At 43.4% G+C, this 70,105-nt stretch overlaps 5 protein-coding genes across 11 annotated transcripts; 3 read left to right on the top strand and 2 right to left on the bottom strand.

Annotated features, from left to right (window-relative positions):
• The first annotated feature begins 11,282 nt into the window (after positions 1-11,282).
• On the top strand, positions 11,283-13,896 carry LOC311125312 (RING finger protein 11-like). Its single transcript, XM_084199365.1, has 3 exons — positions 11,283-11,765; positions 12,158-12,327; positions 12,611-13,896. The coding sequence occupies exons 1-3, from the start codon at positions 11,667-11,669 to the stop codon at positions 12,780-12,782; spliced, it is 441 nt and encodes a 146-aa protein (XP_084055491.1). The 5' UTR covers positions 11,283-11,666; the 3' UTR covers positions 12,783-13,896.
• Positions 13,897-22,297: 8,401 nt separating this feature from the next.
• hmox1b (heme oxygenase 1b) lies at positions 22,298-26,157 on the bottom strand. 2 transcript variants are annotated; one of them, XM_084199354.1, is made up of 7 exons: positions 26,047-26,157; positions 25,747-25,795; positions 24,928-25,039; positions 24,363-24,578; positions 23,639-23,911; positions 23,291-23,408; positions 22,298-22,985 (listed from the first exon to the last, which is right to left on the bottom strand). In XM_084199354.1, the coding sequence occupies exons 2-7, from the start codon at positions 25,791-25,793 to the stop codon at positions 22,858-22,860; spliced, it is 894 nt and encodes a 297-aa protein (XP_084055480.1). In that variant the 5' UTR covers positions 25,794-25,795; positions 26,047-26,157; the 3' UTR covers positions 22,298-22,857. The 2 variants fall into 2 exon arrangements, with proteins under 2 accessions (XP_084055480.1, XP_084055481.1); XM_084199355.1 differs by having other exon boundaries at positions 25,747-25,812; positions 26,047-26,154.
• A 3,915-nt stretch (positions 26,158-30,072) lies between these two features.
• On the top strand, positions 30,073-35,500 carry hmgxb4b (HMG box domain containing 4b). Of its 4 annotated transcripts, none has more exons than XM_084199344.1 (6): positions 30,073-30,096; positions 31,308-31,488; positions 33,905-34,035; positions 34,448-34,672; positions 34,927-35,055; positions 35,180-35,314. In XM_084199344.1, exons 2-6 carry the CDS (start codon positions 31,317-31,319, stop codon positions 35,222-35,224), a joined length of 702 nt encoding a protein of 233 aa, XP_084055470.1. In that variant the 5' UTR covers positions 30,073-30,096; positions 31,308-31,316; the 3' UTR covers positions 35,225-35,314. The 4 variants fall into 4 exon arrangements, with proteins under 4 accessions (XP_084055470.1, XP_084055469.1, XP_084055468.1 ...); XM_084199343.1 differs by lacking the exon at positions 30,073-30,096 and adding an exon at positions 30,496-30,583; XM_084199342.1 differs by lacking the exon at positions 30,073-30,096 and adding an exon at positions 30,514-30,661 and having other exon boundaries at positions 35,180-35,500.
• A 706-nt stretch (positions 35,501-36,206) lies between these two features.
• On the top strand, positions 36,207-42,903 carry LOC311125291 (uncharacterized protein). 3 transcript variants are annotated; one of them, XM_084199340.1, is made up of 7 exons: positions 36,207-36,403; positions 37,659-38,005; positions 38,305-38,538; positions 38,793-39,843; positions 40,042-40,107; positions 40,222-40,646; positions 40,962-42,903. In XM_084199340.1, exons 2-7 carry the CDS (start codon positions 37,661-37,663, stop codon positions 42,165-42,167), a joined length of 3,327 nt encoding a protein of 1,108 aa, XP_084055466.1. In that variant the 5' UTR covers positions 36,207-36,403; positions 37,659-37,660; the 3' UTR covers positions 42,168-42,903. The 3 variants fall into 3 exon arrangements, with proteins under 3 accessions (XP_084055466.1, XP_084055465.1, XP_084055464.1); XM_084199339.1 differs by lacking the exon at positions 36,207-36,403 and having other exon boundaries at positions 37,511-38,005; positions 38,793-39,299; positions 39,339-39,843; XM_084199338.1 differs by lacking the exon at positions 36,207-36,403 and having other exon boundaries at positions 37,511-38,005.
• Positions 42,904-45,666: 2,763 nt separating this feature from the next.
• Positions 45,667-52,853, bottom strand: lyl1 (LYL1 basic helix-loop-helix family member). Its single transcript, XM_084199353.1, has 4 exons — positions 52,228-52,853; positions 48,813-50,381; positions 47,537-47,631; positions 45,667-47,137 (listed from the first exon to the last, which is right to left on the bottom strand). The coding sequence occupies exons 2-4, from the start codon at positions 49,496-49,498 to the stop codon at positions 46,614-46,616; spliced, it is 1,305 nt and encodes a 434-aa protein (XP_084055479.1). The 5' UTR covers positions 49,499-50,381; positions 52,228-52,853; the 3' UTR covers positions 45,667-46,613.
• Between the last annotated feature and the right edge of the window lie 17,252 nt (positions 52,854-70,105).

Genomic DNA, 70,105 nt, shown 5'->3' with positions numbered 1-70,105 from the left:
TTCTGTATTTCCAATTTCTTTGATGACAACTTCTGTATTTCCAATTTCTTGGTGCAACTCAATATTAGGGTAGGTGTTCCTAATGTTTTGTACACTCAGTGTATAGCTGGTCTGAGGAGCTCTCTGGTGGCTAAACACAAGCCATGCAGGGAGAGAAGGAAAAAGAGAGGGGGTGAGAGAGAAAGAGAGAGGGAGTTAGTTCAAGCTCTGTGCTCCACAGGCGAAGTCACGTCCCAACTGTCTGGTTGCCGGCGGCAACCAGACATGATGTCATAGGCAGTTGAACTTGGACTTGAAGGGGGGTTAAAGAGAAGGGGGAGTGGTCAGTCCTGCCAGGGATTACATTGAGAGAGAGGAGAGAGGAAGTTGGGAGAGAAAAGAGGAGGAGTTAGAAGCCCCAAAGGATCCTGGGAAAGGGAAAAGGAGGAAGGAAAGAGAGGGGAAAATTGGGGGAGAGAAACTTTCTCTCCGGGGTCCTAAAAGAAGAAAATAATGTAACAGAACAGAGAGCAGAGTGTAGCTATAGGGCTGACAGCGATTAGCTGCCCTTCCCTGGGTCTACTCTGGCCTGGTCTGTGGAATGTTGGCTGGAGCCTGAGCAGAGCTGCCAGTCTTAACCAGACCTTGGTTCAAATACTATTTGAAATCATTTCAATTGTGCCAGGCAAGCTCAATCCAGCCTAGAAACTATTTCCAATAATATTGGAACCCAGCTCCCAGAGCCAACTGCCAACCCTATAACTCTGCACCCTCTGTAAGTCTTATCAAACTGTGAAACCTGATCCTGGGAGTAGCTGCATGGCCTACCTGGCTTCATGGTGTCATTTGAAACAGTAGAGAAAGACTTGTGAATCATGTTACATCTAAACGTTGTACTTATTGGAGACTTTGAAGGTTGAAATACTACAACTTGGAAGTAGTACTTTTACTAACTGTTGTCTTGAAATGACTTACTTACATACTGTGTGAGAAATGATCAATTTAAGGTTCCTAGGCAGTGGGGTATGATCGAGGCTCAGCTCAGTAAAGGGAAAAGTTGCTATGGAGGGTGGCCCTGTAGTGGCTAGTTAATATTTTGCATGACAAAAAACTTGAGTCAACTTGAAATTAAATTGATTATTTTCCTGAACCATTTATTTACTTATAAATGTGTAACTGTTGAACGTAGTGATGTTACCACATGACAAACATGAACCTAATGTTTCCTGTATATCTTTCTCTTCTCTTCTACAGTCTTGGTTCCTCTGACAAGGCCTCTGAATCAACCGCTAAAATTGTGTCATAACAAAATTGGAAATGGAAAAACAACACAACACACAAAACAAACCAACACTGACTACAAACAAACTGCTGACACTAAAGTATTTTTGCTCACCAACCAACCAACAACACAAAAACAGGAAATAAACCCCCCAGAGAACAACCATCTCCCTATACAGAAGGCTGAAAAGAGATCGGTTGAAGTGGACAGACCAGAACGAACGGCAGTACGAGGAAGAGGAGGAGGAAGAAAGATGAGGAAATGTCACACACAAAACATGTCAGAAAGCAAACAAAAAAATGTAACCTGACACCTAACTGACCAATTTCGTTTTATTGTTGTTTTTTATTTTTTATTTTCACAATGAAACTCCATGCAATGGCTGGGAGATCCACCCACACACAACAGTGTAAAACAAAGATCACAAAAAACATAATTGGCAGAATTTGGAATTTGAGCTATAGCTAAACATTCTCACCACCCAAAATAACCCATTCTGTATCCTTCAGGCTCTCATCCTGGCGGTGCTTTTTGTCCCTGATCCCTCTCTCATCTGTCAACCAGGTGTCCAGGGTTGCCCCGGCAATGCCCACAGCCTCACACACCCACAACCGACTGGCCTCACTGCCGCTTGATTCGCTCAGCCCTGAATCCCCTCCCTCCTCCCTTCTTCTGATTGGCCAAACACAGGGACACCATCCAATGGTGTGACACCATCTGCACTAGATGGCTGGTCTTAGTTGACCCTCTTGTGAAGAGCGATAGCCAATAGCATGAGCCGAGAGCGAACACAAAACAGACAGACATAACAGACAGAGAGACAGTCAGTCAGACAGACAGTCATACAACACTATGTGCTCTTTCGTCCCCTCACCTATGCACTACTGAAACAAATAAGGGAGGAAACAGAGCGATCCAGCAGGTCGGTGAAGGCAGTGTGGGTGGGCAATGGGCTGTGGCTCTGGCATCCTGGCACTCACACATACACGCACTCACGCAGACTCAAAGCATGTACACACAAACACACACACAGAGATCATCGTCTCCAGAACACACCCATCTGGCAGACACAACTATTCACTGACAATAACATATTGTCTGTGTATCATTCACAGTAACATAATGCACGCATAGGATCAACATCATCATATAATAACTAGCTTTCTTTTTGTTTGGAGCTGTTTTCTTGCATTTAATTTTGTTTGCCGGATTGGTTTTGGTTTTGTCTCACTTGGATTTTTTTGCTTATGTTTGACCTTCTTCTCTAAGATTATTTTCTTTCATCAGCTTTTTCTTTTGCATAAAAAATATAATCTCTTTCAATAACAGACAGATAACTTAGTTTGCAATAACACAAACACCAGTACAGTAACTGCAACAACACCTGCATTGCCTCATCCTGCAACCACAGTCCATTCACAGTAGCGCCCAGAGGAACACACGCAGACACACCACCGCATCAAAACGCACGCTACTAACACCATCACCCTGATTCGAAACACAAAGGTGAGCCTTTATATATTTGTTTCTCCAAACTGCCTTTGATAATGGTTTTTCATTCATTTTGACATGTCATTTAATTAATTTGAGATACCTTGTTTTTTTCTATCGTAAATGTTATTATTAAATTGTTATTGATATTGTAATTTTTTTTTATCATGACACAATATTTCAAACAAAAAAAGCCAAACCTCACAAAATAACTGGACTGCCTAGCTGTTGGTTTCTTCCATTTGCAGGGATATAATTGTCTGAGAGCCCAGGGACTCTCAGCTTCTAGTCAAATTAGCTCTATGTACTCAAACCATATATCAAAACTGTAACAATCTATGGAAGTGCCTCTGTACTCCCCTATCATGCAATTAGTTAAAATTCAGGTTTATGTTTTTGTTCACATAGATGCTAAAGCTACAAAGAATGGTGGTGTTTGTTTCGATATGGAAACCATTGGCAATAGGACAGAATCTTTATAGAAGACCGCAAAATGTTATAAAGAGAGAGAGATCTTATACATATATATTTATGATATATGCGCCTTTTTAAACTTGACTAAAATGAGCTTGTTGGCAGTCTAGTTATTTTCTGAACTCTTTAGCTAGCAGAATTCCGTGATGGACAGCACCTCACTGTTACCATGACAATTCAATGACGCCCACCCAACCTCCACAAATCTACAGTGCAGCATTCAAAAACTCAACAAAAATGTCCATGATGCAAAATCGACAATGGAAAAATTGAAGAAAAAAGTGTTTGTTTTTTGATGGAAAGTATTATTATTGAAAAATATGTGTCGATTGAGCCACGTGCAATGCATTGGGTAGATTCATTGTGTTTTGTCTGTTAGAGATTTTTAAGAAAGCTAAGAAGAAAAGAGAAAAAAAATCTATTTGTTTCAAGTCCGACGCGCTCCTGGACTCTAAACTAACAGAGCCATATCCTAGTCTTTGTAAGTTGGGGGTATTTTGTTTTTATCTTCCTTTGTTGTCTCTTTTTTAATGTTTAACGTGTAATCATTTGTTTATAAAAATGTTTGGAGGGGCTGAAGGAAGAAACATTTCTTACAAAAAGTTTAAAAAATATTGAACATGAAATGAAAAACCGGTGAAATGAAAAACCGGTACTTTTACACACTATAAAGTACATTCAGACTATTACAAAATGAATGATAATGAACAAAAATAATGTCTACCTTTAGGAAATGTATTATTCCTCTTCTCTATTCCTATTCCTTCTCCTGTTTGTAATATTGAGTGGAGGGAGGGGTTCCTATTCCTTCTCCTGTTTGTAATATTGAGTGGAGGGAGGGGTTCCTATTCCTTCTCCTGTTTGTAATATTGAGTGGAGGGAGGGGTTCCTATTCCTTCCTATATTCCTCTAGCAGGTTGTGAAACAAAAGGCATTTTGGTTCAACCTTTAGATAGGACGAGAGCTGTACTGTAGGCTTATCAATGCCCACAACTACTTCTTCTGATTACCCCTCTGATTTCAATGACAAACGGCCCAGAACTCACCAGTCCCAGTCACCCCCAAGCTACAGTAAAGACGGCTTCAATTCCCTTTTTATTCGAGTTTTCAGCTGAATTCTCCCAGATTATTATACTACTTTCTCTGAGTCTGCGCAAGGAAAAAAAGAAAAAATGTCAGCTTAGAATTTGTTTAATTTGAGGAGCCAGCCAGTCAGTCAGAACCATGATGTAACAATAAAAATACAGTAGGCCTATGCAAAGTGAGCTTCCCTCCACCCTTTCCTTCTCCACCTTCTCCCTCATTCCCCTGTAAATTCACCTTGACTAGTGCTTGTGCTGTAGTGTAGTTTCCCAGCAGTTAAAGGTTGTCCCTTAAAAGTGCCTTTTGTTCACAGACTCCATTTTGTAATCCAGATCGCTCCCCTTTCATTTGAAATGTCTCAAGGTAGAGGTGGTAGTGCCCCTAAGTGCAGATCTAGGATCAGTTTACTGTACCACCTATCCTGACCTGAACCAGTAGGAGGGGATATGCAACTGACCTTAGATCAGTGTTTAGTGGGCAACTTCATCCGACCTCCACCTTTGAAAAATGATCCCCCTCCATTGTATCAACCTTCCCATAAATCCTCTCCCTTTTCAAAATCCGTATATATATAGTACAAAAGGAAACTGGTGTGAATTAGTTCTTTACTTTTTATTGATAAATGATGACAAAAAAATACTGAAAAGGCAAAAAAACTTGTTCTCGTTCTCCATCTCTCTCTTGCTTTTTTCTTCTTCCCTCTGTCTCCTCTCCTCTCCTCTCCTCTGTCTATCTGTTCTCTTGTAGACACTGGAGTAGTCTGTAACGGTGTCCTCTCTCTCTCCTTCCCCCTCCCTACCCTCCTTCCGTTGATGGAAGGGGTTGTTGAAAAAAAAATGGCCGAAACGTTTTGTCTTGAGCAGAATGCATTTAGCTCACACGTTATTCTTGTCTGTATTGCCTCTTCTTCACATTGTATACCATTACCCATCCTCTTCAGCTTCTCCATTCAAACAGCTAATGTAAGTGAACAAATTACACCAATGGGCTTTTGGGGGTGCGCCTGCCCGGGGAAGGGTAGGACTGGGCGGTAGGGGTTAAGGGGGTAAAAGTCTTAGGGGGGTAATAATGTTGGGGTAAAGGAGAAATTATAGGGGAACCTTTTTGGATGTTGGGGGGGGGGGGGGCTAATGCTCTGCTGTGACAGGGTAAGAGTTTTTTATTTCTCTTACTATTTATTTTGTTTTCTTTTATTCCGTTTTTTTTTTTTTTTGACATAATTTGGAGTTTTGCTTTCATACTTCCTATCTATCAGGGTATGCCGTCATTGAAACTCTCTATAAGAGAGTCTTGGACTGTAAATGAAATGCTACAAGCACCTTATAACTAGTGGCTGAGAAAAGGGGGGTTGCAATACTACCAGCACACACACACCTAGTCATGTATCAAATACTCTAAACTCTTGTATTATTATTGTGAGGTTTTATCTAGTGAAGCCAGCAGCAGTATTAGCCATTGGCAAAACACACACCACAACCCAACATATAGAGCCAGCATGAACCAGGCTTGAAGCATACTCTCTCTGTCTCTATCTGTCCCTCTTGGGTTTATAAAGAGAGAAGTGTATGTAGATAGCCTATAGAAACTAGCCTGGTTAAACCAGACTGAACACTGCACTCACCAAGTGAAACGTAGAGATATCAGTTTGAATGCCAGGCTATAAAAACTCCCATCTCGCCCCTGTATCATGCTGAATCCGATTTGGTTTTTTTCTGTTCCGTTTTGAGATTTGTTTTTGTTTTGTTGTTTTTGTTTTGTTTAGTGATGTCTAGACAGTGCGCCCTTTGACCCCCGACCCCACGCCCCCATGCCCTCAGAGCAGCAGAGTCCCACTCATGTCTGTGGCTCCGTCTGAAATGGCGCCCTATTCCCTGCATAGTGCACTACTTTTTCACTATTCCCATTGGGCCCTGTTCAAAAGTAGTGCACTATGTAGGGAATAGGCTGCCATTTTGAATACATCCCATGTCTTTGTGTATAAGAAACACCCCCAGAGCTCTATAGGTGAAATGCATGTGTTAATTACAGTTTCTTTTCCATAAGAAGAAAAACACAGTTTGAGAGGAGCAGCACCTTGATTGAATAAAAGGATGTTCTTGACTGTAGTATCTTGAATGTGTTGTGTCTTTCTTTATGATCATGACTGAGAATAGAAATGATAATAGTGGAACCTCATACCTACATGACAAGCGCAGGTAGGCCTCCTGTAGCTCAGTTGGTAGAGCATGGCGCTTGCAACGCAAGGGTTGTGGGTTCGATTCCCACGGGGGGCCAGTATGAAAAATGTATGCACTCACTAACTGTGAGTGTAAGTCGCTCTGGATAAGTCGCTCTGGATAAGAGCGTCTGCTAAATGACTAAAATGTAAATGTGGAAAGGTAGCCATACAGTGAAGGATGGTCTTGACTGTTAGATCTGTGTTGTCTTTATGATGACTGGAAATTAAAATTATGAAGGGATAATATTATTGTTAGTCTTATTAGCAGTGGGGGGAAAATAACCCAATTTTCATAAGTATAGATACCTTAATAGTAAATGACTCAAGTAAAAGTGAAAGCCACCCAGTAAAGTACTACGTGAGTAAAAGTATTTGGTTTTAAATATACTTAAGTATCAAAAGTATACTGAACAAAAATATAAACGCAACAAGTGTTGGTCCCATGTTTCATGAGCTGAAAAAAAAAAAAAAAATTCCATTCGCACAGAAAGCGTATTTCTCTCAAATTATGTGCACAAATTTGTTTACATTGCTGTTAGTGAGCATTTATCCTTTGCCAAGATAATCCATCCACCTGACAGGTTTGGCATTCAAGAAGCTGATTAAACAGTATGATCATTACACAGGTGCACCTTGTGCTGGGGACAATAAAAGGCCACTCTAAAATGTGCATTTTTGTCACACAATACAATGCCACAGATGTCTCAAGTTTTAAGGGAGCGTGCAATTGGCACGCTGACTGCAGGAATATCCAACAGAGCTGTTGCCATTCTCTACCATAAGCCGCCTCCTACGTCGTTTTAGAGAATTTGTCAGTACGTCCAACCGGCCTCACAACCGCAGACCACGTGTAACCACGCCAGCCCAGGACCTCCACATCTGGCTTCTTCCCTTGCAGGATCGTTTGAGACCAGCCACCCGGACAGCTGATGAAACTGAGAAGTATGCATGTCTGTAATAAAGCCCTTTTGTGGGGAAAAAGTATTCAGATTTTGTATTTTATTTTATTTCACCTTTATTTAACCAGGTAAGTCAGTTGAGAACAAGTTCTCATTTACAACTGCGACCTGGCCAAGATAAAGCAAAGTAGTGCGATAAAAACAACAACACAGATTTACATATGGGGTAAAACAAAACATAAAGTCAAAAATACAACAGAACATATATATACAGTGTGTGCAAATGTAGCAAGTTATGGGGGTAAGGCAATAAATAGGCCATAGTGCAAAATAATTGCAATTAGTATTAACACTGGAATGATATATGTGCAAGAGATGATGTGCAAATAGAGATACTGGGGTGCAAATGAGCAAAGTAAATAACAATATGGGGATGAGGTAGTTGAGTGGGCTAATTTCAGAAGGGCTGTGTACAGGTGCAGTGATCGGTAAGGTGCTCTGACAACTGATGCTTAAAGTTAGTGAGGGAGATAAGAATCTCCAGCTTCAGAGATTTTTGCAGTTCGTTCCAGTCATTGGCAGCAGAGAACTGGAAGGAATGGCGGCCTAAGGAGGTGTTGGCTTTGGGGATGACCAGTGAGATATACCTGCTAAAGCGCATACTATGGGTGGGTGTTGCTATGGTGACCAATGAGCTAAGATAAGGCAGAGATTTGCCTAGCAGTGATTTATAGATGGCCTGGAGCCAGTGGGTTTGGCGACGAATATGAGTGAGGACCAGCCAACAAGAGCGTACAGGTCACAGTGGTGGGTAGTATATGGGGCTTTGGTGACAAAACGGATGGTACTGTGATAGACTACATCCAATTTGCTGAGTAGAGTGTTGGAGGCTATTTTGTAAATGACATTGCCGAAGTCAAGGATCGGTAGGATAGTCAGTTTTACGAGGGCATGTTTGGCAGCATGAGTGAAGGAGGCTTTGTTGCGAAATAGGAAGCAGATTCTAGATTTAACTTTGGATTGGAGATGCTTAATGTGAGTCTGGAAGGAGAGTTTACAGTCTAACCAGACACCTAGGTATTTGTAGTTGTCCACATACTCTAGGTCAGACCCGTCGAGAGTAGTGATTCTAGTCGGGTGGGCGGGTGACAGCAGCGTTCGATTGAAGAGCATGCATTTAGTTTTACTAGTGTTTAAGAGCAGTTGGAGGCCACAGAAGGAGTGTTGTATGGCATTGAAGCTCGTTTGGAGGTTTGTTAACACAGTGTCCAATGAAGAGCCAGATGTATACAAAATTGTGTCATCTGCGTAGAGGTGGATCTGAGAGTCACCAGCAGCAAGAGCGACATCATTGATATACACTGAGAAAAGTGTTGGCCCAAGAATTGAACCCTGTGGCACCCCCATAGAGACTGCAATAGGTCCAGACAACAGGCCCTCCGATTTGACACATTGAACTCTATCTGAGAAGTAGTTGGTGAACCAGGCGAGGCAGTCATTTGAGAAACCAAGGCTATTTAGTCTGCCAATAAGAATGCGGTGGTTGACAGAGTCGAAAGCCTTAGTTAGGTCAATGAAGACGGCTGCACAGTACTGTCTATTATCGATCGCGGTAATAATATCGTTTAGGACCTTGAGCGTGGCTGAGGTGCACCCATTACCAGCTCGGAAACCGGATTGCATAGCGGAGAAGGTATGGTGGGATTCGAAATGGTCGGTGATCTGTTTGTTAACTTGGCTTTCAAAAACTTTCGAAAGGCAGGGCAGGATGGATATAATAGGTCTGTAACAGTTTGGATCTAGAGTGTCACCCCCTTTGAAGAGGGGGATGACCGCGGCAGCTTTCCAATCTCTGGGGATCTCAGACGTTATGAAAGAGAGGTTGAACAGGCTAGTAATAGGGGTTGCAACAATTTCGGCGGCTATTTTTAGAAAGAAAGGGTCCAGATTGTCTAGCCCAGATTATTTGTAGGGGTCCAGATTTTGCAGCTCTTTCAGAACATCAGCTGTCTGAATTTGTGTGAAGGAGAAGTGGGGGTGCAGAGCTGGTGGCCGGGGTAGTGGTAGCTAGGTGGAAAGCATGGCCAACCGTAGCAAAATGCTTGTTGAAATTCTCGATTATTGTAGATTTATCAGTGGTGATAGTGTTTCCTAGCCTCAGTGCAGTGGGCAGCTGGGAGGAGGTGCTCTTATTCTCCATGGACTTTACAGTGTCCCAAAACTTTTTGGAGTTAGTGCTACAGGATGCACATTTCTGTTTGAAAAAGCTAGCCTTTGCTTTCCTAACTGCTTGTGTATATTGGTTCCTAACTTCCCTGAAAAGTTGCATATCGCGGGGGCTATTCGATGCTAATGCAGTACGCCACAGGATGTTTTTGTGCTGGTCAAGGGCAGTCAAGTCTGAGGAGAACCAGGGGCTATATCTGTTCTTAGTTCTGCATTTTTTGAATGGGGCATGCTTATTTAAGATTGAGAGGAAAGCACTTTTAAAGAACAACCAGGCATCCTCTACTGATGGAATGAGATCGATATCCATCCAGGATACCTGGGCCAGGTCAATTAGGAAGGCCTGCTCGCTAAAGTGTTTTAGGGAGCGTTTGACAGTGATGAGGGGTGGTCGTTTGACCGCGGACCCGTTACGGACGCAAGCAATAAGGCAGTGATCGCTGAGATCCTGGTTGAAGACAGTGGAGGTGTATTTAGAGGGTAAGTTAGTCAGGATGATATCTATGAGGGTGCCCATGTTTACGGATTTAGGGTTGTACCTGGTAGGTTCCTTGATAATTTGTGTGAGATTGAGGGCATCTAGTTTGGATTGTAGGATGGCCGGGGTGTTAAGCATATCCCAGTTTAGGTCACCAAGCAGTACGAACTCTGAGGATAGATGGGGGGCAATCAATTCACATATGGTGTCCAGGGCACAGCTGGGGGCTGAGGGGGATCTGTAGCAAGCGGCAACAGTGAGAGACTTATTTCTGGAAAGGTGGATTTTTAGAGGTAGGAGCTCAAACTGTTTGGGCACAGACCTGGATAGTATGATAGAGCTCTGCAGGCTATCTCTACAGTAGATTGCAACTCCACCCCCTTTGGCAGTTCTATCTAGAAAGGAAAATGTTGTAGTTGGGGATGGAAATTTCTGAATTTCTGATTGCCTCAGCCTGCTCCCCAGTGGGTGGGCCTATGCCCTCCCAGGCCCACCCATGGCTGCACCCTGTCCAGTCATGTGAAATCCATAGATTAGGGCCTAATAAATGTATTTAAATTGACTAATTTCCTTCTATGAACTGTAACTCAGTAAAGATCTTTGAAATTGTTGCATTTATATTTTTGTTCAGTATAAATGTTATTGCTAAAATATACTTAAGTATCAAAAGTAAACGTTTTAATCATTTCACATTCCTTATATTAAGTAAACCAGATGGCATGATTTTATTTTCTTTAACTCCAACACTCAGATATCCTTTACAAAGGAAGCATTTGTGTTGAGTGAGTCCACCAGATCAGAGGCAGTAGGGATGACCAGGGATAAGTACTTGAATTTGACCATTTCCTGTCCTGCTAAGCATTCGAAATGTAACGAGTACTTTTGTGTGTCAGGGGAAAATGTATGGAGTAAAAAGTACATTATGTTCTTTAGGAATGTAGTGGAGTATAAGTAGTCAAATATATACATAGTAAAATATATTACAGATAACCCAAATTACGACTTAAGTAGTACTTCACACCACCGCTTATTAGGCACACTTTCTGGTCCACCTACCCGCACATTTTTTCAAAAGGCAACTTCCGGATCTACCAACTTCCTATTAACTAGCTACGTCACTTCTGTGTATACAGTTTGTAAACAAAGCCAAAACAAAGATGGATTCATCAAAAGGTTTAATCTAAAAATAAGCCAGATCGAATAACCAAATAGCACAAATTGTAATCGGTGTCATGCACAGTTCGCTGACTTTGGTATAGGTATAATTAGGTACAGTATTTACATGTCGTTGTTTGGAGCGATATTTACTTTTATTTCCAAGTTGCACGGCGATTATTATTGTTTTTCTGCATCGACGTTGGAGGGCTTCTGCTCGTTCCTGCTAGCTAGCTACCCAGCTGGCTAGCTAAGCTAAGCTTACTGATAAAGAACAACTTATCTAGCAAGACACGTCAAAAAAAAATACGTGCTTATCTTGCTGTCCTCTTAGCTAGCTGTCCTGGTCGTAGTGGGTGTTGTGTGTGCTGGTCCAGTTCAATGGGGAACTGTTTGTTTTCGCAAGGCGCCGACGACTTGTCTCTCCTCAACGAGTCCGAGGGAGCCAGTGTTCCAGGGGAGCCTCCACCGCCTTACCAGGTAAGTTCAGGGGGAGATGGATCACATCTATACCGGGGATCCATTGATAACCATGTCAGCTAACTGCCCACGTTGTATGTTGCATGGGCTGTGTTTTGTATCTTGTTGCCAGACTCATTTCGTATTCTGTCAGAAGTGTAGGGTTCACTAGTAAGCTATACCTGTTATGTTAGAATTTCTGGCATGGTTTAGCTTACTAACACTTCTATAAAGGCTTTCTTCCATGGCTTCTCCATACCTTTGAAGTCTGTCCATTTCCCCATCAAGTCAATGGTATAAAATCTGACTGTCTGATATAGTAGAGGATCTGCATGTAGTTTTGGGGGGTCCAGAGACTCCCTGATGACTGTATCATGGGTTACCCTGTACCCCTCTCCCCACATGCCATACAGGAGCGTGTCCAGGCGCCAGTATACCACCCCACCCCCAGTCAGACGCGCCTGGCCAGCCAGCTGACAGAGGAGGAGCAGGTCCGTATCGCCCAGCGGATCGGCCTCATCCACCACCTCCCCAGAGGCATCTTCGACCCCGGCTCTGAGCCCTCTGACAAGAAAGTCAAAGAGTGAGTCTGTCTTTTTGTGCCCTGTGACAAACCATGTCATTTTTCTTGTAGTACAACCAATTTAGACACTAATTTCATAGCAATGTCCTATTTCTAGCCACATTATCTTGAGCCATGACCCAAAAGAAAATGTGTGGGTCCCAACCCATTCTATGGGGGGGGGGGGGGAACTCACCTCATCCATTACAAAGCGTATGTAAGTCAGCTGTAGGCCTTTCATTATTTGAAACTGGTCCCAAATTTTGACTAAACGCTATCATGTCTTGCGCCTCACTCTCTCCAGGTGTGCGATCTGCATGAATGACTTTGAGTACGGCGATCCCATCCGGTTCCTTCCCTGCCTGCACATCTACCATGTGGACTGCATCGACGCCTGGCTGATGAGGTCCTTTACCTGTCCTTCCTGTATGGAGCCTGTGGACGCAGCCCTGCTCTCCTCCTATGAGACCAACTGAACTGAGCTGAGCAGTCTCTGGCTGGGTCCTGTTCATTAGGCCAAACGGAAGAAAACAGATTAAAACAGGGAGGGACTTGTCCAATAAGAAACGCTCGTTCAAATGTTTTCAGTTGCAAAACTATTCCCTATTTAATGTACTACTTTTCACCAGAGCCTTATAGGCCCTGATCCAAAGTAGTGCACTATATAGGGAATAGGGTGCCATTTTGTACAGAATCCTAGCGACTTCCCCTCTAATAGAGGTGCCAAACGCCCTTATGACACATCACCCCTTTAACCCGGATGTTCTGTTCTAGTCACACAGACAGCTGCCCTGGGAGGAGAGGTGGGTTGTGTCAAAATATGTAGGGTGTGCTATGATGTGCCACACTGAGAGTGTTGAAAATGGGGCTTTTGTAATTAGGAACGTCTCTCTTTCGCCTTTTCAGACTTGTTGCCAAATACATGTTAAGGATAAAGGATATAGATGGAGAACTTTAGAAGTCATGATGAGAGACATTATTGACAACTGATTTCACTTTTGGATGATCTGAGGGTGTTAGACTAGAGATTGGCCCATTAGTTTAGTTTATGTAACCTGGTCTTGGATCTGTTAGTGCTGTCTTCTTAACAACAGCACAACAATTGGCAAGACAGCACAAACAGATCTGGGACCAGGCTATAGCCTAGTTTATGTGGTTGGTTCATCCCCCTCCAGACCAAAATGTGCAATATGATATGAGGAAGTGCAAGAATTGCTCTGTTCTGATTGGTCAAAAGAAGGTGACCCCCGACCTTAACACTGCTGTCTCGGCCAATTCGCTTTAAGACTGGTATGGCCTTGAATGTCTCTCAAAAAGCACAGTGCTCTTTACTAGAATGCCATTTTTTTCTAATCAAAGGGCAATCATAGAGAGAGAAAAAAGTTCACAAAGTAATGAGAATAAACTATGAGGTCTCCATCCCATGCCTGTCTAGTAGGCTACTTCATGACTTACTACTGGCCTCATACCTTCATTGGAGATGTTACTACTGGCCTCATACCTTCATTGGAGATGTTGGATTTGTATGTACAGTGGGGAGAACAAGTATTTGATACACTGCCGATTTTGCAGGTTTTCCTACTTACAAAGCATGTAGAGGTCTGTAATTTTTATCATAGGTACACTTCAACTGTGAGAGGCGGAATCTAAAACAAAAATCCAGAAAATCACATTGTATGATTTTTAAGTAATTAATTTGGCATTTTATTGCATGACATAAGTATTTGATACATCAGAAAAGCAGAACTTAATATTTGGTACAGAAACCTTTGTTTGCAATTACAGAGATCATACGTTTCCTGTAGGTCTTGACCAGGTTTGCACACACTGCAGCAGGGATTTTGGCCCACTCCTCCATACAGACCTTCTCCAGATCCTTCAGATTTCGGGCTGTCGCTGGGCAATACGGACTTTCAGCTCCCTCCAAAGATTTTCTATTAGGTTCAGGTCTGGAGACTGGCTAGGCAACTCCAGGACCTTGAGATGCTTCTTACGGAGCCACTCCTTAGTTGCCCTGGCTGTGTGTTTCGGGTCGTTGTCATGCTGGAAGACCCAGCCACGACCCATCTTCAATGCTCTTACTGAGGGAAGGAGGTTGTTGGCCAAGATCTCGCGATACATGGCCCCATCCATCCTCGCCTCAATACGGTGCAGTCGTCCTGTCCCCTTTTGCAGAAAAGTATCCCCAAAGAATGATGTTTCCACCTCCATGCTTCACAGTTGGGATGGTGTTCTTGGGGTTGTACTCATCCTTCTTCTTCCTCCAAACACGGCGAGTGGAGTTTAGACCAAAAAGCTCTATTTTTGTCTCATCAGACCACATGACCTTCTCCCATTCCTCCTCTGGATCATCCAGATGGTCATTGGCAAACTTCAGACGGGACATGCACTGGCTTGAGCAGGGGGACCTTGCGTGCGCTGCAGGATTTTAATCCATGACGGCATAGTGTGTTACTAATGGTTTTCTTTGAGACTGTGGTCCCAGCTCTCTTCAGGTCATTGACCAGGTCCTGCCATGTAGTTCTGGGCTGATTCCTCACCTTCCTCATGATCATTGATGCCCCACGAGGTGAGATCTTGCATGGAGCCCCAGACCGAGGATGATTGACCGTCATCTTGAACTTCTTCCATTTTCTAATAATTGCTCCAACAGTTGTTGCCTTCTCACCAAGCTGCTTGCCTATTGTCCTGTAGCCCATCCCAGCCTTGTGCAGGTCTACAATTTTATCCCTGATGTCCTTACACAGCTCTCTGGTCTTGGCCATTGTGGAGAGGTTGGAGTCTGTTTGATTGAGTGTGTGGACAGGTGTCTTTTATATAGGTAACGAGTTCAAACAGGTGCAGTTAATACAGGTAATGAGTGGAGAACAGGAGGGCTTCTTAAAGAAAAACTAACAGGTCTGTGAGAGCCGGAATTCTTACTGGTTGGTAGGTGATCAAATACTTATGTCATGCAATAAAATGCTAATTAATTACTTAAAAATCATACAATGTGATTTTCTGGATTTTTGTTTTAGATTCCGTCTCTCACAGTTGAAGTGTACCTATGATAAAAATGTCAGACCTCTACATGCTTTGTAAGTAGGAAAACCTGCAAAATCGGCAGTGTATCAAATACTTGTTCTCCCCACTGTATGTATGTTTTACGGGGTGTGTTTGGGTGTGTTGTTGTAGCTGTTAGTTAGCCTGGTCCCAGATCTGTTTGTGCTGTCTTGCCAAGGTGGCAAGCCTTACTAGGCTAGCTCTTAGTACCCTAAACTGCTTTTTCACCTTGGATCTTTTTCCTTACAAAGCTTTGCCTTGACTGTGTGCTGTCTTACTTTTATGAGAACATGGTTTGTTGTTGTTGTTCATTCTCATTGTTATGTTTACTGTCAGTGATTGACTTTTGCGTCCGAAATGACACCCTAATACCTATATAATGCACTACTTTTGAGCAAAGCACTATGCAGGAACTGGTCAAGAGTAGTGCACTATGTAGGGATTAGGGTGCCATTTTGGATGTAGCCAAATACGCTGTGCAATTATCCATCCCCAAACTCTATGCACCTTGGGATCTCCTCTGGTACTGTGTAGGTCTGGGACTGTATAGTCTTAGGATCAGTTTAGCCTTTTAGATCATAATTGAATACAGGCCCTTAACCAGGACAGAGGAAATCTCTTGTTTGTACTCCTTTTCCCTCTTTCTCCTACTACTCACTCTAGTGTCTCTTTGAATAACTTTATTGTATAAGTGTTTGACAAGAGTAAAAGAGAGTGAGAACGTGTCAAAATTTTAAAAAAGTCATTTTAATTTACGGTGTTTGGATACTGCATATAAAGGTTGTATCTAGAGTGTTTTCCAATGTAGTCAGAAAATGTGTGTGAATATTGATCTGTTTTTTTTGTGTTATAGTGATGATCTATTCTACATGATGGAATTCCAGAGCCCCCAGGACTGGAAAGAAACTTTTTAAACTGTTTGTCGATTGATTATTGGACTAAAATTAATAGGAAACTGTTATTGATTGATTGATTGTGTGATTTGATACTAACAACTAACAAAGTAAAGACAAGTGAGAGAGGGTGCAGACTCAAACTGAGGAGAATAGAATGGATAATGAATTGAACCCATTCTGAATGTAACTATCTGATTGTGGACACTACTGTGGTGAAGTCAAAACCTGGACAGTATTTGAAATGTACCCTCATCACCAACTCTCTAAAAATATGACTGCTATTCAATTCAGTCCTAGATCTATGCCCTTTTAGGTGAACGTGAGCCAACTCCTGTGAAGTACAATCATTTCTGATACTCATGTCATTGTTTTAGTGTTCCTTGAAGCTGGAGATGGAGAGTGTTTCTACTAAAAGAAGAATATGATTAGTCAAAGTGTTCCTGGTTGCTGTTATTGGGGTTTATAATGTGTTTGCAATGAGGGCTCAGCTTTCAGGACAAACTACAATAAAAAGTAGATGCCAAATTTAAGCTTCTTCATTATATACTGAATTATCTTCCAGATATGGTTTCTTATGACCTTATTCTCATTTTGTATCTGTTTCGTCATAGTTGTTACATTGCTTTAACAGTTTGTAATAATGAATTGCAAGTGCACCATGTTTGGCATAACAGGTTAGCTTGATTTAAGTTTATTATGATTCCAGTATATATCACATCCACAGGATAACCTGGCCACATCTGCAGTCCTCATGACTCCTTGCAGCATGCCTAAGGTATTTTTGAGGCTATTTACATAGTAAATTGGTGGAAAACCAGTATAAACTGTATTTATAATTAATTATATGACAATATTTAAGGTTGACTATAATTCCATTACACAATTTCTGATACATCACATGTTTAACTTTAATTTTCCTGCATAAGTAAAAGCAGGAAATGCATCACCTATATGGTGGTCCTTTATGTTTCAGTTGGTAGAGCATGGTGCTTTCATCGCCAGGGTTGTGGGTTCCATTTCCAGGCCACCCATATGTAAAATGTATATACACATAACTGTAAGTCGCTTAGGATAAAAGCGTCTGCTAAATGCCGTATAAACTCAGCAAAAAAAGAAACGTCCCTTTTTCAGGACCCTGTCTTTCAAAGATAATTAGTAAAAATCCAAATAACTTCTTCATTGTAAAGGGTTTAAACACTGTTTCCCATGCTTGTTCAATGAACCATAAACAATTAATGAACATGCACCTGTGGAACGGTCGTTAAGACACTAACAGCTTACAGACGGTAGGAAATTAAGGTCAAAGTTATGAAAACTTTGACTCTGAAAAACACCAAAAGAAAGATGCCCAGGGTCCCTGCTCATCTGCGTGAACGTGCCATAGGCATGCTGCAATAATATAATAATAATAATATGCCATTTAGCAGACGCTTTTATCCAAAGCGACTTACAGTTATGCGTGCATACATTTTTTTGTGTATGGGTGGTCCCGGGGATCGAACCCACTACCTTGGCGTTACAAGCGCGGTGCTCTACCAGTTGAGCTACAGAGGACCACAAGGTGGCATGAGGACTGCAGATGTGGCCAGGGCAATAAATTGCAATGTCGGTACTGTGAGACGCCTAAGACAGCGCTACAGGGAGACAGGACGGACAGCTGATCGTCCTCGCAGTGGCAGACCACGTGTAACAACACCTGCACAGGATCGGTACATCCGAACATCACACCTGCGGGACAGGTACAGGATGGCAACAACAACTGCCCGAGTTACACCAGGAACGCACAATCCCTCCATCAGTGCTCAGACTGTCCGCAATAGGCTGAGAGAGGCTTGACTGAGGGCTTGTAGGCCTGTTGTAAGGCAGGTCCTCACCAGACATCCCCGGCAACAACGTCGCCTATGGGCACAAACCCACTGTCGCTGGACCAGACAGGACTGGCAAAAAGTGCTCTTCACTGACGAGTCGCGGTTTTGTCTCACCAGGGGTGATGGTCGGATTCGCGTTTATCGTTGAAGGAATGAGCGTTACACCGAGGCCTGTACTCTGGAGCGGGATCGATTTAGAGGTAGAGGGTCCGTCATGGTCTGGGGCGGTGTGTCACAGCATCATCGGACTGAGCTTGTTGTCATTGCAGGCAATCTCAATGCTGTGCGTTACAGGGAAGACATCCTCCTCCCTCATGTGGTACCCTTCCTGCAGGCTCATCCTGACATGACCATCCAGCATGACAATGCCACCAGCCATACTACTCGTTCTGTGCGTGATTTCCTGCAAGACAGGAATGTCAGTGTTCTGCCATGGCCAGCGAAGAGCCCGGATCTCAATCCCATTGAGCACGTCTGGGACCTGTTGGATCGGAGGGTGAGGGCTAGGGCCATTCCCCCCAGAAATGTCTGGGAACTTGCAAGTGCCTTGGTGGAAGAGTGGGGTAACATCTCACAGCGAGAACTGGCAAATCTGGTGTAGTCCATGAGGAGGAGATGCACTGCAGTACTTAATGCAGCTGGTGGCCACACCAGATACTGACTGTTACTTTTGATTTTGACCCCCCCTTTGTTCAGGGACACATTATTCAATTTCTGTTAGTCACATGTCTGTGGAACTTGTTCAGTTTATGTCTCAGTTGTTGAGTCTTGTTATGTTCATACAAATATTTACACATGTTAAGTTTGCTGAAAATAAACGCAGTTGACAGTGAGAGGAAGTTTATTTTTTTGCTGAGTTTATATTACCTATGTCTATACTGCCATTCGTTCCAATTAGACTGGTTTTGGATTTTTCCCCATTATGCAACTTTGAGGGTTTATGACAAAGCCCCACTAGTAATTTAATAGGATCTCTATGTGTTTACTGCGGGCCCGCATGAGGCCCAATTCAATTGTATGACGACAAAAACATCGCTTGACATTGTGCGCCATCTAGTGACGTCACTGTGTAAAACACCTCAATATTACTTTATGAAGGTGAAATAACTTCATAACCTCTATCTGGCGTTGTGGCATACACATCGCTCTCTGATATTTGTTTGATTCTGTCCATGATACATTTATAGGTTCCCTTGGTTCTCTTCGCTTTAGAATAGGTTGTAGTGAACATTTTACATTTTAGTCATTTAGCAGACGCTCTTATCCAGAGCGACTTACAGTTAGTGAGTGCATACATAAAAAAAATAAAAAAAAGTTTTCATACTGGCCCCCCGTGGGAATCGAACCCACAACCCTGGCGTTGCAAGTGCCATGCTCTACCAACTGAGATACACGGGGCCCATGTATTTCAAATGCATTTCCAATGCATCCACACATACTGGCTTCTGTCATACCTTGATGAGCAGGTAAAAAAATGTCATGGATTTTTTAAAATGTAGACCTACATAGGAAGTGATAAATGATAATAGGTTGAAAGTGGCCCGTCATATCCCTTATAGGTTTGTACCAGTTCAAATGAACCAGAGCTAATGGTGGCCTGTCATCTTCAATGCTAAGAAAGCCTTCCTGAAACAGTGAGTGAGACCTCAAGGTCCACAGGAATTCAACCTGTCCAACACTTTCCTGTTTAGCTAATGATAAAGTGAAATACATGGCCAAAGCACGTTAATAAGTCTCTTTGCTGAATATATGACACAAAGTGACTGATATGCATTCTGTGTTTCATTTGTAGATTTCAGGAAGTGACAGAGGGGAGAAACCCCTACCTCATTGAGCTGGTAAGAAATATACTTAACTTTATAACCAGCGTGATGTAAAATATCTATAATAGCCTGATCAAAATGACATTGTCAAGTGTGTCAGGTGTGCAAAATGAGTTGTAAATGCCTTCATTTGTACAAATATTTGCCACTGCTAATATGCAACTCAATATTCCACTAAATCCAAACTCACAGACAAACTTTGAAGGTGAGGAGTCGGCACAGGCTCATTAACATGGAGCAGGATGTTCAGAGAGAGCTCAATGTGGAACGATGCCCGTCTCTCCTGTCTACTGGAAAGGTATGACTGGCTTCTCTTATCCCTGTTTGGGATGATTTTCAGTGTAATACTGTAGTAATAGAGGCCTACTGTATGTTTCATAAGACATACAAACAGTGCATTCAGAAGTATTCATACCCCTTGACTTATTCCACAATTTGTTGTGTTACAGCCTGAAATTCGAAATTGATTTTTAAAAAATATATACACCCATCTACACACAAAACTCCATAATGACAAAGTGAAAACATGATTTTAGATATTTTTGCAAATGTATTGAAAATAAAATATATAAATATCTAATTATAGACTGCTGTTTTAACCTATATCAATAGTTATAAGATGAGCATTTAGAGATAACATGTATTTCTCTCTTTTCCATGTGAAGATCATCGTGGAGCAACAGCAGCTCTTCACTGACAACGCAGAGAAACATGCCCAACCTGAGATCAGCTCAGAGGAGATGCTCCAGGTAGAGCCCCTCAGCCAAACCCAGTTGGAGATTCCACAGGAAGTCAGGGAGGTTGTGGAGAGCCTGGTGGACACGGCGGCAGAAGGAGACAGCACAAGGGACATCGTCCAAAGAGCCCTCGCTGAAATTGGGACCAAGGTGACGAGAGCTGCTCCAAGGGCAAGACCTTCCCGAAGCAGGTCGTGGTGCTCAGTTATACCATCAGTCACATTATCTCCCAGGTGCTTCTTCAAGTGAATTACAAACCCTTTCGGAACTGACTTTCTCTGAAGGTCACCCCTCTTTTGAAGGATGCAGAAGCTCTCCTATGGTCCTTGCTATGGGTCCAGGTCACTGGGGGGAAGCAGCTGGTCAACACTCTTCAGCAGTCCACAGATCACTTGGAGGTGGCCACGAACATCATGGAGAACGTGGAGGAGATACTAAGCCCCAGAATGGTGCTGGCGAGAGCACTTGGACTGGGATCAAAGATCTTCAACCGCTATGTGGTTCGCCTCATAGCTCTGTGGATTGCTAAGTGTACCTGATCACTGTGCTGCTAACAAGGAGGAGGGACTTATTACCCAGAGTATGATGGAGAGCCATGCTCTAAGTTCTTGTTCAAAGAAGAAATACAGCTGAAGGAGCAAGGTAATAGCAACTTTGAGGAAGTTAGCGACTCTGTGCCGGAATCGGAACTCTCCCAAGCTGTTGTTTCTGACTGGCGTTTAAACATGGAGCCCATGCTACCACGGAACTATCTATTATCACCACAATACTTTTATATTTGAAGAGAATTCTAACAGCCTGACATTGTTATTTCATTTGTCTGTTATTATTTTGGAAATAGAATTATGGGATTTGGGCCTTGGCATTTCTGATTAGATTTGGGCCTTGGCATTTCTGATTAGATTTGGGCCTTGGCATTTCTGATTAGATTTGGACCTTGGCATTTCTGATTAGATTTGGACCTTGGCATTTCTGATTAGATTTGGACCTTGGCATTTCTGATTAGATTTGGGCCTTGGCATTTCTGATTAGATTTGGGCCTTGGCATTTCTGATTAGATTTGGGCCTTGGCATTTCTGATTAGATTTGGGCCTTGGCATTTCTGATTAGATTTGGGCCTTGGCATTTCTGATTAGATTTGGACCTTGGCATTTCTGATTAGATTTGGGCCTTGGCATTTCTGATTAGATTTGGGCCTTGGCATTTCTGATTAGATTTGGGCCTTGGCATTTCTGATTAGATTTGGGCCTTGGCATTTCTGATTAGATTTGGGCCTTGGCATTTCTGATTAGATTTGGGCCTTGGCATTTCTGATTAGATTTGGGCCTTGGCATTTCTGATTAGATTTGGGCCTTGGCATTTCTGATTAGATTTGGGCCTTGGCATTTCTGATTAGAAACCCCACAAGACTCCAACAACAACGGAACTGTAACAGCCTGATATTTTGTATTTTGTATTCCTCTTTTATTGTCGTTTTCTTCATTTTAAAGGATATTCATTTTACTTGATTTCTTATTCACACCGATTGAGATAAAACGAAATGATCAATCTATATTGTTAGGCTGTGGTTCGATGTTCATAGAGGAACTGATTTTAAATCATGTAGACGATGAAGAAATTATCAGTGCATTTTATACCCCACATGGTATAGTCTTTTTATTTAAAAAAATATATATATACAGTATATACATCAAATATTTTTGTTCAACAAATTTCACAAACAGTATAACTGACTTTACAGAAATTGGTTTTTCGATGCGTTGAGATATTACAGTAGTAATTGCTAAATCTTGAGATTGTAAATTAAAAAGGATAGATTTCATTTTTGACATTGACATTTCACAAAATGTTCAGGAGTACTAGTCTATTACTAGTGTACTAGTGATTTTATACTGGTGTACATTGAGGTAATACTGCCAGTCAGACACATATACATGTATCAATTTCATACACATCCTAACTCATAGTTTAATGTGGCTACATACAACACAGGAACTATAAGAATGTATATTACTAAGTTATTACTTACTTATGTACAGTATTTCGTTTTTTAACACTTCTTTGAAAACTATTTAGGATCAACAACATTATAAAATATGGGGTCCTTCATCCTTTTTAAGGACATCTTCTAGGTCTAGGGTAATCTTCTGTTATGGACGGATAAAACTTTGCTGAAAGCACTTCTTTAGAAAGCATAGATTCCCATGCCAACTGTTGCCAGGGCTACACAGATCCCCAGCATCATTCTGAAGAGGGGTGATGCGTTGATCAGACTGGTCTGGATCTGAAGGGATCTAGCCATCAGTTTCTCCCCTGAGAAAAGAGGAAAGGAGTCATTATTAGTGTTATTTAACACAGTAATTGGATATGTATTAAGTATTACCATCATCATATTCAATTGGTGTGAGTGTGTGTGTCCATGCGTGTGTCTGTGTGTGCGTGCGTTCGCACATGCATATGTGTGTGTGTGTGTGTGTGTGTCTGTGTATGTCTGCGTCTGTCTGTCTGTCTGTCTGTCTGTCTGTCTGTCTGTCTGTCTGTCTGTCTGTCTGTCTCTGTGTGTGTGTGTGTGTGTGTGTGTGTGTGTGTGTGTGTGTGTGTGTGTGTGTGTAACTTACCATCAGCCAGTTTGGAGTGTGTCGACACGTGTCTTGTGCATCTATTTCTGCTTGTCGTATGCATGAGCTCACTTTCCCTCTCTGTCACAGACACCATCTTCTGAAGATCATCAAAGACCTGCATCACAAACAGAGGCAAGACAACGTCAGTCAAAACTCAGTCATCTTATGTACGAAGAGCCAAGAAGCTCATTAAAAAAAACTCAATGGCACTCATTTAGCTTATGGTTGAACACCAACCCTAATATCTAACCTTATATCACACCCCTAAACCATGGCTGTCCCGTTTCCCTATTCCTCGTCATCCCCCTATCTCCCCAACCCACCCCATCCTCCACTCCTCCTCACCTGGATGTTCAACTCGAAGGCTCTGACAGCCTCCTCCAGCATTCCTATTCTCTCGTCCTCATCCAGCTCTATGCTGTTCATTCTACTCCTGTACAGCTGTTTGAACAGGTTGGGGCTGCTCACGCCCGGGAAGGAAAAGAACGACAGACCCTCGCCACCCTTCAGCCCCAGAGACTTCTGGGTAATGCGGCCAAGGACTTGTCCCCCAGATAGGTCGCCGAGGTAGCGGGTGTATGCGTGGGCCACTAGGTACTCAGGGTTGTCTTTGCCGATCTGGGGAGGGAAGGAGAGAAATAGAGAGAGGGAGAGAGACAGAGAGAAAGAGAGAGAGAGAAAGTCAGTACAGTCATTGGTGACCATGCATTATAAACCCATTCCAAGTAACCAAATTATTTTACAAAAGTGTCTCAACTTCTAACGTTCAACTGAATTCACATTGGAATTTTTGAAGCCTCATTTACCTCCATCAGATGGAACATGGCTTCATAAGGCAGGGTTTCCCAATCTTGGTCCTGGAACGTTTTGGGTTTTGCCCTAGCACTGCACAGCTTATTCAAATAATCAAAGGTTGATGATGAGTCTGTGTGGTGCTAGGGCAAAAACCAAAATGTGTACCCACGGGGGACCCCAGGACCGAGTTTGGGAAACCCTGCTATATAGCATTATAGTATGATTCAACTTCCACAGTAGGTTAGAGTCCAGACCAGTCCAGTTTAATACACACCTGTCTGAGTCTATGGGCATATATTTTAGTGGCGGCCGGTACAACAATCTTCTCTCTCCAGTCCTGCCCATAGAAATGCTCTAGGTCTCTCTCCACTGACTCCAGCCGTGCTAGTTCCAGGGGGAAGTATATAGGCGCGACACTCGGGTGGTTGGAGTTGCTGTCCAGCGCTTCCTCTAGCGCTTGATAGATCTCATAGAGGGAGCACAGGAGAAGCTGAGGAAAGGAGATAAGGAAAGGAGATAAACTAGGGTTAGTCTCAATACCTCCGTTATACACAAAATACAGTACCTTGACCCACAACAGTTTATAGCAGTACATGATAGAATGATGGTGCATGATGATGCATGGCGCTCCAGCTAGAAAAATGTTGCATGTCCACACTGAAGATTCAGATCAACTGATGGGAATTACAGTATAGATAGGGAATCACAAAACTAATTGTGTTGTAAATGCTAGTATCTGCATTTACTAACGTGCAGCAGAGGTTTAAGCAAAGAGATGAATAGATGAATTGTCTTTACTAATCTTTATCTTTATTAATGTTATATTATTGATTGATTACCTTGTACTGTGTCAGACTGACGTTTCCTCTCTGGTAGGCCAGCATCAGTTCAGTGTTCTCTGCTCTGACATGGCTGTCCTTGGTTACAGCTTTAATCTGCTCCGACAGATCACTGTGGGAGAGAGAGAGGAAAACATATGAACCCCTGTATTCAACCTGTAATGTTACACCATTACTGTGCTGTTCACAAACAGAGAGATAGAGAGGAAGTGTGTGTGAGAGAGAGAGAGATAAAGATAGAGAGAGAGGGGAAGTGAGAGAGAGAGAAAGAGAGAGAGAGAGAGAGAGAGAGAGAGAGAGCGAGGAAGTGAGAGAGAGAGAGAGAGAGAGAGAGAGAGAGAGAGAGAGAGAGAGAGATAAAGAGAGAGAGAGATGGGGGAGAGTCATGTTAACTTCTGTATTCAACCTGTGATAAAGACTATCTTACAGGCTGAGTGATGATTGACAGAAGGATGAGAGGAGGAATGCCTACTGACATATAGAACAGCTGGGTGACTTATCACTTAAAGGTGGAAAACCAACACATGTCTATCAATGGAGGCTAACTGCAAACTAAGATAAGATACTGCAGGTGAAGGTAGGTCAGAGTAATAGACACCTAATCAGAAGAATACCCCATGAAACACTGCCTCTTGCAAAAGCAACATGTTTATAACACACTTACTAACACAATAAACATTTTAGTTTGTCTGAGATCTTCATACGCTTGGTAGAGGGAAGCACAGAGACAGTGTATATTAACTGTCTGCTAAGTTAAATCAAAACACAGATATCAGTAGCATGCATACTGCTGGCTATAACGTCAGTTCACAGCCTTACCTGTCTGTGAGCTCAACTTGTGTCTGCATCTTCTTCTCTGTCTCCATATCTGTATTTACAACAGAGCTGAGATAATTAACAATGTTACACATACAGTATGATCTACAACAGAGTATACCATATAAACATGATATATATGTTGATAATAAGCCTTTCAAATGATCACACATCGGATTCTTGCATGTTGCTATATGACCCAAACAGGAATTGCAATGTCAGTCGCTATAGAAAGTTATGACTGAAAGCAATGACCCAGAAATGGCACAAAAGTCAAGTTGTAAATTCGTTTTTTTCACTCACCAGTTCACCAGTAGTTAGTCCTTTCCTTCTGTTTTTATATGCCCACAATGAGTGACTGCTTTTTCCTTCTCTCTCTTTCTCCCTAAGTGTACAATCCTTACTTTGTGTGCCTTCTCTCCGGTCTCTCTCTCTCTCTTTATACTGTCCTACCCTTCTCCCTCCCTCCCTCTCTTTCACGGGTTAGCTGAGCTGAGAGAAACAGGAAGCAGTAAGCCTGACTCAACAACAGCTATGGAACAGCTATGGGAACATTGTGGAGGGAGGGACTAGGACTAAACATGACAAGGCAACTTTAGGAATACTAGCAATGGAAAACTGGAGGGAGGAGGGACCAGCGCTTATCATGACAGGGCAACTAGGAATAGAAATGAAAAACTGGAGGGAGGAGGGACCAAGAAACAGGAAGCAGTAAGCCTGACTCAACAACAGCTCTGCTAGGAACAGCTATGGGAACATTGTGGAGGGAGGGACCAGCACTTATCATGACAGGGCAACTTTAGGGATAGAAATGAAAAACTGTAGGGAGGGGGGACCAAGAGTAAACGTGACAAACTTTTTTACCACTCTGGAAAGAAGAGGGAGGAGTGAGGGAATAGCAATAGAAAACTGGGGAGTTTGGAGGGACTAGGGCTAAACATGACAGGGCAACTTTAGGAATACAGTTCAAGCAATGGAAAACTGGAGGGAGGAGGGACCAGCGCTTATCATGACAGAGCAACTTTAGGAACAACTTGGAATAGTGACAGGAATGTAGGCTAGGAGGAGGGCTCAGAAGTTAGCACTAACTAAACATGACAGTGTAACTTCACCCCTCAGGAGAGCAGAGAGGAGTGTTGAAATCCAGACTCAGTGTAAACTACACAGCACAATCACATGACTATGGTGTGTTTTGTCAAGAAGTGGTAGTAAGCTAATGGTTGATGGTTCTTTCTGAAGAAAGTTTACTACTTGAAGTTCACTAGTTGGCTCTTTGTGGTGAAATTATATTGTGGGTCAATTAAGTACGGTTTATTGTCCATTATTGTAAAAAAAATTAAAGTAATGAAATACATGTGATTGAATTAACATTTTTTTCATAAACTCGTGAAATACTGTAAATTCCCCAACACTAAATGCAGAAGATGTAAGAACAATTACCCAATGTACAAGTCTCATTGTGGTTTATGCGTCATTATTTTGCTGATACATAGCAACATTTCATAACGGACTCGCCAACATTGCACTCTCCTGATGTTCAAGCGCAATGTCTAGCTAAGATAAGACAGATCTTTCCACTAAGCTACCTGCCGCTAAGAGGGCGGCAGGTAGCTTAGTGGTTAAGAGCGTTGTGCCAGTAACCGAAAGGTCGCTGGTTCTAATCCCCGAGCCGACTAGGTGAAAGATCTGTCGATGTGCCCATGAGCAAGGCACTTAACCCTAATTGCTCATGTAAGTCGCTCTGGATAAGAGCATCTGCTAAATGACAAAAAAAAAAAAAAAAAAAAAAAAAAAAATAAGACAGAGACACAGACACAGTAAACTTGAAGTCCACTGTCCAAATACACTCTTAGAACAAAGGTTCCAAAAGGGTTCTTCGGCTGTCCCCATTGGATAACCCTTTTTGGTTGCAGGTAGAACCCTTTTTGGTTATACAGTGGGGGAAAAAAGTATTTAGTCAGCCACCAATTGTGCAAGTTCTCCCACTTAAAAAGATGAGAGAGGCCGTAATTTTCATCATAGGTACACGTCAACTATGACAGACAAATTGAGATTTTTTTTCTCCAGAAAATCACATTGTAGGATTTTTAATGAATTTATTTGCAAATTATGGTGGAAAATAAGTATTTGGTCACCTACAAACAAGCAAGATTTCTGGCTCTCACAGACCTGTAACTTCTTCTTTAAGAGGCTCCTCTGTCCTCCACTCGTTACCTGTATTAATGGCACCTGTTTGAACTTGTTATCAGTATAAAAGACACCTGTTCACAACCTCAAACAGTCACACTCCAAACTCCACTATGGCCAAGACCAAAGAGCTGTCAAAGGATACCAGAAACAAAATTGTAGACCTGCACCAGGCTGGGAAGACTGAATCTGCAATAGGTAAGCAGCTTGGTTTGAAGAAATCAACTGTGGGAGCAATTATTAGGAAATGGAAGACATACAAGAACACTGATAATCTCCCTCGATCTGGGGCTCCACGCAAGATCTCACCCCGTGGGGTCAAAATGATCACAAGAACGGTGAGCAAAAATCCCAGAACCACACGGGGGGACCTAGTGAATGACCTGCAGAGAGCTGGGACCAAAGTAACAAAGCCTCCCATCAGTAACACACTATGAAGATGAAACGTGGCTGAGTCTTTCAGCATGACAATGATCCCAAACACACCGCCCGGGCAACGAAGGAGTGGCTTCGTAAGAAGCATTTCAAGGTCCTGGAGTGGCCTAGCCAGTCTCCAGATCTCAACCCCATAGAAAATCTTTGGAGGGAGTTGAAAGTTCGTGTTGCCCAGCGACAGCCCCAAAACAGAGGAGATCTGCATGGAGGAATGGGCCAAAATACCAGCAACAGTGTGTGAAAACCTTGTGAAGACTTACAGAAAATGTTTGACCTGTGTCATTGCCAACAAAGGGTATATAACAAAGTATTGAGAAACTTTTGTTATTGACCAAATACTTATTTTCCACCATAATTTGCAAATAAATTCATAAAAAATCCTACAATGTGATTTTCTGGATTTTTTTTTCTCATTTTGTCTGTCATAGTTGACGTGTACCTATGATGAAAATTACAGGCCTCTCTCATCTTTTTAAGTGGGAGAACTTGCACAATTGGTGGCTGACTAAATACTTTTTTCTCCCCACTGTAGGTAGAACACCTTTGGGTTCCATGTAGAATCCTCTGTGGAAAGGGATCTACATGGAACCCAAAAGGGTTCTAGCCTACTTGGAACCAAAATGGTTCTACCTGCAACCAAAAAAGGTCCCGTGTAGCTCAGTTGGTAGAGCATGGCGCTTGCAATGCCAGGGGTTGTGGGTTCGATTCCCACGGGGGGCCAGTATGAAAAAATGTATGCACTCACTAACTGTAAGTCGCTCTGGATAAGAGCGTCTGCTAAATGACTAAAATGTAAAATGTTATCCAAAGAGTTCTCTATGGGGACAGCTGAAGAACCCTTTAAGGTTCTAGATAGCACCATGTACTGTATTTGTTGTGTACTCTTTTGTTGAACTACTCACCCTCCTTCCACTAGACTAACTTTAGTCTCTGTGGATGTACTGTACCAGCAGGTATATCTCTCTGGTCATCCCCAAAGCCAACACCTCCTTTGGCCGCCATTCCTTCCAGTTCTCTGCTGCCAATGACTGGAACGAACTTTAAAAATCTCTGAAGCTGGAGACTCTTATCTCCCTCACTAACTTTAGGCGTCAGTTGTCAGAGCAGCTTACCGATCACTGCACCTGTACACAGCCCATCTGTAATTAGCCCATCCAACTACCTCATCCCCATATTGTTATTTATTTTGCTGATTTGCACCCCAGTATCTCTATTTGCACATCATCTTTTGCACATCTATCATTCCAGTGTTAATACGAAATTTTAACTATTTTGCACTATGGCCTATTTATTGCCTTACCTCCATAATTTACTACATTCGCACACACTGTATATATATTTTCTGTTGTATTTTTGACTTTATGTTTTGTTTACCCCATATGTAACTCTGTGTTGTTTTTATCGCACTGCTTTGCTTTATCTTGGCCAGGTCGCAGTTGTAAATGAGAACTTGTTCTCAACTGGCTTACCTGGTTAAATAAAGGTTAAATAAAATGAAATAAAATAAAATGAAACATTCAATTAAAATGGGTAAAGAAAGATTAATAGACAACTGTTGGTTTAATTGTTAACAGTGTAACCTAAATACTCTCCGCTGTCTCTGTACACACAGTGTGATGCAATGCTGTTTGACTTATCTCTGACTGCCAAGTTCAACCTCCCTCTCTCTGTCACAACAAAGCACTCAATCAATGGCAGTGGCAATTTGGCAATGATGTATCACACTGAGAAGTAAACAACTATTACTATTTAATTCAGTCTCTTAGGTCTAATATCAGTAGATGATTCATATATGAGTGATATTGTTAATATGGTTATGCATTATAGGGGTATAACTATTCGATTTTGATGCAATAAGATTTGGTTTAAAGATTAATTGATTTAATGTAGAATAATCCATAACTGTAACTTTGTTGCAATCTGCAAGTCTGCAACAATGCAGCCAAATATATAGATTGCGTATAACTGGTACGCCAAATTGTAGCAACAAAATGATTGGTCATAAATGTTTAGGACGTGATTTTCATGCCGAAGCACAGTCCGCGATAAGAATATTGCTTGAAACCCTTACCGTGATTCAGCGACTATGTGGACGTGAGCGAAGGGGGGTGGTAAATGGGGTGAGAACGAGTCAACCATTTCCTAAACATGAGTCCGCGGAATTTGTACCAGCAGGGACTCGCATTCCAATGGTTTTTAAATCGTCCAGCCAGCAAAGGTCACTTCAAGTTCAGGAAATTATGGAGCAACGATTTATCACCCATAAATTGAGTAGAGTAGGCTAGCCTGATAGTCTGTAAGTAAAAACCTATGATTATTATCACACGGCAAAATTGTAACATACATTGCAATGTTTTGCAAATAATACTTTCACAAATAATACTGGTTTTGTTACCTTATGAAAAGTATAGGCCAATGGCTCATTTTACGTAAACCACGCGCCTCCACACACTGTGTACGTTTTGCAGCGCTTGTTAGCGCAGCAAACTTTGAACTCTTCAAAGATGGCGACAAGTCTGGAGATGGTCCATCAGGTCTTTCTCTTTCTTTAGAGAACGACACATCGGAACGCCAAAATTGAGCTCTCTTGATCTGCTCCCAATTCATTGTTGAAAAGCACAAATAGCTATTTCATACCCGACAATACCGCGAGCTGTTGAGCAACATAGCCGCCTCCGTAGTGCGTTTACATTTGTGCGGGGCAGGTAGGCAGACTAATGTTTGTTTAGAAGTGGTAGAATGCACGTTTTTAGGAGATTCAAATGCATATTCTTGCCAGTGAGTCCAAGCAGGTTCTTTGCAATAGTAGCCTATTGTTGTGTCAGGGCAAGGCTATTCGGTATATTTTAGCCTATACATTGTATTATGTGTAGCCTATGAAATAGACCTATCATGTAATGTGCATAGATTTTAATGTCTATATTACTGCCTCTTTTTCCCAGGTGTAGAATATGGAGGGAGAGGTGGGCCTTGTGACCGGCCGCAGTCAGAGAGAGAAGAAAAGATCCTACAAAGATTTCCTGAGAGAGGATGATGATGATGACCTAGTGGAGGATGAAGAACAACTTGTCGTCAAAGAATGCAAATACAAGAAGTCATATAAGAAGAAGAGGAGACATTCAGGTTCGGAACACCGCTACATAGTGAGAGTGACTATGAAATGTGGAACCTTGGAATTTGGAGCAATGGCACCTTATTCCCTACATAGTACATTAGTACTGCTTGGTGACCTAAACTGGGATATGCTTAACACCCCGGCCATCCTACAATCCAAACTAGATGCCCTCAATCTCACACAAATTATCAAGGAACCTACCAGGTACAACCCTAAATCCGTAAACATGGGCACCCTCATAGATATCATCCTGACTAACTTACCCTCTAAATACACCTCCGCTGTCTTCAACCAGGATCTCAGCGATCACTGCCTTATTGCCTGCGTCGGTAACAGGTCCGCGGTCAAACGACCACCCCTCATCACTGTCAAACGCTCCCTAAAACACTTTAGCGAGCAGGCCTTCCTAATTGACCTGGCCCAGGTATCCTGGATGGATATCGATCTCATTCCGTCAGTAGAGGATGCCTGGTTGTTCTTTAAAAGTGCTTTCCTCTCAATCTTAAATAAGCATGCCCCATTCAAAAAATGCAGAACTAAGAACAGATATAGCCACTGGTTCTCCTCAGACTTGACTGCCCTTGACCAGCACAAAAACATCCTGTGGCGTACTGCATTAGCATCGAATAGCCCCCGCGATATGCAACTTTTCAGGGAAGTTAGGAACCAATATACACAAGCAGTTAGGAAAGCAAAGGCTAGCTTTTTCAAACAGAAATGTGCATCCTGTAGCACTAACTCCAAAAAGTTTTGGGACACTGTAAAGTCCATGGAGAATAAGAGCACCTCCTCCCAGCTGCCCACTGCACTGAGGCTAGGAAACACTATCACCACTGATATATCTACAATAATGAAGAATTTCAACAAGCATTTTGCTACGGCTGGCCATGCTTTCCACCTGGCTACCACTACCCTGGCCACCAGCTCTGCACCCTCCGCTGCAACTTGCCCATGTTGTCTGGACCTATGGCAGTCTCTATGGGGGTGCCACAGGGTTCAATTCTTGGGCCGACTCTTTTCTCTGTGTATATCAATGATGTCACTCTTGCTGCTGGTGAATCTCAAATCCACCTCTACGCAGACGACACAATTTTGTATACATCTGGCCCTTCATTGGACACTTAACAAACCTCCAAACGAGCTTCAATGCCATACAACACTCCATCCGTAGCCTCCAACTGCTCTTAAACACTAGTAAAACTAAATGCATGCTCTTCAATCGAACGCTGCTGTCACCCGCCCACCCGACTAGAATCACTACTCTCGACGGGTCTGACCTAGAGTATGTGGACAACTACAAATTCCTAGGTGTCTGGTTAGACTGTAAACTCTCCTTCCAGACTCACATTAAGCATCTCCAATCCAAAGTTAAATCTAGAATCTGCTTCCTATTTCGCAACAAAGCCTCCTTCACTCATGCTGCCAAACATGCCCTCGTAAAACTGACTATCCTACCGATCCTTGACTTCGGCGATGTCATTTACAAAATAGCCTCCAACACTCTACTCAGCAAATTGGATGTAGTCTATCACAGTGCCATCCGTTTTGTCACCAAAGCCCCATATACTACCCACCACTGTGACCTGTACGCTCTTGTTGGCTGGTCCTCACTACATATTCGTCGCCAAACCCACTGGCTCCAGGCCATCTATAAATCACTGCTAGGCAAATCTCCGCCTTATCTTAGCTCATTGGTCACCATAGCAACACCCACCTGTAGTATGCACTCCAGCAGGTATATCTCACTGGTCATCACCAAAGCCAACACCTTCTTTGGCCGCCATTCCTTCCAGTTCTCTGCTGCCAATGACTGGAACGAACTGCAAAGAACTGCAAAAATCTCTGAAGCTGGAGACTCTTATCTCCCTCACTAACTTTAAGCATCAGTTGTCAGAGCAGCTTACAGATCACTGCACCTGTACACAGCCCATCTGTAATTAGCCCATCCAACTACCTCATCCCCATATTGTTATTTATTTTGCTCATTTGCACCCCAGTATCTCTATTTGCACATCATCTCTTGCACATCTATCATTCCAGTGTTAATACTAATTGTAATTATTTTGCACTATGGCCTATTTATTTCCTTACCTCCATAACTTGCTACATTTGCACACACTGTATATATATTTTCTGTGGTATTTTTGACTTTATGTTTTGTTTTACCCCATATGAAACTCTGTTGTTTTTATCGCACTGCTTTGCTTTATCTTGGCCAGGACGCAGTTGTAAATGAGAACTTGTTCTCAACTGGCTTACCTGGTTAAATAAAAGGTGAAAAAATATTGCACTACTTTTGAGCAGAGCCCATGATCAAAACTAGTGCACTATGTAGGGAATAGGGTTCCATTTGGGAAGCACATTTCTCCCTGTAATTTCAGCTCAATCTCATAGGTGCTGCATCCTTTCCTGTACTCTCTACAGGTGACCACACCCACCCTCACAGATGGACCAATGGCAGTGCAGGACCAGAGTTGGATGGTGTCTCCCATCATGACCACCAGACCTGTGAATCACCAGACGAATGGATGACAGAGGGGGCGAGAATTGATGAAGTGAGTGAATAGGTGGGGTGAGTCTCCATTTTATGTCCTTGATTTCTTGCAGCCGCAGATGTTCTCCTCCAATGCGTGTTGAGAAGGAGGCGAGGAGAGAGGATACAAGGAATCAACAAAAATACAATTGAGATTCACGCAGGGACTAAGACCTCTCTCTGTAGATAGTAAATGGAATACCAAGTTGCCCTCTAGACACTGACCTAAGTTCAGTCTAGCATTTCCCCACTAGTGCTTAACGTTAAGGATATAGGAGGGTGTACTGATCCTAGGTCTGTGTCTAAAAGTGCAACTTCTAGGTGTTATTGTGTAAAATGGACAGCAGAGGGCAGTGCTTGGTCAATTTACTACCACTGATCATCTTTTCTGCTTCTTACTCATCCCTCTATTATTTGTCCTGCTCCTCTCCCAGACTAGGGAGGAGTCTACCATGCCATCATTCTGGATGTACATGGATGACCAGCAGAACGAGATAAGGGCAGAGTCCTCTACAGCTAGCTGCAGTCTCGTGACCCCTGCTACCACAGACTCACCCATGTTGACAGGGCCTGAGGTAGACCCAGTGAACGCAGCGGCCCACCTACAGCTGCTGGGGGAATCCCTGTCTCACATTGGCCACCGGCTTCAGGGAACTAAGGTGGGCTGGTTGAACACTATTGGCTTCGTTGTCCTCACACACTGAAAGGCTACTGAATACGGACATGTAATTCAAGCATTGTTTGATTGAAATTGCTGATAGTTTGATGAATCTGTCTCTCTGTTTCTAACACTCTCTCTTTCTCTCTCGCTCACTTTCGCCCTGATGCTGCCTTTATTTCTGTGTCTCTTTCTCTCTCCTCCCCCCTTTCTCTCTCCTCCCCCCTTTCTCTCTCCTCCCCCCTTTCTCTCTAGGAGATGATGGCAGTGTCAGGTAGTCTGTCTGTTTTACTGGACTCTCTACTGTGTGCCCTGGCTCCCCTGGCCTGTCTCACCTCTCTGGTCCCCGAGCTACGCAGCTGCCCTTCACACTCACACACACTGGTGAGGCTGTTACACACACACACACACACACTAGACCCTGGCATTCAGTAGCTGTCAAATGATTCTATGGTAACTGAAGGACCCTCACCACCAACTTCTTCTACTATTCCTATGTTTCTTCTAGGCTAAGACACTGGACAACATTGCCTATGTGATGCCTGGTTTGTGAAGTCTGTCTGATGAGGAGAAGAGCCTTAACCAGGGCAAGCAGGAAGTTGTCATAATTTGAACGGATGTTCCTTCCTGTCTGTTTGGGGCCAATAGAAAGGATGGGGGAAGAAGAAGCCATGTGTTCTAAAAGAGGGGCTTAAGCGAACGGCCCAATCTGCAATGAGCGCTCTAATTTACCTGTATCCAAATTATCTGGGTTCATATTGAATTTGAAAGATAAACTATTTATTTAGTTTAGTTTATTTGTTCAATTAAAACTTGTTTTGTTCATGCACTTGTTTGAAATTTTTCTAACTTGGCATGGCAAGAGCTTCTAATAATCAACTGTTCTTGAATTGTTGTTCCAGATGAAATACTTTGTATATTTAGAGAATCATTTCTTCTTTTTGAGCTCTGACTCAGCACATAAGACTGTCAGTGTCGGTTTTTTTCACACCAGCCACATATTTTTGGACTGACTGCATATACCAGAAGCGCTAGAGTGCTTCTTCTGGTTTGGGTCCATAACTGTAAGACACAGAATGTGGGTATCTTGCTACTTGGCTGTAATTGTCCAGGGCCACGTTCATTTGCCAAAAGTTGTTAAATGTTGCAGATAGAATAGAAATGCCATGAATAGAGCCGATGTGATTCCTTGTTCTACATGTCAGAGGCATGTTTGTTCTACATAGCCTATTTCTCGGAACATTCCAAAATGTTGGGTCCTGCTGAACACGCCCCAGATATTTAACCATACATGTAAAACTAATCTAACTCATAAAGTACCACCACACACAGGTTGTTACCCACTCTCTCCGTCGTAGGCCATCGCCACCCATGTACCCCTCTCATTGGGCGTGGTGTACACCTCCACCTCTCCACGGAATGCCTGGTAGAATGTTGGTGTGTTTCAGCGTGCGTGTGACAGAGAAAGGGAGCGGGTACTAGGTAGACAGGTGACTCCCTGAGACTGACACTCCTTAATCCAAATGGCTATATTTAGATGGAGGGAGATGAGGAAGGATAGATGTTGCCATAACAGACTGATAGAGGTGAGAAGGGTTATATAGGAGAGAAGGGAGGTACGAGAGACAAGTCGGTTCAGAGAGATTGGGTTCATCTGAGAGAAGGAAAGGAGGGAAGTACTGGGATACGGACAGAACCCAGCAACCCATTCCAACAAACTCCTCATATCTGGGTAAGGGTGATACCTCTGTAGATTTAGTTGGTAGATGTGTGTACTGTGTATGTCAGTCAGGAGGATACTTAAAACTAAACATATCATAGAATCTGGGCGGCAGGTAGCTTAGTGGTTAAGAGCGTTGTGCCAGTAACCGAAAGGTCGCTGGTTCTAATCCCCGAGCCGACTAGGTGAAAAATCTGTCGATGTGCCCTTAAGCAAGGCACTTAACCCTAATTGGTCCTGTAAGTCGCTCTGGATAAGAGCGTCTGCTAAATGACTAAAATTGAAATTGAATATAATGTATTTAAAGGTGTTGAATTTCTTCATATTTAACATGATCTAATCTAAATCAAGATGGCTGTAAAAGTGAAGCTGTTGCTACAGTGCTGTTTCTCCTACACCTCACGGAGGTCTTCATTTGACCAACACCTGATGCAATGCCACACTGCCATGTGTAGGCAGCAAACAACATGGTTGTTTAAACTGCACATAATACACAGGATCAGGTCTGTTTGAGTTTCACTGGAAGGAGAATAGGAGTGTTAACCGTTGACAAGATACGCTATCTAACTGAAGTAGCCCTAAATGCTGTACTGTTTTTTTATGTTCTGTTACTGTGAGCATGCAGGGTACGTTGTGTGTGTGTTTGAGTATTCCACACATTGTTCTAAACAGAATGTAGTTGGACAGGCCTGGCAGGGGTGTGGCTGGCAATTGGTCACCCATGCACATGATGCACACACACACAAGGAAAGAGAAATTGGAAGGAGGAAAAGATTGACACCAGATAGGTAGATCAGTGAACACTGAAATACCTCACCTGTAACTTTAATCTTTGCATTTCTGATAGACACATTACAATGGAAAGATGGATACACACACACACCAGACACACAACTTCCAAGGTATTCACTGGTAGTAAGCATGAATACAAAATCATTCATTTTTAATATCTCATCTTGATTATCTTTAGTTATAATTGTCATAGGATGACTGACCTAGATTAGATGTTAAGACAGGAGGCAACCCAGCCCACATTTCCAGTTTAACTTTCAGGTGTGTTAATCATGGTAGTTTGACAGACTGTGGGTATGTGTGAGAGAAGCCAGCGGTGACACACAGAGACACACCCTTACATGTTATTCACATGCTGATAACTAGTGGTATGGAGAACAAAGTCATTTATTCATGCAAATGAACATCAACTTCACCATCAGGCGTACTGTAAGTAATACCTCTTCAGCATCTGTAACCAATCTCTCTCTTTCAGCTATGAGTGAGGTCCTTCCCGGCAGCCATGCCGGAATTCCAGAGCCAGAGCTCCGCCTGGTCCTCCTAGGGACCATCGGCTGTGGCAAGACCCTGTCAGGAGACACCCTCCTGGGCCAGCCCTCCTCTGCCTCTCCCGCCACCTCTGGTTCTTCCGCCAGGCTTTGCCAGCTGAGGCGTGGGGCCTCTGAGGGCCGGAGGTTAACTGTGGTGGAGGCCCCTCGCTGGTACTGGAGCGGGGGTCACATCGAGGCTGGGGTGAGGAAGGAGACAGAGAGGGCACTGGAGCTGGCGGCCCCAGGGCCACACGTCTTCCTGCTGCTGGTTCCTGTCGGCCAGTTCACTGAGGTGGGTCTAATAGTTGTCTAATCGCTCAGAGGTTGTTCAGAGAGGTTCTGTTTTCTTTGTTATTGTGTCTCTGGTGTTTGTCATGTAGTTTTACTATGGTGATGTGAGTCTTGAACTGTCTCTATGTTCTGTGTTATTTCCTTTTGTTGATTTAAATGTATGAAAATGTATGCACTCACTAAACTGTAAGTCGCTCTGGATAAGAGCGTCTGCTAAATGACTAAAATGTAAATGTAAAATGTAATGATGCACATTGTCCTTACAAATAACATCTATTTCCATCATTCTAATTGTCCCAGGTGGAGCGCAGGGTGCCGGCTGAGCTGGAGGAGGTGTTTGGGGAGGGGGTGTTGAAACACACCCTGGTGCTATTCACCTGTGGAGACTACCTGATGGGCCGGGGGGCGGGACAGTACCTGGAGGGGGAGGACCCTGGGCTCAGGGAGGTGATTGACAGGTGTGGGGGCCAATACCACGTCATCAACAACCGCCGACCGCAGGACAGGGAGCAGGTCAGAGAGCTGTTGGACAAGGTAACCATGACAACCATCACATCTTGTAATAATGACAATGGATCCAATTGATGTATGTGCTCAATGTGCTTTACATTGAAGGAGGAGAAGTCGCCTCTTCTACTGTCAATTTGTAGGACCCACCCACTTTATTGACACATTACTTTATTGACACATCACGTTCAAATACTTTATTACTATATCAACGGAATGTTGCAAATACGTATAACCACCCTGTTGGTATTTGATATTTGAGGTACTGTGCTTTATTGCAGGTGGAGAACATGGTACAAAAGAACAGAGGATGCTACATACGACAAAACACCCTGCAGAGAGAGATAGAAGAACGAGCGAGGGAGGGAGAGAGGGAACTGAAGGAGAAGGTGGAAGAACAAGCGAGGGAGAGAGAGAGGGAACTGAGGGAGAAGGTGGAAAAACAAGCGAGGGGGAGAGAGAGGGAACTGAAGGAAAAGGTGGAAGAACAAGCGAGGGAGAGAGAGAGGGAACTGAGGGAGAAGGTGGAAGAACAAGCGAGGGAGAGGGAACTGAGGGAGAAGGTGGAAGAACAAGCGAGGGAGAGAGAGAGGGAACTGAGGGAGAAGGTGGAAGAACAAGCGAGGGAGAGAGAGAGGGAACGGAAGGAGAAGGTGGAAGAACAAGCGAGGGAGAGAGAGAGGGAACTGAGGGAGAAGGTGGAAGAACAAGCGAGGGAGAGAGAGAGGGAACGGAAGGAGAAGGTGGAAGAACAAGCGAGGGAGAGAGAGAGGGAACTGAGGGAGAAGGTGAAAAAACAAGCGAGGGAGAGGGAACTGAGGGAGAAGGTGGAAGAACAAGCGAGGGAGAGAGAGAGGGAACTGAGGGAGAAGGTGGAAGAACAAGCGAGGGAGAGAGAGAGGGAACGGAAGGAGAAGGTTGAAGAACAAGCGAGGGAGAGAGAGAGGGAACTGAGGGAGAAGGTGGAAGAACAAGCGAGGGAGAGAGAGAGGGAACTGAGGGAGAGGTACAAAGTGAAGGGGGAGGAGAGAGAGACTGTGCTGGAATCAAGACACGTCAGAAACACAGAGACACGCAGATATTGGGGAAGCCAGAAAAGAGAGGATACGCTTAACTCTGCTATAGAGAGGAGAAGAGAGGAAGAGATTGAGAGGAGAAGAAGGGAAGAGACGGAGAAGAGAAGGGAAGAGATGGAAGAGAGAGTGACTGTGAAACCCTTGGTTAACTGTCTTCGTTCAACACCAACACCAGAGCCACAGCAGCATCCAACAGAGCCCCAGAATGGTGGTCCAGCACTGTTCACGAGGATCCCCAGTTTCCATCTGACTGAAGGTAAAGACCCATTTTGTGTGGAAACTGTCCACTAGTCACGCTTCGGTATGGACTGCAGTATTTTTACTATATATGTCCATTACTCAAACCATGCTCAAACAAACTACTATGACATTGAAAGGGCATATGTGTGGTAATGCACGGTTGTTACACTAGACTGTATGTTCCGCTGTTGTAATTGTCTTTTTTTGTCTCTAGAGGGCGCTACACTCTCACGGATGTCCGAAGTCAAAGCAAAACCAACCCAGAAAGTTGTCAATACCCGTAAGTCACATATTTCTTAGTGTAACACAACAATATCAGTTGTGGTGTTCTTTAACTTTTTCCCTTTTCATCTAAATGTGAGAATGATCCAAGCATAATGTCTGTCCTTGTCAGTCTACCACAGAATCAACAGCTTCGGAGAGACGACAACCTCCTCTCCTTCCTCCTCTTCCAAATCTTCCTCCCCTGTTTCTAGAACTCCTGAGGCTTCTCCCTCCACCTCCCCTCCTTCATCCTCCACTTTAACCTCCACTTTACGTATCTCACCTTCCGCCTCTTCACTGGTGTCTAGAACTCCAGAGCCACCCTCCTTCCCCCTTCCATCCTCTCCTTTACCCTCCCCCTCCTCCTCCTCCTACACCTCCTCCTCCTCCTCCCAGTCAGAGTTGCGTGTGGTTCTGCTGGGTAGGTCAGGGTCAGGGAAGAGTGCAGCAGGTAATATCATACTCGGTCGGGAGGAGTTTGTGTCTCGACCAGACATTACCACAGCCGTCACTCAGGACTGTCAGAAGAGGAGAGCCCTCGTTGCCGGGAGACGGGTTAGTGATTGATTAATCATTATTACAGCTTTATTGGGTTTCTATTTTCTTAATCATTGAATAATATGAGGTCTATTGAGGTCTGTTGAATTCTATTGAGATCTGCAGTTTGACTTGTTTCAAACTGAATCCCATCAAGTCTTGTTTCAAATAATGTTATAGTGTTAATGACTGTAAACACTTTGACACTAAATGGTTGGGTCAAGTTGACCTTTTGCATCAGTAGAATCAATGTAGTAGGGACCTCAAATGACGAGCTACATGCCAGTCATTTCAGACCTCGACAAATCATCTTCTTCTTTATCCTCCCTGCAGGTGGCAGTGGTGGACACTCCAGACTGGTTCCGCTCCGAGCACCCTCCAGACGTGGTCCGTTCCCAGCTGTCCTCCTGTGTGGCCCTCTCGGCCCCTGGCCCCCACGCCTTCATCCTCTGTGTCCCCGTGGACCAACCAGCCCAGGCAGAGCTACAGGCTCTAGGGGCCCTGGAGAAAGTCTTTGGCCCCGGGGCGGTCCGTACACACACCCTGGTCCTCTTCACTCACTCCGATCGGTTGAAGGAGAGGGGAAAGGGGGGAGTGGAAGGAGTGGAGAAGTATATTTCGAGCCAGAGGAGAGATTTGTTGGAGTTGGTTGAACGATGTGGGGATCGGTATCATGTGATGGAGAGAGGGAGTGGAGGAGAAGAGGAGGAGGAGAGGAAGAGGAGGAGTGTGAGGGAGTTACTGGAGAAGGTGGAGCAGACTGTGAGAGAGGGAGGAGGAGAGTGTTTCTCCTGTCCCCTCTTCCAGGAGGCGGAGGATAGGGTGAGAGAGAGACAGAAGGAGATAGCAAGGGAGAGGAGAGGAAGAGGAGAAGAGGTGGAGAGACGAGCGCTTCATTCCTACTCCATGCAGCCCTTGGGAGAGACAGAGGAAGAGGTGGAAGAGGAGGAGATGGAGAGAACGAGAGAGGAGGCGGAGAAGAGTGTGAGCCCCCTGGAATTGGAGAGTCTTCCCTTGCTCTCGTCCTCTCTCTTGTCTCCCTCGTTCATGCGTTCCGTCTGGGATAAAGTGGGAGGAGCACGAGCGAAGACATTGGATGCCATGAAGTTTGAGAATCTTCCCTCTCTTTCCTCTCTTCCTTCTCTCTCCTCCATTACCCCATCTGCTTCGTTCTCGCGTTCCGTCTGGGATAAAATGGGAGCTGGGGCGAAGAGTGTGAGCTCCATTAAACTGGAGAATCTTCCGTCTCTCTGGTCCTCCTCTGCCCCGTCTTCCTCATTCCTTCGCTCGGTGTGGGAGAAGGTGGGTGCGGGGGCGAGTAAGGTCCCCAAGCTGACGGCTGGGGGTGCGCTGCTGGGTGGGGTGGTGGGCGTGTTCTTTGGAGGGCCCATAGGGGGAGCTATAGGGGCCACTGCTGGATCTGTGTTTACTGAGGTGGGGAGAAGGAGATTTAGCAAGAAGAAAAACTCAGCAGAAGAGACAGACGCCACAGGGAGAATAGAGGGAGAAATCTTTGACAAAGTGTTGAAAACCGAGTGAGAGAGAGTCAGATCCACACAAGTCGATATGGATGTACAGCATCCTATGAGAGATTATTTGATAGGTTTCTACCTATGATATATATCCACAGGTGATTGCCTGTGACTGTGCAGACATTGTATATTTGTGATTATTAACTGGGTGGGTCGAGCCCTGAATGCTGATTTGCTTACAGCCGTGGTATATCAGAAAGTATACCATGGGTATGACAAAACATTTCTTTTTAACTTCTCTAATTATGTTGGTAACCAGTTTATAATAGCAATAAGACACCTCGGGGGTTTGTGATATATGGCCAATATACCACGACTAAGGGCTGTTTCCAGGCACTCCGTGTTGCGTCGTGCTTAAGAACAGCCCTTAGCCGTGGTATATTGGCCATATCCCACACCCCCCCGGGCATTATTGCTTAAATATAATATTGTTAACATTGAATACTGTATATCTGTGAATATAATGTTGTTAACATTGTATACTGTATATCTGTGAATATAATGTTGGTAACATTGTACAACATACTGATGTCTAAGTTGTTTTGCGGCAAATACCGGTTCTCATTGACTACATTTGTTCTATTTCTTTTCCAGCTGTTACAATTATGACTTGTTCAATAACTTACATGTGCTCCGTCATTATTATACACATTTTATTCAACATGGTTTCTTTAAATGTTAAACTACTATTGTGCATATAGTTCATGTTTTTATTAATGCTAATAAAACACATTGCATGATAATACCACCCAGTTGGGTTTGAAGTCATCATTTGCCTCAATCAGATGGAACATGGCTTCATGGTTCCACAAGGCAGGGTTTGCCAAAGTCGCTCCTGCAATAGGTCATAAAACCTAGAGGGGAGGCAGAGGCAAGGGGCTATTATCTCTATGTCCCAGACTGCTTTGCATCAGCCTCCAGGCCTCTTGTATCAGTAGGACTGGATAGAGCAGGTCTAGGACACCACCCCCTACCACACCAACCACCCCTCCTCTGTGTCAGATATGATCCTCAGGGGCCTCCATAGTTCACCCTACACGCTCACGCCAGAATTAGACGTTCATCTCAAACGTCAAATTTCGAAGTGTTTAAGGTTAAGTTTAGGCATTAACTCCGAATGGTTAATGTAAGGATTGTTTGGCATAGGCTTAAAACAAAATATCAAAAGCAACTTTATATCACTGGATTCGAACATGCAACTTTTGGCCCTTTGGATCCGCAGGCAGATGCTTACAACCACCCCCATCTACAGGGAGCCAGCCCTGGAGCCGCAGAGCGCACAATGTTGGGCATCGCGGAAGGAACCAGCCCTGGAGCTGTGGAGTTCACCACTGTTGGGCGTTGAGGGATCCAGGGCCAGGCTGGCATGTCAGAGATGGAGGCTAGAGGCAGAGGCAATAGGGTTATGTAACCAGTCCTTCCTGTTGTGTCAGAACGACCGGGTGTGGTCGGGGGTCTGAGAGAGAGAGAGGGAACGAGGGCCCTTGTGGCTGTTTTTCTCTTATTTCCGCCTCTTTTTTTGCCCTTCCCTCGCTCCTCTCTTCTATGCATGTAGTGGTTGGTTGCCACCACAGTATCCCCATCAGGAAACTCCATGGCTGTAGATGAGCCAGCACTAACTGTAGAGCCATTTCCTGGCCACCTGATAGCTAGAGACACGCAGCCAACCGGGGGAAGGGGGGGACACCGACTAGGGCTGGGCGATATTGCCAAAATATCATATCACTATATTTTTCTTATTTTGGTATTTGACAGTATTTTATGTTTTTTAATAATAAAAGTTCTAAATATGCTTCATGAGTAGTGCATGACCGTAGGTAGGGTGGCAACAAATACATTTAGGTGGCTTTCTCTTCTGATTGTACCGAAACTTCCTGTTTCCATCACAGCTGTCATGATTTTATGTGGTATGGCTTTACTCGCATAAAAACTGTGGATGTAAACGTGGTTAGACCATGTATTTTCAATGGATTCAATAGCAGTTCTTACTTTCGCCATAAGGGGCATTGTGCTGATTTCTAGGGTGCTTTTGGCACCAGCATTACCTCACAGGCAAGATTCATGGCAAGGAAACACACCAGAAGCTCTTGCTGTTCTCAACTGTTATAACTCTCTCTTACTGGTGGTAAGAACGGACGGTTGCCATCATTTTTCGAGTTTCATCACTCAGTTTTTACATTTATATTATATTTAACAAACCAAACATCGAAATTCTCAACTGTTATAACTCTCTCTTACTGGTGGTAAGAACGGACGGTTGCCATCATTTTTCGAGTTTCATCACTCAGTTTTTACATTTATATTATATTTAACAAACCAAACATCGAAATACCGATATGTGAAGTAAGTAAAAATCCAAACCAGTCCATGCATCAATACACAGTTTACCGCCCAGCCCTAACGCCAACCACCACAGGGCAGGCCATGTGCCGTCTCTCCACAACACACAACACCCTTCCAACACCCCCAACCTTCCCCCTCAATCCCCCAAAACCAACCTTAACCTCGCTCATCTCACCCGCTCAAACCAAGACCTACTTGAGCTCCTTGCAACCCTGCAACTAACTTATCTTCATATCTACACTCCCCCACCACTACCACAACCACCCCTTACCCTCCACCCCCTGCCTCCATCTCCACCCCCATTTGCAGCTGCACTGAAGGGAAAAAATGGACACGTTGGCCATAGTGGACTGGAGGTTAAAGCAAAGCAACGCCACCAGTTTTTTTTCCACATCCGGGATTCTCACTGTACTGTCATGGGTCAGCTATGTCCGGCTTGGGGACATCAGCAGGGAACGTTTTTCCACCTTTCTTTTTCAGAACCGGTACTTTGATTACTGTTTTGTTCTTAATTCTCTCTCTCTCTCTCTCTCTCTCTCTCTCTCTCTCTCTCTCTCTCTCTCTCTCTCTCTCTCTCTCTCTCTCTCTCTCTCTCTCTCTCTCTCTCTCTCTCTCTCTCTCTCTCTCTCTCTCTCTCTCTCTCTCTCTCTCTCTCTCTCTCTCTCTCTCTCTCTCTCTCTCTCTCTCTCTCTCTCTCTCTCTCTCTCTCTCTCTCTCGCTCTCGCTCTCTCTCTCTCTCTCTCTCATGGTTATAAATCTGTCATGTAACTAACCAACGCAAACAAACAACCATAAACAGAATGATTGAAACCATGTATTGAACGAAGCCCATTTCCTAAATGTAATGGACTGGATGACTGATTGAGTGCAGACAAGGCATTCTCTCAGTGGTATTATAGGATTAGAGTTAGGGCTAGGGGTAGGGTTATGGCTAGGGTTACGTTTAGGGTTGAGCTGGGATGTGCACACACTGGTTGAATCAATGTTGTTTCCACGTCATTTCAATGAAATGACGTGGAACCAACATGGAATAGATGTTGAATTGTCTGTGCACAGTGAGTAGGGTTAGGGTTATGGCTTGGGTTGAGCTGGGATGTGGACATGAAGTTAGGGTTCATATTCATTCATTCATTCATTCATATTAGATCAATAAAAATACAAAATGCTCTTATGTGCACTTTTTCACAACACACTTTTTATAGAATCACGAACCAGCCATAAAATAAGCTACGTTGATTGTCTTTACACCAAAACACATCTTCACCCCTTCACACAACAATACTCTTGGCAGCGACTACACTGTCTGTTTCTCAAACTGGACACAGCAGCAAAACAATTCGATGGGTTGAGAAATTGTGCTGATAAAAGAGCTGCATGTTTTCTGGAGTGCAATAAGAGGATGTTGAATAAGGAAGAGAGAACTAAAACACTCTTTATTTCAGTCAGCTAGCAGTGTGTGTCCCAAATGGCACCCTATTCCCTACATAGTGCACTACTTTTGACCAGTAGTGCACTAAATGGGAAATAGGGTGTCATTTGTGACAAGTGTGTCACAATTTCTCCTCTAAGGGAGGGAGGGTGGGACCATGTTCCCCTCCCATCAGACTAAAGAAAGGAAATAGGAAACTTCAAAAACTGCCACATAAGCTACTGGCTGAAGGTTACCATCGTTTATGTTTTTGATGTCTCAAACTGTAGGAAGCAAAGCCATGAGGTCAACATGGCTCCTTCAGATGTTTTAGGGCAACTGACACTGTGCTGACTGCATGTACAAACAGTCAAGCCTACATTTCCCAGGTAGCCCTATAGAAGCCTCAGTTCTGATGAAACAGCTTACGTTACCCAGAAAGCCTCAGTCCCACACTGCAGGAAACAAATTCCAAACAGAGGGGCGGTCAAAAACGACCACAAACTACTGCAAGAACTCAGAACTGACCTTGCAGATACACCATGTCATTGAAAGAACTATATCAATTCCAAAAGTGTCAAAGATCGCTTGTCTGGTAGAGTAGTAAGTATACTGCACATTTTTGTCCTTTATGTCAGTTTGCCGGTTACGATTTACCACCAAATATTCCATTTTGTCCACTTTGTGACGTCACGTGTCATGTCACCGCTGGTCGCTGACGAGTGTCACCACAGTCCGAATCTGAGCTTTGACCTTTTCCGGAATGCCCCGCGGCACCACCATTGAGCTCTTAGTCCCGCCCCCCAGGCTCTCCTCGCTGTCTGTGTTGCTATAGCAACTGGAGGTCGGGGAAGTTGCCAAGACGATGACCGATGAGTCTGTGGAGTTTCCTCTGTCGTGGTGGGCTATAGTTGAAGAGGGAGTGTCACCCTGGAAAAGTGGGTGCATATCCTTGTTATTCAACCCAGCTTCGGCCCTCTCATCCTGGGTCTCCTCATCAGGCGAGCCCCTGGCTTTGTCTTGGGACTGGTCGTTGAGCAGGGTGACAAGGAAGTCGATGTACTTCATGGCAAGGCGGAGGATCTCATTCTTGGAGAGCTTCTTGTCCGGAGGGTGGGTGGGGATGAGCCTGCGGAGGTCTGAGAAGGCCCCGTTGACGTTCTGCTGGCGCCAGCGCTCCCGGCTGTTGGTGAACACACGCCTCGCCAGCTTCTGAGGAGGGCCCACTGGATGAGGATACACAGGCACAGTTCATTAAATACACATACGTACCAGTATGCACATGTACATACACGCAACTTAATATTAGGAAGGTGTTCCTAATGTTTGGTATACTCAGTGTATATCACAGGAGGTTGGTGGCATCTTAATTGGGGAGGACGGGCTCGTGGTAATGACTGGAGCAGAATCAGTGGAGTGGTATCACATACATCAAATACATGGTTTCCAGGATGCAATTCCATTTGCTCTGTTCCGACCATTATTATGAGCCGTCCTCCCCTCAGTAGCCTCCTGTGGTGAATATGTACATACATACACTACATATACTGTATCTGATTAATTTATCATATGCTGGTTTTGATCAGTAGTCCATGGACAGTCACACCAGTATAGCTTCTATTTACCATCATTGAGATCTAACTCATAGTGTGAGGAGGGCCGTCTCTTGATGCTTCTACTGGTAAAGATTCCATAGTTACCAGAGGGACCAAGATGAGAACTGAGAGAGAGAAGGAGAGAATCAAATCAAATCAAATTTATTGGTGGCATACACATATTTAGCAGATGTTATTGCGGGTGTAGCAAAATGCTTGTGTTCCTAGCTCCAACAGTGCAGTAGTATCTAACAATACACACAATACACATGAATCTTGGAATTAAGAAATATATAAATATTAGGACAAGCAATGTTGGAGTCCGGAATATAAATATTTGTATATATATATATATAGATGTGATGGGATGTATAGGCAATATGGACAGTATGTGGATAGAATATATAGTATATCTGAATAATAGTATATGTACAGCATTAGTTGAATAGGGTGGACTTGACTAGAATACAGTATATACATATGAAATGAGTAAAACAGTATGTAAACATTATTACATATTATTAAAGTGACTTCCAAAGAGGGAGGAATGTGAGAGAGGGTGCATTGGAAATGAAAGATAACAAATACAATTATCCAAGCAATAAAATAATACAACTTTAAAAGTACAAACCATGCTATTCAGGGGAGTAATCATATTTTAAATGGTTTTCAAATTGTTAAATGGTTTTCAAATGGCAAAAACGTTTCAAATTGACTGAGGGAGAGAATGCGACCAAAGCTATCTGTATGGTAATTATGTTTGGGATGTTGATTGAGTATGCAGGCTGTCAGCAGGCTATGTCTCATTAGGGTTTGTAACCAGCTGACACTGGCAGAGACATGCTGCTAAAATAGAACAATGTTCCTGCTGAAAATGAAGAAGAATGATATTTCATCATAGTGATTGTTGGAAATTGGGCTCTATGGGGAAGTACCGTAGTTCTAGTTTAGTAAGAGGTTAGGATTACGGGTTAGGAAAAACAGAAAGAGAAATCTATGATATAAACTGTCAGTTGTAGTAGTGAAACTGTCAGTTATAGTGAAACAGTTGGCCATACAGTATCAGAAAGCCAGTCGCAACATGAAATATGATAATGCAAGTGGAGGCTGCTGAGGGGAGGACGGCTCATAATAATGGCTGCAATGGAGTCAATGGAATGGCATCAAACACATTGAAACCACGTGTTTGATGTGTTTGATACCATTTCATTGACTCCATTCCAGCCGTTATTATGAGCCGTCCTCCCCTCAGCAGCCTCCACTGGATAATGCAGTATAATATGAATATGAAACATTTCCCTATCACCTGTTGAAGAAATGGTGTGATGGCAGGTACTGGTGGGGCAGCAGGGGGCCCTGGGAGGGGGTCGCTAGGGCCCCTGGTCTGGTTCCTGACAGGGAGGTGAGCTGGGTGAGGCGAATGCCCCCTTGGTGGTGGGGGTCATGGTGGTAGGGGTGGGTGGGGATGGGGTGCAGGGTGGTAAGAGGGGTGTTACTGGGGAGGGAGAGGGGGTGGGGGGGTTTACTGTGTCCCAGACTAATAACAGGGATGTGGGGAGGGAGGGGGGCAATGGAGGAAAAGGAGGAAGAAGAGGAGGAGGAGGATGGGGGGAGGACGGCAGGGGTAGTGGATGTAGACACTGGGGCAGGGAGAAGGGGAGGCGGAGAGGAGGAGGGGGCTGTCGGAGAGGAATGAATGAGACCTCCTCCCTTGGCGTTGTTTGTTTCCATGGCGACAGGTGGCTCAGGTTCGATGTTGGTGGCGGCAGGGTGGTCGAGCAACTTGGTAGGGGGCTCTGGAGGTGGAGGAGGGGAGGCAGGGGGGCCAGGTGGGACAAACCTGTCTCCCGGACTCCCTGGTTCATTCATCGGCAGTGGGCTGCTAGCGTCCAGTGAAGCCGGTGAGGGGGCCTGCTGAGGGCTCAGTCGTTCAGACTCCGATAGGGGGTCAGAGGGGGGGGAGGCAGAAGGGGGGTTCAGTTTCTCCATCATGGTACCTGTGGGAGGGCACCCCGCCGCTGCACCCCTCTCCCCTTCTGCTGTTCTGTCTCTCTCACCCAGTATGGTGTCTAGGCCACTAGCTGCTGCTGCTCGACTCCTATAGACCTCCACAGACCTCTCAGCCCTGGCTGAGCCTCTGCTACTACTCCAGCTAATATTCCCTTATTATGCTGGTTAGTCCCCTGGTCCTCCTGGACGAAGGGTTGTCTACTGCTCTTATTAGCCAGTCCAGGGATGTCTGTGATGGCCTGTCTGGGTCCTGGGTTTTTAGGGGTCAGGGGTCAGGGGACAAGGGGGGTGGTGTTGAAGCTAAGGCTGATGCCCTCGGGTTTGGCTCAGTCCAGTCTTATTGTCACCTCTCATTCTGAGGGCTGTTGTGTGTGTGAGAGAGAGAGCGAGTGTGTGTGTGTGCGTTTGTGTGTTTGAGAGAGAGAGCGAGTGTGTGTGTGAGTTTGTGTGTGTGTGTGAGAGAGAGAAGGACAAAAAGAGAGAGTGTGGGAGTGTGATCTTGCATTCATGGCCCCACTCAAGAGGCTGTGTCCAATCTACAGTGGCTGGGCAGATGATGCTCACATCAATAATCAAGTGTCAGTGTTTACTAGTGGCGTGACTGAGGCGTCTCTGGGTCTTCCTGGAGCTCCACAGCAGACTGGTTGGTCTAGCTTTAAATGTAGTAGTCTAGACGTCTTTTTTCCATAGTACATCCTGAGGAATAGCCAAGTACGTTGTCTTTGAATGAGTCACCATCGGCCGACACTGTTGATTAGTCCCCCAGTCTGTCTGTCTGTCTTTTCGGATATGAATCAAACTGTCCGTACAATCCACATTGTCCCAGGTGCATAAAGATTGGACGGTTTTCAAAGAACCTGTAGAACTAAAAAGACAAGACACATTTGTTTTACATGATTTAGTGGGTCAAATACTGGAATGAATTTTATTTTCTTGTCAAATCACCAGTTGGCAACCCATCCCTTATGGGATTAATTGACACATAAACAAACATTACAGTCATTCACTGTGATAATTCAGTGATAATTCTTCTTCTGGAAGTGGTGAATAAAAAATAAAGCTAGATTTAGATTTCGTAATTAATTAGGAAATTAAAATGATATATTCTTCCATATATAATCTGCATCAAAGCAAAATATAGTATCCCCGGCCCTCTCATGAGCTGATGACTGGCTGCAATGCTGAACATGGTTGTCATGGTTGACCATTGTTTGGTATTATACTGCGTGTGTGTTTTCGTAATTTCAAGGAAGTTCACAGTTGTCTTATACGTTCTGCTTCTGTAAGACTCGGATGATTCATGATTCATGAATGGATTTTGCAACAGACTCTTCTCCTTATGCAAAGCCTTATGTTTGGGGCAAATCCAACACATCACTTAGTACCTGCCTCTTTATTTTCAAGGATGGTGGTGGCTGCATCACGGCATGGGTGTGCTTAACATCAGCAAAGACTGGGGAGTTTTTCAGGATAAAAAGAAACGGAATAGAGCTAAGCACAGGCAAAACCCTAGAGAAAAACCTGGTTCAGTCTGCTTTCCAACAGACACTGGGAGACAAATTCACCTTTCAGCAGGACAATAACCTAAAACACAAGGCCAAAGCTACACTGGAGTTGCTTACTGGGAAGACAGTGAATGTTCCTGAGTGGTGAAGTTATAGTTCTGACTTAAATCTGCATGAAAATTGCTGTCTAGCCGTGATCCCCAACACCTTGACAGAGTTTGAAGATTTTTTAAAATAATAATGGCAGAATATTGCACAATCCAGGTGTGCATAGCTCTTAGAGACTTACCCAAGAATACTCACAGCTGTAATCACTGCCAAAGGTGTTTCTAACATGTATTGACTCAGGGGGGTGAATACTTATCTAATCAAGATATATTAGTGTTTAATTTTTCTTATTTTTTTTCACTGACATTCCAGAGTATTCTGTGTAGATCATTGATAAAAAATGACATATAAATCTACACATTTTTGAGAGAGCGACAGAGAGCAGGCAAGGTGAGCTTTGAATATAAACATTTAGATCATAGAAAAGTTTAATCTAAAAATATACAATGGAACAAATATACTCCCAAAGATGTGTTGAAGTCTTTCTTTTTGTAATATTATTTTGTAAGATTTTATTATTTGCAATCAAAATATAATGTTGCTTAATTGCTTCGCTATTTATTTGTGTCAAGAACAGTATGTCACCTTCTGTGTTCAGCTGCATGTCATCAATTCAATTTGAACTTGATTCCATTTTAATTAATGTTCATAACTTTTCAGATTAGTTTTTGTTATTAATTGTTTCCTTTGACATTTTGTATTTTTGTGTAAACTCAATGCACTCATTTGTTGTTAATTTCAAGTAATGAATTATTAACATAATTTGGTGGTCTTATATCTGTTTGGCTGCAAATATATATTTTATGTATATAATTTAGATGATCACAAAATGTTATGTTTATTATAGCGGTGGTATATACACAAACATATATTTTATTGTCTGCAATGGTTAGGTTTCTATATTATTCATTTGATTAAAAAACAGGCAATAACCCACAGCAGGTTTTCCTCCATAAAATAATTTAGCACAAATAAAAACTAACTATAACTTCATACAATAAATTAACAATATTAACTTTGAATTGAGAAATGGCTTTGAACTCAATAGCATTTGCCCTATACAGTAATATTTCAATTGACCAGTGTAGACCTACTCACCTACGCAGCATGAAAACCAGCGTGCTCTGTCAGTAGACTTGTTTACCCACAGGACCCTACAGTAGAATAGGTAGGGTAGCACATGGCACATCTACTTTGCTTTCCGTCCTCCTTATATCAATTGTGAACTCCAGTATGATATAATTAAAATGCTTTAAAAAAATAGGTAATATCAAACATCCAAAATCACCAAGAGATTAAGTTAAAAATTGGCCAAGGAATAACAAAATGTCCTTTTGAATCCTTTGTGGTGATTCTGTTGAACGAAGGCGTACAAGCTGACAAGGTGATGCTGACCATGTCGTACTCGTGTTCTTATGTCATTCTCTCGTTCTCACTCTCTCTTTCTTTACCTTCTTCCCTCCTCTCCCTCCATGCCAGGAAGAGAAAGCGCTCTAGTTGGATGGCGAGAGAGAGGTGAGAGAGAGAGAGCGAGAGAGAGAGAGAGAGAGAGAGAGAGAGAGAGAGAGAGAGAGAGAGAGAGAGAGAGAGAGAGAGAGAGAGAGAGACAGACAGAGACAGAGAGAGAGAGAGAGAGAGAGAGAGAGAGAGACAGACAGAGAGAGAGAGAGAGAGAGAGAGAGAGAGAGAGAGACAGAGAGAGAGAGAGAGAGAGAGAGAGAGAGAGAGAGAGAGAGAGACAGAGAGAGAGAAAGAGAGAGAGAGAGAGAGAAAGAGAGAGAGAGAGAGAGAAAGAGAGAGAGAGAACCACGTAGCAAGGAGAGTTTTTCCGCTCCCCGCTGGACAAGAGGATGTGCTAGTACAATGTGGTGTCTACTGATAACACTCTCAAAGCCGCCTGTGGCCCACAGATAAGAAAATGTACTCCCCTCCTCTCCTCTCCCCCCAACCCCAATGCCAACACACACACGCTCGCGCATACATGCGCATGCGCATACAAACTCATTCTGTATAGACAGACACTCATGTGTTCACACACACACATGCACGCGTCGTTCCACCAGTGCAGCCAATCCTAGAATATGAAGGGACTTGGATGGTAACCATAATGGAGGGAATGTGTTTGAATCACAATAGAATAACACCACAAATGAAGACATACAGACACATACAGACAATAGAGCTTATTGGGAACAACTATATGACAATTTCTTATTTAAAAAACTTCCCTGTTTGCAGCACCATGGCCCTGACAATTGTTTACCATAGGATCAACAGAGGTGGGAAAAGGTAGACAGATAGAGAGAAAGAAAAGGATAGAGAGAAGAAGGAAGAGATGGAGAGAGATGGAGAGAGTCCTGGTTGTTTCTGTGATTACATCATCACACCTGAGGTACTGCACTGCAGGGTGGCCAATACTGTCATCTCAGTAACTTTCCTCAAGACCCTGCTTCCTCTCTCTCTCGCTCTCTCTCTCAAAAGGTCAGTTCCTCTTTTTTAATCCTCGGTCATTTCCTACCCAGACAGTCTGAAAGACAAACATTGCAAGGGCCCCAGGGAATGATGACCATTCGGGACCTGGGATGGCATAGGCCAGGGGTGTCAAACGTACGGCCCGCGGGCCGGATCAGGCCCGAAAACGGGTTAAATCTGGCCCGCGAGATGATTTTGAAAAAAAAAAATATATATATATATATATATATATATATATTTTGTAAAGTATAAAATGCGCTGCAATTTTTCAATAAAATAAACTGCTGTTCCAATTGCGTCCACTGGATGGCGCAATAGCAATTGTGTTAAGCAAGCAAACTGTTTATACCGGGGCAGAGCAAGTAGGTCAAGCACGTGCAGCCAATGAGCTACTTTGTTTTGCCCGCGATATTTATTACGGCTTCTACTTTTAACATTATGTGCTTTGGCACCCTCATTGCCCCAATATGTCTCTGTCAAAAAAGAGAAAAGGGGACGCAGAGTGCAGAGTGTTCCAAGAAAAATGGTCATCCTATTTATTCACGGAATTGAATGGGAAAGCTGTATGTTTGGTGTGTTCAGAGCATGTTGCAGTGCTGAAAGAATATAACCTTCGTCGCCACTATGTGAGTCTTCATGCCGACAAATATGACAACTTTCAAGGACAGCGGAGATGAGAGAAGGTGAATGAACTGTTGGCGGGTCTGAAGAAACAGCAGTCTGTGTTTACTCACATCCGAGACATCAGTGACGCTGCAGTGAAAGCTAGCTACCTCATTGCTAGTGAAATCGCAGTGGCTTCAAAACCATTTAGTGAGGGTGAATTTGTAAAAACATGCATGATGAAGGCAGCGGAGATTGTGTGCCCTGAAAAGCGGCAGGCTTTTGCAAATATCAGCCTGACAAGAAACACAGTTGCAGACAGGATTTCCGATCTTTCGGTGGATTTGGACAGCCAGTTGAAGCAAAAAGTAAAGTCATTTATTGCGTTTTCGGTTGCAATTGATGAAAGCATGGACATTACAGATGTTGCACAACTGGCCATTTTTTCATCCGCGGAGTTGATGACACATTGACCGTCACCGAGGAGTTCGTGGAGTTGGTGCCGATGACAGATACAACGACAGCAGCTGATATTTTTACCGCACTCGTCGGCGCGCTGGACAGGGTCGGAGTGGACTGGTCCCGCGCTGTCAGCCTGGCTACAGATGGTGCGCCCTCAATGATCGGGAAAAAAGCAGGCGTTGTGACAAAGTTCAGAGAGAAAGTGCAATCTGCAAATGGAGGACGTGATTTTTTGACTTTTCACTGTATTTTGCACCAGGAGGCTTTGTGTTGCAAGTCATTAAAGATGGATAACGTCATGAAGGTGGTCATCCAAACTGTTAATTTCATCCGATCCAGAAGCCTGAATCACCGTCAGTTTGACAGCCTTCTCAGAGAGAAAGACCACATCTATGGCCTGCCATACCACACTGAGGTAAGATGGTTAAGCCGAGGTGCTGTGCTGAGGCGTTTCTTTGATTTACGAGAAGAAATTGAACAGTTCATGGAAGAAAAGGGCAAACCAGTGTTAGAATTTCATTCCGCAGAATGGATGCCGGACCTTGCATTTATGGTGGATGTTACAGAGCACCTGAATAACTTGAACAAACAGCTGCAAGGGCGCAACAAAGTTGTCACACAGTATTATGACAGCATACGTTCTTTCAAGTTGAAGCTGTCATTGTGGGAGACGCAACTTGCCGGTGGTGATGCAGCTCACTTCCCCTGTCTGAAAAATGTGTGCGCGACCCAACATGTGGCAGACATGAAGCGGTTCAAAGATAAAATAACGGGACTGTTACGGGAGTTTGAGCAACGCTTTCAGATTTATGTTTATATGTTTTTATGTTGATGTGCTATTGTTTTTAATTGATTTTATTTTATTTGTATATTTAACCTATTCTTGACTCTGTGGTTCTTGCACTTGTTTGGGGAACAGGATTTCATTATTTTTATCTACATTTCTGCCTGAGAAATGACACCCTGATATAGTTCTGTGATCTGTGATATACTTCTGTGAATCACTGAGGCATTGTGTGTTTGTGTGTTCTTTGTCCTCAGAACTTTCAAATAACTTGAGGTGTTTTATGATTAATAGTGATGTTGTGCTTTTGGACACTGTCCTCAGGCTCCAGCTTTATGTTTATATGTTTTTATGTTGATGTGCTATTGTTTTTAATTGATTTTATTTTATTTGTATATTTAACCTATTCTTGACTATGTGGTTCTTGCACTTGTTTGGGGAACAGGATTTCATTATTTTTATCTACATTTCTGCCTGAGAAATGACACCCTGATATAGTTTTGTGATCTGTGAAACAGTTATGTTAATCACTGAGGCATTGTGTGTTTGTGTGTTCTTTTTCGTTGGAATTTTCAAATAAACTTGACGTGTTTTATGATTAATAGTGATGTTGTGCTTGTACTATTTTGGACACACTGTCCTCAGGCTCCAGCTTTATGTTGTATGTTGATCGTATTAAAACAAAGAAAACAATCTGAAGTTGTTGTTTTTAAGTTATATATACCATGATTTTTCCGGTCCGGCCCACTTGGGAATAGATTTTCCTCCATGTGGCCCCTGAGCTAAAATGAGTTTGACACCCCTGGCATAGGCTATGTATCACTGTAGGAAAAAAGTATTTGATCCCCTGCTGATTTTGTACGTTTGCCCACTGACAAAGACATGATCAGTCTATAATTTTAATGGTAGGTTTATTTGAACAGTGAGAGACAGAATAACAACAAAAAAATCCAGAAAAACGCATGTCAAAAATGTTATAAATTGATTTGCATTTTAATGAGGGAAATAAGTATTTGACCCCTCTGCAAAACATTACTTAGTACTTAGTGGCAAAACCCTTGTTGGCAATCACAGAGGTCAGATGTTTCTTGTAGTTGGCCACCAGGTTTGCACACATCTCAGGAGGGATTTTGTCCCACTCCTCTTTGCAGATCTTTTCCAAGTCATTAGGGTTTTGAGGCTGACATTTGGCAACTCAAACCTTCAGCTCCCTCCACAGATTTTCTATGGGATTAAGGTCTGGAGACTGGCTAGGCCACTCCAGGACCTTAATGTGCTTCTTCTTGAGCCACTCCTTTGTTTCCTTGGCTGTGTGTTTTGGGTCATTGTCATGCTGGAATACACATCCACAACGTATTTTTAATGCCCTGGCTGAGGGTTCTCACCCAAGATTTGACGGTACATGGCCCTGACCATCGTCCCTTTGATGCGGTGAAGTTGTCCTGTCCCCTTAGCAGAAAAACACCCCCAAAGCATAATGTTTCCACCTCCATGTTTGACGGTGGGGATGGTGTTCTTGGGGTCATAGGCAGCATTCCTTCTCCTCCAAACACGGCGAGTTGAGTTGATGCCAAAGAGCTCGATTTTGGTCTCATCTGACCACAACACTTTCACCCAGTTCTCCTCTGAATCATTCAGATGTTCATTGGCAAACTTCAGATTGACAGTTCTTTTGTGTTTCTTCCATTTGCGAATAATCACACCAACTGTTGTCACCTTCTCACCAAGCTGCTTGGCGATGGTCTTGTAGCCCATTCCAGCCTTGTGTAGGTCTACAATCTTGTCCCTGACATCCTTGGAGAGCTCTTTGGTCTTGGCCATGGTGGAGAGTTTGGAATCTGATTGATTGATTGCTTCTGTGGACAGGCGTCTTTTATACAGGTAACAAACGGCGATTAGGAGCACTCCCTATAAGAGTGTGCTCCTAATCTCAGCTCGTTACCTGTATAAAAGACACCTGGGAGCCAGAAATCTTTCTGATTGAGAGGGGGTCAAATACTTATTTCCCTAATTAAAATGCAAATCAGTTTATAACATTTTCGACATGCGTTTTTCTGGATTTTTTTGTTGTTATTCTGTCTCTCACTGTTCAAATAAACCTACCATTAAAATTATAGACTGATCATTTCTTTGTCAGTGGGCAAACGTACAAAATCAGCAGGTGTATCAAATACTTTTTTCGCTCACTGTACATATTAAACCAATCATCATGAGTTTAGCTCCCATGAGTTTAGCTCCTATGAGTTTAGCTCCTATGAGTTTAGCTCCTATGAGTTTAGCTTCTATGAGTTTAGCACCTGCAGTTCCAGTTGAAAGCACTCAAAGAGTTATAACTACAATATTGTAACAAGGCTGTATATATCTGGGTGGATTTGCATGTAACGTATAAAAAGCAACATGCGGCCTGAAGACGATTCCCCCGAGTCAGGCTTTTTGCCTGCTACCAAATATATATTCTGCTCCATGACCCGTGAGTCCCCAGGCAATAACTTAACCTTGTGCTTCTGCATTAAATTGGTAGTAATATACTTAGAAAAAGTATTTTAACAATGTACATTAGACATATAGTACAATATACTTGTAAGAGAGAGTGAGCTGAAGGGAGCTAGACACTTCAGAGCAGAGGCAAGTGTTTAACTAACTTGATCACAAATACATGTACATCAGATCATTTAGTGTTAATCTGTTCTAAAAGCTGACATCAAGAGATTGCACGGTAGCTCAGCCCAGTTGAACACCAAACATCCCCAGTCAGATGCCTAACTGACCTCAAAGTTCACAGACAATCAACTCCTTTATGCTCTCTCACCCGTAACAAAAAGAGAAAAGAAACTAGACAAATTGTTGACATTTTCATTTGGACTCCTGCCGTACTGTGTGAAAACCCAAACTGTATACCAGGAATAATAATAGCAACAAAACCATAACAGACCACTTCCACTTCACCCCTGAGTGAGGAAGAAAGCATGGAGGATTGTTTTAACGTTAGACCGACAACGTTCTCTCATGCAAAACACTAAACAATCAGCTCAATAAAAATGTCCCGAGGAAGAAATCAGAGTTGTTTCGGCGTTGTTTGAATGTTACATTGTTTTAATGTTAGAGCGACAACGTTCTCTCACGTTCTCTCAACATTCTTCTTAATAAAAATGTCCTGAGACATTGTCAGGAGCCTTTATAGTGTAATTACTAATTACAGCTTTTGTAAATAGTGAGGATTTGCAGGTAATTGGTGTGTGTGTGTGTGTGTGTGTGTGTGTGTGTGTGTGTGTGTGTGTGTGTGTGTGTGTGTGTGTGTGTGTGTGTGTGTGTGTGTGTGTGTGTGTGTGCATGCGTGAATTCGTTTGTGCATATGCAGTGGTGTAAAGTACTTAAGTAAAAATAGTCAATTTCACACACTTATCAAGAGAACATCCCTACTGCCTCTGATCTGGCGAACTCACTAAACACAAATGCTTCATTTGTAAATTAGGTCTGAGTGTTGGAGTGTGCCCCTGGCTATCCGTAAATTAAACAAACAAGACAATCGTGCCATCTGGTTTTCTTAATATAAGGATTTTGAAATGATTTATACTTTTCCTTTTGATAATACGTAAGTATATTTGAGCCATTACATGTACTTTTAATACAAGTAGTATTTTCCTTGAATCATTTTCTATTAAGGTATCTTTACTTTTACTAAAGTATGACAATTGGGTACTTTTTCCACCACTGTGTGTGTGTGTTACTGTAACAATATTGATCACAGTTGGCTTGTACAACATGTCCTAACGATGAGTGAAGAGCAAGGTGAAATGGAAAAAGTAATCACTGTACAGGATCACCAAAGTAATCACTGTACAGGATCACCAAAGTAACCACTGTACAGGATCACCAAAGTAATCACTGTACAGGATCACCAAAGTAATCACTGTACAGGATCACCAAAGTAACCACTGTACAGGATCACCAAAGTAATCACTGTACAGGATCACCAAAGTAATCACTGTACAGGATCACCATATACTAATGACAGAGTACTCATGATGTACAGATATTCATCTATATGTCTGTACATCTTAGACACCATTAAGTAGACATCATGTAACACACTAACAAATGACTACATGATTCATAACACACACACACACACACACAAACACGCGCGCAAACACACACATAAGCATTCAAGCACACACACACACACACACTCAACTGGGCTCCATGGCCACGTTTCCTCAGCCTCATGTAAACACTATTGTGTGTCTGGTGATAGGAATCAGAAGGGCCTAATTGTTTGAGGCAATACTAGCAGTGCTATAGATGGAGAAAGTGACAAACAATGCAGTGCAGCGTCTGTGTGTGTGTGTGTGTGTGTGTGTGTCGGCCAGTGGGACAGACGACAGACACGTCTAAGCTCATTACCACAGATGTATTTGGGTGTTTATTTTTCCTGGTTGTCTTGGAGTCTGGCCATTCTGCTTCAAACAGAACAAGATGCATTAGTTATGATGGGGGGGACTCCCATTAGGTGAGTCCACTGGAATTTAGGCCAATATATAGGAAGATTAAGGCAATTTGAGAGCTGGGTGAATGTGCCAAATGTTATAATTTTGATTAGAGAGGACTTTGATAGGAGATACTACAGGTAGACTGTGGTATTTATAATTGTATTTCTATCTGGTCCCCGTAATCGTCAGGAAGAATCTAAACGAACATTGCACTTACTAAATGTTGGTTAGCATTATCAATATAATTGCAGTACAGGGAAATATGTCAAGCTACTCAATTGTCTACACTCAGTCATAATAGTGATTTGGCTGGCTTGTAACGATGCCCTAGAAGAGCTGAACGTCAGTCGATGTCAACGGTCACACATCACTTCTTTTCCAGGATGCACCTGGCCGGAAGGGGGTCGAGCGGACGCATGGGACAGCTGTTTCCTGTACACACTTCCTGGTTGGCAGCAGAGGAGGGGAGATGGTGTGTGTGTGCACTCGTGCGTGTGTGTCGGGTGTGTGTGTGTGTGTAGGGGTTGTCGTAAGGGTGTTGGTGAGGCCTTCGGTCCTTTCCAAACAGGATATGTCTGCCACGGCCACAGGTGTGAAAGCAGCAGAGCACCAACGCTCATCACTCACACACCACGCACAGCCGAATCCCACTGCACTGAGAACCCCATGTTTCTGACTGGCTGGGAAGGGCAGCGTGGGATGGGGGAGAGTTAGAGAGGGGTGGGGTAATTTTATTGTCGTCTACTTCAGTGACGTACTATAGCAACTCAGTTATGGACAGAGGCTTGACCCACTGGGAAAGAGAGGGAGAGTGGCTGTTGGGATGATACAAGATTATCGTTTCCTTTAACAGCAGATGCCACGGTTAACACAAAGTTCAAGTTCACAGCCACAAAGCAAAAGCTTCCATTTCTGGATATTTCACATCTGTCCTCACTGTTAAAGCATTAAACACTGTGTAATGCATTTGCAAACCTACCAATTGGTAAGTGGTACATGGGCCCTATCCTCACAGCCACGGTCTCTGCTACAATCAACTTCCCTATATGACCCTTGACCCCCGGCAAGTCCTCATCCTCATTCTATTACGTGCTCATCCCACTTCCCCTTTTGGCAAAGCCACCACAGATACTTCCAAAAGGAGAAAGTACAATGGCTGAGTGGGTTAGGGGTTGTGGTAGTGGTAGTGTGTGTGTGTGCTCATTGAGTGTGAGTGTGTGTAAGTGTATGTGTGTGTGTGCATACGTGCTTTCCAGTGTGTGAATGTGTGTGTGTGTGTGTATGTGTGTGTCTGTATTCTTGCGAGCAAGTGTTTCTGTGTGCATGTGTGTTAATGTGTGTGCACGCAGGTCTGTGTGTGGGTACAAGTGTGTGTGTATGTATCCGTGTGTGTGTGTAAAGTATCCTCTTCCCCTGTCCACTCATATTCCCCACCAACAGCACGGGCACCGTCCAAATTCCACTCGAAATGCGTTCTGGTGTTCCGGGTTCATCCAGCGTGACCTACAATGAAGCCGGTGGCGGTGAGCCATGTTTGTCAAAACCCTTGTCCGTCCTGCAAAATAGGAAATATCGCCACTTTCACTCACTCACTCACTCACACTTTTAACTCACATTTTTCCAAAGAACTTTTCCCCATGTGATGTTAACCTACCCTCCTCCAATCACTACTCACCTCATGCTCAGTCTCTGTACACTTCCCAAATACAACCTCTAGGTGGAGACATAGGCCAGTTACCAGTGTCTATAGTCAAAGCTGGCACCACTACAGTTCAAATCCTCCTGGTAATTCCCGGTGCAGTTCTCCAAGTTCACCACATGATGGTGCTGTTCTGGTATTCCCCCAGACTCTCCTCTCCTCTGCTCTGCGTCTCTGCTGGGCTGCTGGCTCAGTTCTATAGTGCTGTGAGAGAGTGGGTGGTCCAGGCCAGGTGGAAGAGAGAAGAATTATCACCATGCCTGAGCTGACAAAAAAAGAGGGAGGGAGGGAAAAGAGAATACACTGGAAGAGAAAATGGTAGGAGAGAGAGAGAGACAGAGAGAGAGAGAGAGAGAGAGAGAGAGAGAGCAACAGAGGGAGGGAGAGCGAGAGAGAGAGAGAGACAGAGGGAGGAAAGAAGGAGGGAGAGAGAACAAATATGCTCTGCCTGAGATAGACATCTGCCATCCAGATGTGAGCTTCATGGAATGAAATGAAAAGTGTAAAGGATGAGGGGGGGGGGGGGTTGGCCGTAATGCTGAAGAACTGGAGTTCTGTCTCTCTCTCTCTCTCTCTCTCTCTCTCTCTCTCTCTCTCTCTCTCTCTCTCTCTCTCTCTCTCTCTCTCTCTCTCTCTCTCCATCCCTTCTTCCACCCACCTCCCAAGGGTTCATAGATCTACTTGAATGTGATGCATAAGGAAGACCACCTGTCTAAACATGGAGATGGTGATGACGAGGGAGAATATACGTACCATGGGGATAGATGTGATGGTGATGACGAGGGAGAATGTATGTACCATGGGGATAGATGTGATGGTGATGACGAGGGAGAATGTACATACCATGGGGATAGATGTGATGGTGATGAAGAGGGAGAATGTACAGTACCAGCCAAAAGTTTGGACAGGGTTTTTCTTTATTTTTACTATTTTCTACATTGTAGAATAATAGTGAAGACATCAAAACAATGAAATAACACATATGGAATCATGTAGTAACCAAAAAAGTGGTAGACAAATCAAAATATATTTTATATTTGAGATTCTTCAAAGTAGCCACCCTTTGCCTTGATGACAGCTTTGCACACTCTTGGCATTCTCTCAACCAGCTTCATGAGGTAGTCACCTGGAATGCATTTCAATTAACAGGTGTGCCTTGTTAAAAGTTAATTTGTGGAATTTCTTTCCTTCTTAATGTGTTTGAGTCAATCAGTTGTTGTGACAAGATAGCCCTATTTGGTAAAAGACCAAGTCCATATTATGGCAAGAACATTACTTTAAGAAGGTCAGTCAATGCAGAAAATGTCAAGAACTGTTTTTGCAGTCGCAAAAACCATCAAGTGCTAGGATGAACCTGGCTCTCATGAGGACTGCCAGAGGAAAGGAAGACCCAGAGTTACCTCTGCTGCAGAGGATAAGTTCATTAGAGTTAACTGCACCTCAGAAATGTCAGCCCAAATAAATGCTTCACAGAGTTCAAGTAACAGACACATCTCAACATCAACTGTTCAGAGGAGACTGTGTGAATCAGGCCTTCATGGTCGAATTGCTGCAAAGAAACCACTACTAAAGGACACCAGTAATAAGAAGAGACTTGCTTGGGCCAAGAAACACGAGCAATGGACATTAGACCGGTGGAAATCTTTCCTTTGGTCTGATGAGTCCAAATTTGAGATTTTTGGTTCCAACCGCCGTGTCTTTGTGAGACACAGAGTAGGTGAACAGATGATCTCTGCATGTGTGGTTCCCAACTTGAAGCATGGAGGAGGTGGTGTGATGGTGTGGGGGTGCTTTGCTGGTGACCCTGTCTGTGATTTATTTAGAATTCAAGGCACACTTAACCAGCATGGCTACCACAGCATTCTGCAGCGGTATGCCATCCTATCTGATTTGTGCTTAGTGCGACTATCATTTGTTTTTCAACAGGACAATGACCCAACACACCTCCAGGCTGTGTAAGGGCTATTTCACCAAGAAGGAGAGTGATGGAGTGCTGCATCAGATGACCTGGCTTCCACAATCACCCAACATCAACCCAATTGAGATGAGTAATGTACTGGACCTGTTGGACTGCAGAGTGAAGGAAACCAACAAGTGTTCAGCATATGTGGGAACTCCTTCAAGACTGTTGGAAAAGCATTCCAGGTGAAGCTGATTGAGAGAATGCCAAGACTGTGCAAAGCTGTCATCAAGGCAAATTGTGGCTACTTTGAAGAATCTCAAATGTAAAATATATTTTGATTTGTTTAACACTTTTTTGGTTACGACATGATTCCATATGTGTTATTTCATAGTTTTGATGTCTTCACTATTACTCTACAATGTAGAAAATAGTAAAAATAAAGAAAAACCCTTGAATGAGTAGGTGTGTCCAAACTTTTGACTGGTACTGTATGTACCATGGGGATAGGTGTGATGGTGATGACGAGGGAGATGTATGTACCATGGGGATAGGTGTGATGGTGATGACGAGGGAGATGTATGTACCATGGGGATAGGTGTGATGGTGATGACGAGGGATAATTTATGTAACATGGGGATAGATGTGATGGTGATGACAAGGGAGATGTATGTACCATGGGGATAAATGTGATGGTGATGACAAGGGAGATGTATGTACCATGGGGATAAATGTGATGGTGATGACGAGGGGGAATGTATGTACCATGGGGACAGATGTGATACACTGTAGAGGAACAGGGCTATAGATACTGTAATCATCAAGGAGGATACAGTTAGCAAAGAAGACCACTTGTCACTCTGTCCTTCCCAGTGACCACACATACCCATGTGTCTGTATTTCGATGTGTAGCTGTTGACATATGTTACAGTGGGTGAACCCTATGTTTAACATGCCCTACACGGGTGGTTTAGGGCTCTTAGCCTTGCAAACCCTGGATGAAAGCTGCAGCCAAATTAATCAAATAAAGCCTAACAGGGAAAAGATGTGGCCTGTAACACAGCATTAGATTGTAATTGCACTTTCATCCAGGGTTTATGGTCCTGGCTGTCGTACAATTTATAAAACAAAACGGTCAGGTTATTTGTGTGTGTGTGTGTGTGTGTGTGTGTGTGTGTGTGTGTGTGTGTGTGCGTGTATGTGCAGGGCAGCGACCCATACAAGGCTCTGGCATGCATTGAGACAAAGGTTAATAACTTTATTTACCAGGTTTCTCATAGTTGGCTGGAACGACCTAATAAATAACCTCTACTCATAATGAGAGATTTAGCTCAACCTGTATGCAGAGAAAATAAAACATAATGGATTACCCTCTAACCCCATACCCTATCCCTCCTCATATCTCTCTACACGTACACACACACACACACACACACACACGTGCACACACACAGACACACACACACACTCACACACATACCTGTAACTATTAAAGGTTATATGTGGTGATGTTCTTGGTTATAGGGTGTTATTCGTTTTATTCACTTTGGCCTCGTAATGGCTGTTGTTTTTGCTCTGGCTGTATAAAAGGGCTGTAAAACAACACCTTCCCATCCCCTTTCTGAGTGATAAACCAGAGAAGAAAATAGACCTCCACAAAGCAGAGTTGAATGTTAAAAAGCTGAACGTTAAAAAGCCCATGTTAAATTGTTATTAACTTTTGTAGTTGTCTAATAACAAGTTATTCCCTCATTGACTCAGTTTTACTTAGCTAAAAGCCATATTCGATTATTAACCTTTAGATTTCTGCAACTTCATTGACTCGATCTCGCTTTAACGTGGCAGGATCTTTTCGTCAGTATGAAATACCAGGGAAAGTCACGATCAGATACAAATCAAACGTATGGAGTCTGTGACACATTATATAAATGACAGCCCACTTCATAAACAATTGAATATGAGTCTTGAGTCATCTGTACAGGCTCAATACAGGCCTCTAAGCTTTAATCCTACCCTGCTTTACTCAAACACAGCACTCTGCTAAGTAGACCACTGTCAGTCAGCAACCAGACATAGCTGGGATACACTTCACACACTAGGAAATACAATAAAAGGGGGGAAACCAGAAAGACAGAAAAGCCTGACTCTTTCACAAAACACAAAACATGACCGGAGTTCAAAGACATAAGAGCCTGAATGGATTTGTATTGACTGACCATATGGAGGCCAGATTTGTAGCAGGGTTATAATCATATGAGTGAAATTACAATGTGGTGGAAGTGGTTTCATTTCAGGGTTGTGTGTGTGTGTGTGTGTGTGTGTGTGTGGACGTGTTTAACTATTCTTGTGGGTACCAGAAGTCCCCACAAGAATAGTAAACAAAGAACAATTTGACCAACTGGGGACATTTTGTTAGTCCCAACGAGGTCAAATGCTATTTCTAGGGGGTTTTGTGTTAAGGTTAAAATTAGTGTTAGGGTTAGAATTACGTTAAGGGTTAGGGTTAAGAGCTAGGGTTAGTTTTAGGGTTAGGGTTAGGAGCTAGGGTTAGTTTTAGGGCTAGGGTTAGGAGCTAGGGTTAGGTTTAGGGTTAGGGTTAAGGTTAGGTTAAGGTTAGGGTTAGGGTTAAGGTTAAGGTTAGGGTTAGGGTTAAGGTTAGGTTAAGGTTAGGGTTAGGGTTAAGGTTAGGGTTAGGGTAAAGGTACGGGTTAGGTTTAGGGAAAATAGGATTTTGAATGGGACTGAATTGTATGTCCCCACAAGGTTAGCTGCGCAAGACTGTGTGTGTGTGTGTGTGTGTGTAGAAAGATTTCTAGTCATGACTTTTGATTGACAGATGGATTGGCAGTGCATGGGGGAGTTCTGCCTGACTTATAATGTAGCAACCCTTCTTATAATCTGAGGCCCAACTGTCAACTATATAGTGTGTTTTAAATATCTGCCCTTTATGAGAACTTTGTGTTTGTTGAAATGTGCTACAAAGTTGCTTTATGGTCTAAGTTACACACACGCTGTACATACATGTCCAGTATATTACCACGCTGTACATTCAGGTCCAGTATATTGCCAGGCTGTACAATAGGTCTAGTATATTACCATGCTGTACATACAGGTCCAGTATATTACCACGCTGTACATACAGGTCCAGTATAATACCACACTGTACAACAGGTCCAGTATATTACCAGGCTGTACAACAGGTCCAGTATATTACCATGCTGTACATACAGGTCCAGTATATTACCACGCTGTACATACAGGTCCAGTATATTACCACGCTGTACATACAGGTCCAGTATATTACCACGCTGTACATATAGGTCCAGTATATTACCAGGCTGTACATACAGGTCCAGTATATTACCAGGCTGTTCAACAGGTCCAGTATATTACCATGCTGTACATAGAGGTCCAGTATATTACCATGCTGTACATAGAGGTCCAGTATATTACTTCTCTGTACATACAGGTCCAGTATATTACTTCTCTGTACATACAGGTCCAGTATATTACCACGCTGAACATACAGGTCCAGTATATTACCACGCTGTACATACAGGTCCAGTATATTACCACGCTGTACATATAGGTCCAGTATATTACCAGGCTGTACATACAGGTCCAGTATATTACCAGGCTGTACAACAGGTCCAGTATATTACCAGGCTGTACAACAGGTCCAGTATATTACCATGCTGTACATACAGGTCCAGTATATTACCACGCTGTACATACAGGTCCAGTATATTACCATGCTGTACATACAGGTCCAGTATATTACCACGCTGTACATACAGGTCCAGTATTTTACCACACAGTACATATAGGTCCAGTATATTACCAGGCTGTACATACAGGTCCAGTATATTACCATGCTGTACATACAGGTCCAGTATATTACCATGCTGTACATACAGGTCCAGTATATTACCATGCTATACATACAGGTCCAGTATATTACCATGCTGTACATACAGGTCCAGTATATTACCATGCTATACATACAGGTCCAGTATATTACCACGATGTACATTTACATTTACGTCATTTAGCAGACGCTCTTATCCAGAGCGACTTACAGTTAGTGAGTGGATACATTATATATATTTTTTTATACTGGCCCCCCGTGGGAATCGAACCCACAACCCTGGCGTTGCAAACGCCATGCTCTACCAACATCCCTGCCGGCCATTCCCTCCCCTACCCTGGACGACGCTGGGACAATTGTGCGCCGCCCCATGGGTCTCCCGGTCACGGCCGGCTACGACAGAGCCTGGATTCGAACCAGGATCTCTAGTGGCACAGCTAGCACTGCGATGCAGTGCCTTAGACCACTGCGCCACTCGGGAGGACGTACAGGTCCAGTATATTACCACGCTGTACATACCGGTCCAGTATATTACAACGCTGTACATACACGCCTAGTATATTACCACGCTGTACATTCAGGTCCAGTATTTTACCATGCTGTACAACAGGTCCAGTATATTACCAAGCTGTACATACAGGTCCAGTATATTACCACGCTGTACATACAGGTCTGGTATATTACCATGCTGTACATACAGGTCCAGTATATTACCATACTGTACAACAGGTCCAGTATATTACCATTATGTACATACAGGTCCAGTATATTACCATGCTGTACATACAGGTCCAGTATATTACCACGCTGTACATACAGGTCCAGTATATTACCACGCTGTACATACAGGCCCAGTATACAGTGGGGGAAAAAAGTATTTAGTCAGCCACCAATTGTGCAAGTTCTCCCACTTAAAAAGATGAGAGAGGCCTGTAATTTTCATCATAGGTACACGTCAACTATGACAGACAAAATGAGAAAGAAAAATCCAGAAAATCACATTGTAGGATTTTTAATGAATTTATTTGCAAATTATGGTGGGAAATAAGTATTTGGTCAATAACAAAAGTTTCTCAATACTTTGTTATATACCCTTTGTTGGCAATGACACAGGTCAAACGTTTTCTGTAAGTCTTCACAAGGTTTTCACACACTGTTGCTGGTATTTTGGCCCATTCCTCCATGCAGATCTCCTCTAGAGCAGTGATGTTTTGGGGCTGTCGCTGGGCAACACGGACTTTCAACTCCCTCCAAAGATTTTCTATGGGGTTGAGATCTGGAGACTGGCTAGGCCACTCCAGGACCTTGAAATGCTTCTTACGAAGCCACTCCTTCGTTGCCCGGGCGGTGTGTTTGGGATCATTGTCATGCTGAAAGACCCAGCCACGTTTCATCTTCAATGCCCTTGCTGATGGAAGGAGGTTTTCACTCAAAATCTCACGATACATGGCCCCATTCATTCTTTCCTTTACACGGATCAGTCAGCCTGGTCCCTTTGCAGAAAAACAGCCCCAAAGCATGATGTTTCCACCCCCATGCTTCACAGTAGGTATGGTGTTCTTTGGATGCAACTCAGCATTCTTTGTCCTCCAAACACGACAAGTTGAGTTTTTACCAAAAAGTTATATTTTGGTTTCATCTGACCATATGACATTCTCCCAATCCTCTTCTGGATCATCCAAATGCACTCTAGCAAACTTCAGACGGGCCTGGACATGTACTGGCTTAAGCAGGGGGACACGTCTCGCACTGCAGGATTTGAGTCCCTGGCGGCGTAGTGTGTTACTGATGGTAGGCTTTGTTACTTTGGTCCCAGCTCTCTGCAGGTCATTCACTAGGTCCCCCCGTGTGGTTCTGGGATTTTTGCTCACCGTTCTTGTGATCATTTTGACCCCACGGGTGAGATCTTGCATGGAGCCCCAGATCGAGGGAGATTATCAGTGGTCTTGTATGTCTTCCATTTCCTAATAATTGCTCCCACAGTTGATTTCTTCAAACCAAGCTGCTTACCTATTGCAGATTCAGTCTTCCCAGCCTGGTGCAGGTCTACAATTTTGTTTCTGGTGTCCTTTGACAGCTCTTTGGTCTTGGCCATAGTGGAGTTTGGAGTGTGACTGTTTGAGGTTGTGGACAGGTGTCTTTTATACTGATAACAAGTTCAAACAGGTGCCATTTATACAGGTAACGAGTGGAGGACAGAGGAGCCTCTTAAAGAAGAAGTTACAGGTCTGTGAGAGCCAGAAATCTTGCTTGTTTGTAGGTGACCAAATACTTATTTTACACCATAATTTGCAAATAAATTCATAAAAAATCCTACAATGTGATTTTCTGGAGAAAAAAAATCTCAATTTGTCTGTCATAGTTGACGTGTACCTATGATGAAAATTACAGGCCTCTCTCATCTTTTTAAGTGGGAGAACTTGCACAATTGGTGGCTGACTAAATACTTTTTTCCCCCACTGTATTACCATGCTGTACATACAGGTCCAGTATATTACCATGCTGTACATACAGGTCCAGTATATTACAATGCTGTACATACAGGTCCAGTATATTACCATGCTGTACATACAGGTCCAGTATATTACAATGCTGTACATACAGGTCCAGTATATTACCATGCTGTACATACAGGTCCATTATATTACAATGCTGTACATACAGGTCCAGTATATTACCATGCTGTACATACAGGTCC

The sequence above is a fragment of the Coregonus lavaretus genome (genome assembly GCF_964263955.1).
Source record: "Coregonus lavaretus genome assembly, contig: HAP1_SCAFFOLD_255, whole genome shotgun sequence".
Classification (NCBI taxonomy): domain Eukaryota; kingdom Metazoa; phylum Chordata; class Actinopteri; order Salmoniformes; family Salmonidae; genus Coregonus; species Coregonus lavaretus.
Note: the sequence above shows the minus strand (reverse complement) of the source record. Positions and strands in the feature narration are given on the sequence as shown.

Bases quoted from the DNA above. Each gene is read 5' to 3' on its own strand.
- LOC311125312 (XM_084199365.1), top strand. From the start codon at position 11,667: ATGGGGAACTGTTTGTTTTCGCAAGGCGCCGACGACTTGTCTCTCCTC. The intron at 11,766-12,157 runs GTAAGTTCAGGG...CATGCCATACAG, and splicing joins AGCCTCCACCGCCTTACCAG to GAGCGTGTCCAGGCGCCAGT. The intron at 12,328-12,610 runs GTGAGTCTGTCT...CACTCTCTCCAG, and splicing joins TCTGACAAGAAAGTCAAAGA to GTGTGCGATCTGCATGAATG.
- hmox1b (XM_084199354.1), bottom strand. From the start codon at position 25,793: ATGGAGACAGAGAAGAAGATGCAGACACAAGTTGAGCTCACAGACAG. The intron at 23,912-24,362 runs GTGTGTATTAAA...TTCCCTCCCCAG, and splicing joins ATGCCCATAGACTCAGACAG to ATCGGCAAAGACAACCCTGA. The intron at 22,986-23,290 runs GTAAGTTACACA...CTCTTTTCTCAG, and splicing joins ACACTCCAAACTGGCTGATG to GGGAGAAACTGATGGCTAGA.
- lyl1 (XM_084199353.1), bottom strand. From the start codon at position 49,498: ATGATGGAGAAACTGAACCCCCCTTCTGCCTCCCCCCCCTCTGACCCC. The intron at 47,632-48,812 runs GTGATAGGGAAA...TCTCTCTCTCAG, and splicing joins TCACACCATTTCTTCAACAG to TTCTCATCTTGGTCCCTCTG. The intron at 47,138-47,536 runs GTAAATAGAAGC...ATCCTCATCCAG, and splicing joins TGAGTTAGATCTCAATGATG to TGGGCCCTCCTCAGAAGCTG.
- LOC311125291 (XM_084199338.1), top strand. From the start codon at position 37,577: ATGCAAATGAACATCAACTTCACCATCAGGCGTACTGTAAGTAATACC. The intron at 40,108-40,221 runs GTAAGTCACATA...TGTCCTTGTCAG, and splicing joins CCAGAAAGTTGTCAATACCC to TCTACCACAGAATCAACAGC. The intron at 40,647-40,961 runs GTTAGTGATTGA...TCCTCCCTGCAG, and splicing joins CCCTCGTTGCCGGGAGACGG to GTGGCAGTGGTGGACACTCC.
- hmgxb4b (XM_084199342.1), top strand. From the start codon at position 31,317: ATGGAGGGAGAGGTGGGCCTTGTGACCGGCCGCAGTCAGAGAGAGAAG. The intron at 31,489-33,904 runs GTTCGGAACACC...TACTCTCTACAG, and splicing joins GAAGAAGAGGAGACATTCAG to GTGACCACACCCACCCTCAC. The intron at 34,036-34,447 runs GTGAGTGAATAG...CTCCTCTCCCAG, and splicing joins AGGGGGCGAGAATTGATGAA to ACTAGGGAGGAGTCTACCAT.